This window comes from Falco punctatus (assembly GCF_963210335.1).
Source record: "Falco punctatus genome assembly, chromosome: 4".
Classification (NCBI taxonomy): Eukaryota; Metazoa; Chordata; class Aves; order Falconiformes; family Falconidae; genus Falco; species Falco punctatus.
The window spans coordinates 65219670-65280617 of NC_137583.1; the positions used below are offsets into that span (position 1 = coordinate 65219670).

The window sequence follows — 60948 nt, forward strand, 5'->3', positions numbered from 1 at the left end:
CAACTGAAATCTACACTAAAAATCCATTTGCTTTAATCCGGCATATATAACATATATGTCATCCAGCACACCAACATATATATTCCTCACCATTCACAAGAATTTGTAGGAGTCTGGACCATTTCCTTCATAAATCTTTGGGGTGTAATAAAGAGAAGCCTTTCACAGTATGTCACTGTGATTCTAATTCCATTAACAACTTTATTTCAACAGAAACTGTGCCCCTCCAGATACGTGCTCCTGAGACTGCAGGATTTTCTTTTCCCTTTTGCATTAGTTTTAAGTACAGGCTCATACAACTGCACAGAAACATAACACTCAAGGGGGGGGGGGGGGGGGCGCGGAAAGGAGAAAGAAAACCAAAAACACACACACATACAAAAAAAACCCAACCCTGTTATAGAAGGAGTTCTAATCAGCAAAAGTCCAGAAAAAGGGGAGAAATTGGATTATTTTAATAGCTTTTTCATATTGGTACTTGCTGTATCTTTAGAATAAACATTTATGGAAATTAAATCAAGACTTTCTCAGACTTCCTGCTTCCTTTGCAACGTTCTCTCCTTTTTTGGTCTACATACTGCAGAAGAGATGTAGCTCCCTGTTCACTTGCCACCTTTAGATCAAGCTATCCAAAGGGCATTTGAAGGACAATTGCACCCAATTTGGTCAGCCCAGCAGTACCAAACTGCATGGGATAAGAAGCCCTTCCCACAGCAAATAAACCATAACATACTATTCCTTATATTTTTAATTATAGCTGGTACTTCTTAGGCACTAATCAAAGGACAGCTTGGTCATCTATGTGAGAATTTATACTGCTGTAACATTGGTTTAAATATCTGAAAGGTCAATACTAAGAAAAATATGTGCTCACAGTGAATCTTCCTTATCTGACATCAGCTGCCCAACACATCTTGCTTCTGTCTAAACAGTATCCAGTCTAAAGCCAGAGACTGCAAATAGCTATTGGCTCTACAAGGACAATGCTATTCACCCCTTTTCTCCACTTTTTGCTCACTGCAATGTGAATAGCTACGGTTAAAGCAGCACTTGACCATGCTCTCTTTAAACCAAATCTGAATTGACTTGCCCCCTTCCAGGGCAGTCTTCCCTGACTGTGGGCGTGAGGAAAGCGATTTGACAGACAGTGTCAAATTCAGGCATTTTTTCTTGTATAGTCACCAAGAGACAATAACCTAGGGCCAAGCCTACTTTCCCGACAGCAGAGATTCAGGAAAGAGGGTGTATTATTTAAACAAAAGAATGAATTATTTATTCCATTGCCAGCAAAACTCTAACTTCCACTTTTACAGGCTTACGTAAAGGTCTATGATCTGGAAAGAGAAGTTGCATCACAAACAGACTGCATAACCTCAGAAAAACTGGCTCCCACCACCTCAGCTTAAAATATTGGTTACGTGTGCAACGCAGCAATCCCTAAAGACCCCCAAAGAAACTTGGGACTCCTTGTGTTATATGCTTCAATCATAAATGCTAGGGGATATTGCTACAAAGAAAAAAATATTAAAAAAGACAAGGAGAATGAGAAAATACGTTTATTTTCAGATTATTACTGTAAAACTGAGGTACACGCATATCAGCCTATGCTGGAAGGGTATAGTAAGTTAAGTATATAACACTGATCAAGGTATCTCATGTTGCTGAAACACAAGGAAACAATTTCTTTGTTATTCCAAATCCTTCTAGAACATACGAACATATATAATTTACTTCTTCTGAGTAGGACTGTATATCCAGTGGATTTTCATATTTTTGGACAGCACAACATTCCTTGAAATGACTTCAAACCTGAATAAGTGTTTTAAAATTAACTCCGGTCACAATTTCATTCATCCTCCGTCGTGATCCAGCCCTGGAAGGGGCTGGAGATCAAAACCACCCATGATCACATGTATTCTTACATAAGAGCGGCCATGCCGGGTCAGACTCAAGGTCTATCTAGTTGGATATCCTGGCTCTGACAGCAGCCAGTAGCAGATGCCTAAGGAAAAGTATCAGAGCAAGGCAAAGCACGCAGTGATCCTTCCCCTGGTTACACTTCCAGCATCCTGTGGTCTCAGGGCTTCCTGAGCCAGAGGTTCTGACAGCAGTTTTATATGCTGAATTACAGGATTCAAATCCCCAGCCCTTTACTTTGCGTAACAATGGCAGAAAGAAATGTTTTGCAGTTAATTAATTCATGTGATAAGCAAGATCTGGTGTTTTTTAGTCTCAACACAATTTTAAGTGCTCCTGCTGTAAAATTACATTTGTTTAGGCACATTTCCATGTCACACATCTAGACACGAATTCCATCGATCTTCTCATTTCTTTTGCTGTTTGAAGCTGCAAAGAATCCACAGTTTGTCCATAACAGATGCCAAAAGCCTAGAAACTTATTACACACTGCTCACAGTGTGGGTTCAGATACATTAGCAGCATAAAAAGAAAAAGGCAAATTAGGCCACAGTAGGAGAACACATTTTTAATATTACAGTCTGCAGCTTGCATCTCTAATTTAATGCTGCTGTTTCCCAAAGTTATGCTGCATCATTCTACATTGCTGAATTGAAGAGATGACAGTGAGCTCAATTTTTACAAGCAACTGGCCAATTCAGATAGTCAGTGCACTTGATGAATTCCAGAAAAATTTTCAGGGCCAAAGTGAATGAGACATCTTCAAAGAATTCTTCAGGCATTCATATTGACAGAAATTAGGTATGAATATGTTTGGTGTCTCAGCCTTGGGAAAAGGGGAGATTTTAGTGCATTCTTCCAGAAGAACAGAAAGGAAAAACACTCAGTACCCATAATCAAAATGCATATACCCTCTATAAGCCGTAAATGCTCAGTCCTGTTGGTTAAATACACACAGCACACACAAACTTCACGTAAATTATCATCTCAAGAAATCATTGCTTACTGAGAGAATTATCTGTGCCGTTATGGCTTCTCTCTGGAGTTGACAGAGAGTTATCTTCTACATCATATCTACTGTTTACTTCAGCTACAGCAGAAATCTTGAAAGTAGGTATCAAAGAGTAGCAAAGAAATCAAGTCATCAAGGAAAAATAAGTTGCAGAATTTGTAGTTTCATGATGCATCTTCCCAAGATTCTGATCATCTGGGGCAACTATGTTTTGTTTAATTTAAAGTCTCCTTAATGGGGAATCTCCTGGCTAAGGATTAGATAACTGATATTGAAGAATACATCAGAGACAATGAAACTTTAAGTTATGTTATTTTTATGAAATTATAGATTTTTCTGTTTAGGAAATAAAAAAACAGGCAGCTCATATATATATGGAAAGTTTTGACCTGATCAGATGGAAGCAGAAAGGCAAAAGCCTAGCACCTGTTGACTTTAGGCTAAATAGAAGTCTTGAGTATTAGACAGGTTCAACTTCAACAGTTTCAGTACCCTGAGATTTTGCAATACTGTTCAGAAGAGATGAGCTCATCAGAGTTTACCTGATAAACTTACTGCCAAACAATGATGAGTTCCCACCTTAAATGTGTATTTTGTTAATATTCAGAGGATGCACATGCATGTACCACAAAACCAGTCACCAATGAACACCACGTGCTCTGGCTGCTAGCTACCAAATGGCAGGCACAGTAGAAAATTATTCAGAGTTGTAATTAATCTCAGGATTATTCAGCCAGCATTTCATTTAAGATGCTTACAGCAGGTCATTTTACATTGTCCAAAATAAGCAGTCTGCTACCATTAGATATTTCCCACATGCAAACTAAAGAATTCACAGTACACGAGGATTTCAAAAGCACTACATACTAGTCAATTTTCATGTCAGCAAATTGTTATCAAAAAATGGCAAAAAAGTGGCTGTGCTTCATGATGTATATTCAACATGTTTGGGCCTCTTCTGCATTTCTTGGTTTGCTCCAGGGAACAAACTGTTTGAGACCTTTTGGTCTCTATTATAATCCAAAGTGCCGTGTTACTTGAGCAAACAAATTAAATACAGAAATTAAGTGGGAAGAAGGTGTCTGTGATTCTTGATATCCTGAAGTGGAATTACGTTAGCACTGGCACTCACGTTATCAAACATATTGTTACTGTTAGATGTTTATTCAGCAACCGCAGGGCCTCAGAGCCTTTAAATAAAATTTGCATGGCCAGTTTGTAAATAGAGACTCAATAGTGCGTACGTCTGCAGTGTCTGAGGTATGTATGGTTTGCTGGAATGAATCATCAGGCAATCTTTTAATTGACATTTTTATCATTATTTTTTCAGGAAAATATATAAGAAGATAGGAAATGTTTAAAGATATCAGGCCCACTTCTCTCTCTCAGGAAGAAATCAGGATCCATTCTTGGAAATACTGGATGTGTGAAAAAAACATCTAGTCGTTTCAGGCCTAAACTAACCTATGAAAAGGACTTCTTAAGATGTGTATTTTAGAGATATTAGACTGGAGTACAGAAAAATTAATGCACTCTGAGTGACAGAGAAATACTGGAACAGTGAATTGACAGGGTTCAGCAACCACTGCCAGACAAAAAGTTCTGTAAATTAATTAGTAAAAGTAACAAACCTTCTACACAGTCTCCACAGAATCCAGACTGAAACAATCACTGCAACTACCAGACTTTTTCCCCCATGTAAGTAATCTTACAAATGAAGAGAATAGTCTAGAGCACACTTGACTCATAAGAACATAAAACTGGCCAAACAAGGTCAGACTGAAAGTCAACCTTGTGCCAGAAGGTGGGCAGCACAGGATATTTGAGGAAAGGCTATAGAAACAAAATAAAAATTTCTTCTATGGTACCCTTCCAGTTTTGACAACTTGCATTTTAGGTATAGCCTGACTCAAAAGCTGTATCCCCCCACTTCTTTACGTTTAGGAGTTCATCATAAACTTTTACTAAATTAATACGTTGAATAGTTCAGGTTGTACTGTAGACTTTATGAAAACCTGTAATTTTTTCTACCTCCTGTTTTTAATTTTTAACTAGTTATTACTCTATAAGAAGGCAACACATTTTAACACTATTCATTCGTTTAATATGAGACTGATTAGAATGTAAATTTCACGCTGTAGCTAATAATTTAAGGATTCCATATTTCAGTTCTCCTAGAACACCTGCAATGGCACTGTGAATCCTGGGACATAATTCATCGCGTCCTGCTGATCTGCTGTTTGCACTTCTGAGTAGTATCTTGTTGCTGTACTGCTGGCCAAGCTGGTTTTAGGAATAGGTTCTTTTTTAATTTTTATCTTTGTTAGGTAGTACACTTTTACTCTGAGCCTCTAATGTAGGGTCTTTAATCATTTTACCCTGTCGGCTGCTCTTTTAAATTTCTTTTTAAGAAGCTTTCTCATTTTTAGGTGTTTTCCCTTTTTGAAGGTAAATATTACCACAGTGTGTTTTTTTCTTTCCACAGGACTCAAACTTTGAATTTGTCCTGATCTCTTCAGCCTGACAAGTAGCAAAATCTTGAGCTCACTATGTGCCATGCTGAGGATTCAGAGGACTCAGACATCACTTCTCCTTTTTTTGATTTTTGACTCATCACTAATAGAGGAAAACTTTCTAGAAAATACCAAAGCCAGTACTTCTTAGTGGCAAAACTACAAGCCTGAACTGCTTCTGATGCATTAGAGAAATTCCTATGCTGCTGAGTCAACTTCTGTGCCTATAAGATTGTCACAAACCACAGCTTGCTGATGAATAAGGCTCATAAACATCTTTCATACTATAGGACAGTATTTTTTCATGTAGAAAAAAGAAGAATTGTTTAAACTGCTTGCTCGTAATTGTGATTTTGCTGCATAATACTAAGATTTCCTCATTTTTTATATGAAACAGCCATAAAGTTATTCCAGTATGCTTATATTTTTAATACATATGTAAGGATAGTCAAGTTAAATGCAGCTTCATATTCAACTTCCAAGAAATTCCTCAATGGCTGGGGTTTTTTGCAAGGTAGCAAATAGAATCTCAAGAAAACTAAACAAAACCTAACACTTGCCCACAACGGAAACTTTCAATGCCATAGCTTTTTTAAAAGTAGAAAAGAATTTGATAGACCAATAAAAATCCTGGTGTAACTGAAGCAGTATCACCCCCAAAAAATATCCCTTTTTTATTAATTCAATAGTCAAATAAGCTCTGGCAAAATGGCTCATTTGCAGCTGTAATTATGGAATCTGCAGTCTTAATTACGGAAATTTGTAAGCATAACACAACCAATAAACCTTGCATAGACAAATACAGCCTTAGCCGCATCCATGAATTAGCAGTTAGCAGTACAGTGCTTCCTAAAAGCAAGTAGAGCAAAGGCTAATACTGGTTTAGCACCAGATCCGAGGCCCTATGCACATGAAAACGAACATGATATAATCTGTATTGCAATGACTACACTACTGCAAATTGATTTTGAGACATTCTAGAAAGACTAATTTTAAAATTCAAAGACAACTTCCTTTTCAGAAATGTGTTGTATTTTTATTGAACTAAATGTTAGACCTTACATTGTTTAGAATAGACCTACATTTGTGTGTCTAAAGCCACAAAATCAATAAACAACAGCAGCCCATGCGTTTTTTAGTTTGTATTAAATCCTCCACCTTAGGACATGTAAATGACGTGTAAGATTGGAATAAAAATACTGACCGCATGTTTCTGCTGAAGTGGTTACCAGTAAAAATTACCAGGGTTGATATTTAAAGGCTAGATTCTCAGGAAAACTCATCATTCAACATTTAGACATCCAATTCAGCGGACAGGTTTTCAAAAGAATTTTGTCCCCATTTTGGCACTGAAATGTATTAATTAGATATCCAAGGACTCGGTCCTACAAGGCATCAGGCATTCTGGCTCTGCAGCAGTGAAGCGCTTCAGCACACATTTAATTTAAGCATGTAAACGGTCCCACTGCAGCCATGCCGCTATTTGTGCATTTAAGAGCCCTCACACAATCTATTGTGCTGCTGGCTCAGGGCCAGCATTTTCAGAACCTCACAGGACCCCAAAAGTAATAATGAGGCCTCAGCACATTTGAAAATCTGCCACATGTACAGAGGCTTGATTAAATTAAGGAAAGTTTGTTTCCCGTTTGCCAGTAATTGGGGCCTTGCTCACTTGCTTCTATTTGGAGGAGGAAAGAATGTATACGAAGTCCTATTTTATTGAACAAAATTTAAAAACAATACCAAAGGTGAATATAATTATTTTGAAATCTAAATCTGCCCTTCCATTAAGTACTATACATCTAAGCTCTACAAACATCTCCACGTTCCCTGTTGCCATCTCTGCCTCTCTTTATTCATTTAGCTTTCTGGTCACTGATGCACCTCACCCACAGACAGCTAAGATCAGCTGAACTGGCAAGTGTTCCCTCTGAAATTTCTTATCCCATTGGTTTTAGTTTGTGTTTGGTTTTTCCAGTCTCGGACATTGGCTTCTTATTGTTCCTGCCACCACCACATAAAGGCAGAGGTCACTGTTCTTTCTCTTTAGCTTGAGTGAAAAGTGATTATCACTGGTGAAGAGCAGCTGGGCAGATGCCACCTTTAATAAACACAAGATAAAATGCTGCACAGAAATTGCCCTAAGGGCTGTCATAGCATCAATGTAAACTATCAGTCATAACTGGGTCTGTGATCACTCTACAGATTAGAGATGGCAGCCATTACTGCCAACAGCAGTTGTCCCCTCCTATGCTACATGGTCATACTTCTTCCCTCAAGTCTCCACAGCCACAGAAATTCTGCAACAATGGGACTACTCCTGCGCTGCTCACCCATACGCATGACCCATATGAGCCATACCATCTGGCTCTACAGCTTACCTAAGTAGCACTGTAACAGCATTTGCAACTGCTTCGGTGGGACATTTGCTTTTGTTTCTACGAAGCCTGGCAGCCGCCCAGCTGTAGCTCCTCTCTAATGCACTGGTCAGGGATGCCAAGACGATAATGTCAGTTCCAGCATTACATCCGATGGCATCTTTCTGCTACCATGTGCAAAACTTCACACAGCCTTTTATCACTAGTCTGCACTTTCACACACATATGTAGACAGCTGTTAAAATTGCCAGCATTCTTCACCGAAAAGATGTTAACTCCTATGAATTTATCACTTTTACAGAAAGCTTTTTGGATAAAGGGAATTAAAACTGTTCTTCAAAATGACGCATATTTCTATTATGTGTAGTAAACATCATGCTGAATGAGGGGAAAAAAGAAAAAAGAGCATTCCATGCAGCCAGCAGCTGTCAAGCATCAAAGATTTCATTTCAACATTATGTCAAAAATCATGATACTTTAAGGCTCATCAAAATATGAGTACATCTCCAAGGCAGATGTTTTGACTCTCGAGGCTGTTGAATGGCTGGATTATAAAAAACTTACAAAAAAAAAAAAAAAGAGAAAAGAAAAAAAAATAAACCCACACACACATCTAAAATTTGCAAGAAAGAAAAAGAAAAAGTATCCATATAAACACAACAGTAACAGTTATCATTATTTTTGGTTACCTTTCTAATTTGTCATCTGCATCTACTATATCTAGCACTTCTTTTCTCAGCCGCTAAGGCCCTTTTGAAGTGTCTTGGTATACTCTCTTGGTTCTGATTTCACTTGCTCTCCAGCTCTAAGCGATTGTTACTGCTCTTTAGTGACATTTTTCCTCATTTCTTTTTGTGTGGGTCATACAGATTTTTATACATATTCAAATATACACTAATAGACTCTGCAAGAACGTATCAGGCTAAGGATAAAAAATTCATATCAGTACACAAAAAAAAAAATAATAATTGCATTTAATTTAACTTTACACTTAGCTAACATGTTACCAAGGACACTGCTTCACAGAATGTTATATACCTGTGCTCTAAAACTAAATAGTGGAAAAAATAATGTTCTCCAGAACTCACTGAGATTCAAATAGGTTATTTCTTCAAATCCAGTGTCTTTAACTTGGCCTCAGCACCACTTGAAACAGTTAAAAAAGCCAGTAGCAGAAGTGTTAAAGGTATAAAAGATGTATTAATTGCATAAAGATGTATAAAACCAGATCATATTGGATTTATGAACCAAATTACATCAAAATATTTTATTAACTTCAAGTTTCTAGGGGAAATAGCCACTGACACAAACTATAGCAGCAACAGATATCCAGACTCTCAGAAAGCCTTTGACAATTTTTCACTTGATGGATTAGTGCATACGGTATTAAATATAAGCTGCCCTAAGGAAAATGTTGAGACTGGATAAGGAAAATTATAAGACTAAATAATTGGTTTATAGACAGAAAGCAGAAGATCAGAATTTAAAGTATCCATTCACCATAACATGGCAAGAATTGTTTCGCATGGAATTTATATCAGATAGTTATTCTTAATATTTTGATTAACAATTTACAGAAAAGAATTTTAAAAGATTAAATCCATTATTGCCATCGGCATCAGAGTTAAGGAACTAGTTAAAATGAGAAGAAATATTTACATTTTTATTAAAATATAAGCTCAAGGTGATATGGAAATTTTAAGTTTCACATGTAAAATGATGAACCCAGAAATGGTAATTCCTTAATTAAGTACAGGTCAAATAACAGGGAAACAGTGTAATGGAGAAAGTGATCTAATTAGGTATGGTCACAATTTTTACACTCACTGTCTAACACAAAGTAGAAATTTAAATGTATATTGTTTTCCTCAAAAAGGTTATTTTGTAAGAGAAAAATCCTCATGGAAATTCACAGGAGTTTCCCCACTAATTTCAATGGGTCAGGGTTTCACCAGAAGCATCTATCATTGTTGGCTCTAACTAAATAAAGAAGGAAAACGTCACGTGGCTAAATGGTAAGGTTAAACGCACCAGGAAAGCTTTTCCACATGACAGAAAATAGGAACGTATGCCGATGGGGTGGGAAAATTTATCCTGATGAATTTACTTGACTAACTTAAGGATTTATTTTCTGCAAATTAACCACAGTCAGATGCATCAGATGCAAACAGGTCTGCCTGAAATTACCTGACAAATAGTTCCTGTAAATATACATTACACTCTTAGAAAGTTCACTTCCCTAACATGCTCCTGGCTCTCACCTACCTCTTCCCTTTGTGTGCAGAAATGAATGGCTATCACCTTCTGGATTGTTTCCAGAAGGTCAATAGATAATTTAGATGAGTCTCACAGTTTTTGTAATGAAGATGCTCTCTCCTTGAGCCTCAAAGATAAAAGTAAGCAGAAGGTCATTAGATTCTAAGTATGAGTGGGTTTTTTAATTGCACTGGAGCTGCTGATGAAAGCTATATCCCTATTTATTGGAGAGGTGGGGAGCCTGGAGAGGGAGAAGAGAGGGTTGTCTTTGAAGAACATTGCCTTGATGTATATCCTCACAGACAAAACCAGGATTTCGTACAAAAGACAACAGGTTTCGTCAGAGGATACAGTTCACTGTTGCCTTGCACCATGGTATTCCAGCGCTACCATAGGAACTGCAGTGCCCAGATGACTATTACTCATTCTTCATGCCAAGCTAGAGCATTTTGTTTGAATTCAGTTTCCAGCTTGCAAATTCTGTCAGATGTAGGTATGGAATCAAGAGAAATCGCTGCCTCAACTTACATCCCACCTGCAGTATGAACAGAAGTTTCATGAGGTCACTCAGGCACCCCGACTCACTACCCAGCAGATCTGAGAAACTGCAATCCCATTCAAGACAATCTTTTGCTTCTTTACTCTCCTGAATCAACTCTCTGGGTTTCCTCTTGCGTGCCTGTGTCTTCGGTTCTTTCCTCTGCATTTATCTACAAACACTTTCTTTCACAAGTACTATCATTCTCCTTACACACACTCACTTGCTCCATTTGAGATACCACATACTAACTACAAGTTTAACTGGAACTGAAAAATCACAGCATTTTGGTGTCCGCACTACAATGAAATTGAAAGCAGGGCAGAAATCACTGCTTCAGTGATACTGAAACTACACAGTAATTTTTTTCTTAAAAATTACAAAGAGAACTGTAGAAAATAAAACCACACTAGGAGACCTGGAAAAAGCCATGGTGTCCTAGAGGCTACATAAATATATCAATCAGAGCATAAGTCTGATCATCATCTTCTGTGCAGATGGAGGTCTTACTGGTCCTGATTCAACGCACAGAACACTGGCATTTAACTGAGGACCTTACACAAGTAGCCTCCTGTCTCAGGAGCCTTCTGCTACCACAGAGGGACACAGACATACTTCAGACATGCTGACTGGCTTTCTGGGTAATCCTGATCCACAGGCAACTAATTGCAGAGAGAGGACAAAACAGCATATCCTTAGCAGTGATACCTCAGTCTAGTGCTAGAATTAGCTGTGATAAACCCAGGTTATAGCATTTTGCCTAAAACACCTACTAGCAAGCAGTTACTAACTGTAACTTCAGGAAAAGACTAATGTTAACATTACCGACTCCCTTAGAGCCTGTGTATGCTTCAACTGCAATTAAAAGAGCATGTGAATTTTAAGTGGCCGTTATGAACAACTAGGAACAACTGAGAATGTAGGGAGATGTAGTTGGAATAAATACAGCGGCACACACAATTATTCAGAAAGAATTCTGGAGTGGCTATTCTTGACTAGCTCAATATATACTCAAGCCCTCAGTCAAAATGGTTTGCCAGGTCAGGGGGACATACATTAGCACAGAAATCCTGCACTGCAGACTACCAGCCCTGGGCAGCTGACTTGCCCTCTGGAGGTGTCCATCTATCATTAGGAGTTACCTTCGCTGTCATATTGTATGCTTTTGCAAAATAATTATAGTTATATGAAATAAATTGTGGTCGTATCAGTCTCACAAGAGTCTGGAGCAACTGAGAAGAGAAAAACTTATGAATTACTATTTTTAATTATTCCAGACAATCTAAAAGTTAATTTATCCTTCATGGGATAGTCTTGCTTCAACAGAAACAGCAGTTGCTCCACATATAATTCAAACTCTGCTTGCCAGACCACCCCAAAACTAGTATGGATGGGCCACTGAACTGGCTCGTTCAAAAAGAAAGAACAAGTGGTCCCATGGAAGGAGATTCCTTGATACTTTTTAAATCTACATGGACCTCTGAGAAGAAGACAAAACTGGAAGTATTGTTACAGATTATCTATTCATAGATTATGAACAAAAAAATCATGCAAAAAATCAATTAAAATAAATTGGAAGAGTAAGGGTAAGGTAGCATTGTGACCAGAGGAATAATAAATTTTCAGGAAGAAGTGGCAAAATTAAGAGTTACCAGTATATTTAACACAAAAGTGGATAAGATGAGCGGCGTTCACTGGTTTGAGGGGTATCCATCAATTCAGCATCCACAAAAGCAGTTTCATTTTTCCAGGACTCACTGGGGATTTCAGATTGGTCATGTTTCCTCTGCAATACTGGCTATGAACCGCTCTGGTGTTCCTTCATCCTTTACTGCAAGGTCTAACTGTGATGTTTGCTCTGCTTTGAGCAGGGGTTTGGACCAGGTAAATGCCAAAGGTCCCTTCTAACCTAAATTATTCTGTGATTCTAGAATGTTTTAAGACTCACAATTTCACAAGTGGATCAAGTTGGGAAGTTTATCTTACCTCTTCAGAAATGAAAAGCTCCTTGGACCACATTCTATATTGGGTTAATATAATACACTGCTCCACTGAAGCCGATGTTTTCAGTAAAGGACAACAGCCCTCATATATCCATTGCCCAGAAGCTACCAGACCCATAGGAATGCTAACCATGGCTGTGAAAAGAAAAAGCCCTTGGTACACGCGGAGTCCCACACAGGATGGAAATTCTTACCTGAAGGCTCTGTTTCAGGGACAGATGTTTTTGTAAACATCTTGTTTCTCAGTGAATGCCAGATAATCCCATATGTGATACTGCATAATTTTGCCTTGGTGCAAAAAGGCCTCAAGTAATCAACTCCAGACCACCTATTCTTCTCATGGAAGAATGGTTATAAAGAGTTGCTGTTACCTGAAAACAGCCAATGATCATTATTAAAAGTTAATGATCATTAAACTCCGTACATGTAATTTTTCTGCTCTTTTTCATTTTTAATATCAGACACTTTATGTAAAATGTATTCGTGCCGGCAAACACAAACCTCTTTTGCAAGAAAGAATGAAAGATTAACAAAAATGTTTAAAATATTTTGAAAAATATAGAACTTATTTTTGATGCTGACCTCATTATGGAACAGCTCTTACAATGTGTTCCTAGAATCATCTGGGTTAGGAAAAATTTCAGTCTGTAGGATTTCAAAGGCTATCTAAATCCAAGCCTCCTGCAGCATAATTTCACTAATCCTACACCACCCCTGACAGATAACCATCTTGTTGAGTCTTGCATATTCCAGTGATACTGGTTACAAAACAGCCCTTGGCAGCCTTTGCTATTGCATAATTGCTCCTACGAGGGCTGAGCTGACTTTGTAGAGTTTGAAACTTGGCAAATACCTTATCCTCTTTTTTGAGGAGTCACAAAAATAAAATTTAAATTTGGGATCCGTTTTTCTTATAACTGAAATGGAGTCTTACCAGCCATGAAAAAGCTGGGGTACCTTCTGTTGGGACTTAATAACTTGAACACGTGGAAGATTTTTGCTGTGAAGTCATTGCATTCTTCCAGTATACCTTTATTTCTGAAAGCAGGCCATTCTTTGATCTTCTCTACTCCGGCCCTCCCTTCATAGCTCCTCTATATAAAGAGCAGATTCAGTGGTTAAACCCTCAATCTGACAATAATTTCAAAATTATAAGAGACAAATTTGTCTGTCTGTATATCTCACCACCAGAGCGCAAAGCTTTCTGATTATTCTTAAAATAAGGATTTTCTCCCTCCTGCTGAAGTTTAAGGCTATTCATTATTGCTGTTTTCTTATTAAGCTGTAGGAATAATTGATGACAGTAATTCACAGATATCCCTTTGAACGCTCAGAGACAATCAGGTCTATTTCATTACTATGGTGGGTTGACTCTGGGGGGATGCCAGGTGCCCACCAAAGTCACTCCATCCCTCCCCTCCTCAGCTGGACAGTAGAGAAAAAATATAACAAAAGGCTCGTGGGTCAAGATAAGGACAGGGAGAGATCACTCAGCAACTGCTGTCACGGGCAAAACAGACTCGACTTGGGAAAAATATTAATTTAATTTACTACCAATTAAATCAGAGTAGGATAATGAGAAATAAAACCAAAACTTAAAAAAGCCTTCCCCTCACCCCACCCTTCTGCCCAGGCTTAACTTTACTCCCAAATTCTCTCCCTCCTCCCTCGCAGCAGTGCAAAGGGATGGGGAATGGGGCTGGGGTCAGTTCATCACACATTGTTTCTGCTGCCCCTTCCCCCTCAGATAGAGAGTCCTCACACTCTGCCCTGCCCCAGTCTGGGGTCCCTCCCATGGGAGACAGTTCTCCAGGAACTTCTCCAACATGAGTCCTTCCCACAGTTCTTCATGAACTGCTCCAGCATGGGTCCACTTCAGGGCCACAGGTCCTGCCAGCAAACCTGCTCCAGTAGGGGCTTCACAAGGGGTCACAGCCTCCTCCAGGCATCCCTCTGCTCTGGCGTGGGGTCCTCCAGGGGCTGCAGGTGGGGATCTGCCCCACCGTGGGCTCCCTGGGCTGAGGGCACAGCTGCCTCACCGTGGGCTTCACCAGGGGCTGCCGGGGAACCTCTGCTCTGGGGCCTGGAGCCCCCCCGCCTCCTCCTGTGCTGAGCTGGGGGGCTGCGGGGTTGTTGCTCTCACATATTTTACTGCTCTCCTCTCTCCAGCTGCAATTGCCATGTTGCACAGTAACTTTTTCCCCATCTTAAATACGTTATCCCAGAGGTGCTACCACCATCACTGATGGGCTCGGTCTTGGGCAGCAGTGCATCCCGCTTGGAGCCGGCTGGCATTGGCTCCATTGGACATAGGGGAAGCTTCTGGCAGCTTCTCACAGAAGCCACCCCTGTAGCGCCCCGCTACCAAAATCTTGCCATGCAGACCCGATACATCTACAAAACTTTAGATTTTGCATGCAGTGACAGCATCTATAACATTTTATTAGCTTGGTGAATATGATTCCATGTTCTACTATCAAAGAAATAAACACTCCTCAGACTAGAAAGGGACAGTGCTATCCACAGCAGCTTTCATACTACAAGCACTCATTCAGATTAAATGACAGGGTACAACTGATGAGTGATTTGAATTAATAACACTCTCAGGGGGCAGAAGAAGCTACTGTCTCCTAGAACCTGTCTTCCTACTATGAAATATATTCCAGTTTTACCCATAACGTTAATAAGATTTGTTTACTTGACTGCTGGAAACATTTGATTAGTGTTAGGAACATTTAAATTCCAATGCTCATAGAAACTAGTTTTACCCATCTGGAATATTAAAAATGCCCAACGAAGGCTCAGCTGCTTCTTGTAATTTATAGACTGTGAGTGAATAAATGTTTCAAAGTGTTCCATTGGTTAACTTCAGTAAGCATCATTAAGAAGGAGAAGGGGTAAACATCCAAACAAACAAAAAAAAGGCTGTTCTGAGCAAGCATTTTTCTGCCCTTGAATACAGGGAGAAAAGCCAGCTACACATGGCGGGGGTGTGTGTGTGTGTGTGTGTGTGTGTGTGTGTAAGCTTTTACCTTCGTGGTACATAACAGCCTTTGCTGATTCTTAGATCTTTCTCCTATGCTTCCTAATAACATAAGCTGTCAATGTTTGCTCTAATGTTTAGATCTGTTCTGCAAACATATGGTGAATTAGCAAGAAGAATTCAAGGACATTTAGCACAATAAATATCATATATACCCCCAAACTCCTGAATCTGTTCCAATGTCATGATACCTGAAAATGTAATTATTCAATGAAAAGAAATTATACTCTGCTCTATTCTAAATAAGATCAAACTTAAACTGAAGTTCAATGTATTATTTTGGTGATTTGGGTTTTTGCCTCCCACATTCAATCAAATCCTTGGTAAAGAAGCTTACTAAGTTAAAAAGCAGCACAGAGCTTGCAAGCAGAAAACTATGTTAATATTTAACTTGGACTAGAAGAATTCCCTGTGTGTTGATGGAATCAATACACAGTGACTGGAGGAGATGGTCCTCACAATGTATCTACCTGGAACGAGACCTCAGAAAACTTTTTGTAGTGACCAGGTAGCATATTGCAATTAAAATCTCTGCTTTTCCAGTTGAAGCTAATACTTCTGGAAGCTGACAAAAATGAAGCCTTTCTCGTAAATGCTTTTTACATGCTTTTTATTACTCACAAACATTTCAGAAGTTAATTTTCATTTGACAAGGCTCACTTTCTCTCTGCTGCTTGTCTACTTAGCGCACAGTGGTGCTGTTGTTCTAACGGTGCAAAACCTGTATAATAAGATGTCCATATTAATGTAAATTATATGTGAGGGAAACTGAAACAGAAGTAAAACCAAAATGTTGGAATACTTTTTGAAGACCCTACAAGGTATTTACCAAACTCCACAGAGGTAGTGGGACCAGCATATTTTTGCAAAATGCATTCCTTAAAAATCTTCTCAGTCCTGGACTCAGGAACAAAATGAAAAGGTGGGAGAGAAGCATTACCTCAAACCTTAACCAGGATCCAGGATGACCCAGTTCTCTGTCCTATTGTCAGTCATTGTGACCAACTCCCAAGCCATGGCACAAAGCTGTTTCATCCTGCTTTTTCACAGAAGTCAAATATGTGCCTGCTTTCAATGTAATCAATAAACCTTTTATAATCATGGCAAAAAACAGAACTCTGTCCCACATCACTATGCTTCAACATACCTATCTATAAACATCTAGCAAGCTAAAGAATTCAATTAAGTTTTCATTTCTCTCAGTCAACTGCAGATCACAGAAGAAGCTCCAATGACAGCAAAGACAGATGATGAAAACCTGATCAATTGCTATCACTTCAATTTAGATAAAAAGTCGCTCACTTTTCAGCTCTGCTTGGTGCCCAGAAGAGATTAGATTAAAACTAAATCAAGAGGAAAAAAAAATCTAAACAACAGCCAAAGAAAACCTTTTCCAGCTCTTGTTAAGTATCCTCAGTTAATCCTACCATGTAAAGTCAGGCTACCAGCAATGGCTAAAAGCAATTTCCAGAAAGCTTTTGAAAGTTATCAGTACTATTGAGCCTTCAGAAAAAAACTAGCATGAAAAGTTAAAACTCCCTGTTTGCTAAAGTTGTCCCCCCTATACTGGATTTTGGACTATATTAGAGACCTTTCTAGAACATGATTGGGGCAAACATTACAAATTCTTGTGTCTGCATTACCCACTATTGTGGTAGCTGTGCTATGTGTGATTCCAAGTTCTGGCGTTATTCGGTTCTTATAGTCCCTGCAGAAATTTTCTGTCTATCACAACCTGATTTATTTCATTTTTGTGATATGTAGATAAAACCACTGAGATGCAAGATCAGGAACTGGTACTTTAATTTGCATTGGATAACAGTTTTGCAAGTGGTTTCATAAAGCAGAATGCAAAGAATGTGAATTTAGTTCATCCTTACAAACAGAGGATAAGGGAGAAGGCATCTATTTCACCACCACGATGCTGTCATCACATACAGGAGTCTCTAATGCAACAGAAATAAAAAACCTCAACTTTATTTAAAAAAAAATAAATCTATGCTTTATTTAAAAGCTGAGGAATTGCACTTGGTTCATACTACCAAATTCTGTGTACAGCACCAGCTAAAATATGAACCACTGTGTCATGGTTCAACCCAGCAGACAATTAAACACCACACAGCCAACTGCTCGGTCACTCCTGCCCCACAGTAGGATGGGGGAAAGAACTGGGAGGCGGGGGGGAAGTAAAATTCATGGTTGAGGTAAAGGCAGTTTATTAGGACAGAAAAGGAAAAGGAAATAATAACAATAATAATGATGATCATGATAAAAGAATTAGGTTATACAAAACAAGTGATGCACAGTGTAATTGCTCACCACCCGCCAACTGATGCCCAGCCAGTTCTGGATCAGCGGCCCCCAGCCAGCTTTCCCCCTAGTTTATGTACTGAGCAGGACATCATATGGTATGGAATATCCCTTTGGTCAGTTGGGGTCAGCTGTTCCAGCTGTGTCCCCTCCCAGCTTCTTGTGCCCCCCAGCCTCCTCGCTGGTGGGGTGGGGTGAGAAGCTGGAAAGTCCTTGACTTAGTGTAAACACTGCTTAGCAACAACTAAAACTCCAGTGTGTTATCAACATTATTCTCATCCTAAATCCAGAACACGGCACTATACCAGCTGTTAGGAAGAAAATTAACTCTATCCCAGCTGAAACAGCATACCTCAGGAGGCAGATTTAGCAACAAAGGAAACATTTTACCAAGAACAATATTAATCCTAGATTTTATCTTTCTTCTGACAACATTTGTCCCTAGCACAAATCATGCAGCCGCTTAACCTATTGTCTCATGATGCCCAGCCCTCTGGCTGCAACACACATCAAGGCTACCTACCACAGCCCTGGCCCCTCTTTGGAACCAAGTGTACTGCCAACATATGACAATGTACACTATGGTGAGACTGCCATAGAAAGAATAATATATATATCATCACATGACTGAATATATCCCTCTCACGCAGCTGGGCTTACCAACTCCATCTTAGGATTTAACGTACACTCTACACACTAACAGAGCTGCACTAAGGAGTGCAGAAGGGAGGGGGCTGCAGGCATTCACGACAGCTCATACACTGGCACCGGGTACAGCTGGGGGGCCCTCAGAGAGTAAAGGGAGTACAGGGTGGATCACAGACTGTGTCAACTATTCTGCCAGGCTGTACCAGGACTGCTATTGCCACCTCCAAGTGATATGAATAATTATTTGGCTTAAATTCTCTTTTCCAGCTGTCAACAATCATCATAATACAAGATGAACTGAATTTTGCAGAAACCAAAAATGACCAAAATTTTTAAAGTACCACAAAATACCTTTCTTCTTTGAAAAGTCTTATGTAGTATGACTTGGCCAAATTACCTCCTACCACCCCATGCTGGGTCAAAGCTGAGGGTACTAATGAAACTGTGAGACAGAAAGATTCAAATGTTTTTCTGTCTCTGCTGCTAAAATAAAACTGGTTTTCCTTCAAGTCTACTATTACTTAACTCAGCAGTGCCACCACCTTGGTCAGCTACATTTTTTTAGAGTAGCTAAAGAGAGACAAAGCAACAAGCATATCGATAGATACCACACAACAAGTCTAAGTACTGGCTGTGCACTTGTGTACTTAGAGGGAAGAAAAATGGGACAGAAAGTATTCCCTAGACCAAGCAGCAAAACAGTGATAGCCTACAAATCCAGCAGACAGGAAGAGGATACAAAGTTGAATGACAAAAGCATTCACATCTCATGGAAGCCACACACCTTCCAAACAATTCAGAGGTCCTAAAGCTGACCTGAGTATTGAGACAGCCCATTCAGAATCCCTCTTCCCTGCTTTATGCTGGCTGAGCCCACTTTCATTAGCCATTTGTCTCTTCAGTTCCATATAAACTGTTGATTGATACTAACATTGTTAACAAGTTTTCTCCTATTTGGACAACAAAATCCAAACCTTAGCTCAGGACTGAGAAACTTCATGCAAAAAGTAAAAGGCCTGATTGCACAGTATCCGGGGCTTACATCCCTCTCCACACCATCATTTATACATAGAGGTTATCTTGTCATGATGATGACTGGACGTTACGTGGTCATACAAGCAAACGGTAGAAGCAGCCCAACAAATTTTTGCAGGATATCCCTGAGAAGGCTGGATAGATGCACAAAAAGTGCTTTTAGCAGGGAACACCTTTACATTCACACAGTTTCACTTAATTCAGCCAACACATCAACACCTCCAAAGCTGTACACCACTTAACATGATTCACAACAAAAGTTAGCTGGCTGGCATGCACCACACTAGTGTAAAGGGATTGAAGTCAACCAGCTACAAGTATAGACAAGCCTTAAATTTCACAATTGTACAGACACTTGCAAAAGCGTCGTTTGGCTGGGTTGTTGGTGGTTTTCATATTCTTGTACACTTCATTAGTCAACTACAAGAAGATCATGTAAATGGTACAATGAGTAGCGTTTCTCCAATAAGGCAGGAAAAGGGGATGTGTAGGTCCAAGGGTTAAATTTTCACTTAAGTACTTCATGCCAGAAAACATCAGTTTAGGACACTGCAGCTTTTCCACCACCACCACCCCAGGAAATCATCTCTATTAAACAAAATTTCTCACTTAAAAATGCAGGACTGGTTCTTCTGCTGCAGTTTTATAAATTAATTCCAAAAACTGCTGGCATTATGTTCTGAGTTTTACTTTAATTTTCATGTTATTATTAGTCTAACATTGATTCATAAAAGCACTGTACAGTGTCATGGCTATTAAAGAAAACTGAGGAAATAATGGAAAAATAAAAAATCAAAACACACATCAATATAAAAACTCATTTGGAGATAAAATTACTAATTTTTATTTTGGAAAAATACAGTAACCCTATCCTCAAAGAAAAAGAGATACCCATCAACTACACTCCCATTGCTTCCATTCCAGAGGAAGACTGGAAAATTATTACTGTAACAAGAAACAGAAAAGCCAGTATTTCCCACAAACATTTATGATTTTACCCAAACCTATAGCTGCAGCATCCCATCTTCAAATTATATTTTCTCCCTTTTCTCTCCACAGACACATGGGAGGGATGAAACCTATCTGCAGACTTCATAACCAACAGCTTCCATATTTATGAAGACCCAGAAGCTAATGTAAGTTTACTGCTGAGATGACAGTTGTGTCTAAACAGAAGAAACACAGGGCAAAAAAAAGAGAGAAAATGGATGAAACAAAACACCTGAAAGACTAGCTCAAATAGTAGCTTTTTAGACCGTCTGAAAAGAGCAAATGAAGACAGAATATGGGCTGACTAAGCCTTGTCTAAACTAAGGCTGCTCAGAGGATATGTGGTAACAGACCTGCAAAGCTTTAGCTTTTTCTAGCAGTTAAGCAAAGGGCAACCACACCACAGTGTGATTTTGCATTATGAGGAACATCTACCACATAAAACCAGTTCCGCTTGGTTGTGTGATTATATGTGGAATTTCAGGATTTGTTCAGCTTGGCTATGAATTTACCACTATATTATTTTTCAGAGACATTTCTTTTCCTAGATGCCCAGAGTCAGCATTTGATTGATTAGTGTGGTTTTTCTGGCTTACCCACTAAGTTGATTCGAACAATTCATTTGTTAATATAGTGAAACACACGTTCAAGATTACAAATTGTTTAACAAGACTTGACAAACAAGTCCCTTGGTGGTCTTGAAGTTTCTCAGAAGCAGATGGATGAGGTACAATTTTATAGATTCTCTTTCCTATTTGTGTAAAACTGCTAAGGTCTGAAACAGGCTTTAGTGCAAACAAGGGGCATTGTCAGAAAATAAAGAGACAATTGCCTGTGTTAGCACAACAATTAATTTATTTGCAGAGAACCACTCAGTCTATTTGTTACCAGAAATGTGCTAATTATTCCTGCTAATTACATGCAAAACCTTCATTATCACCTATATGAGGAAGAGGACCCCTCAGGTTTCAGTGACAAATTAATTACTGTGTTTTCCTTCTGAATGTACTTCTAGACAGTCCCTGTTATCTAAAAAATAAATTGGCTAGCAGGAAGCTTGTCTCTCAGAGACATTCTGCAAACTAAAAGCAAACATACAAATATCATATCAAATTACTATTGCTATTTTTTCAGGCAGGTGTATCCTGAAGCTCTCAGAACTATGATATTAATTTACAAGCTCTTAATCCTAGTAAAATATACCATGCACTGCTAAATTCCACTATGTAACTGCTTTCAGAGCTCTTTACACATCTATAAAACAATGGATAAGATAGCAGCCATTAAAATTTTAAAATACAGTAAATAAGCCCAATGGTAAATTACACAGTCAGTACAACATAGATATCATTTCAGTGAATAAATATGATTTAAAAGTCATAATGACTGAAGTGAAAAGGACAACAAAGTGGCTGAATTATCAACTCTTTCTTTCATTATGACCATTCTAATTCAACACATAGGACACCTGCCACCAAGTCCTTGCAATGCATGTCAAGGGCAGGGGAAGTTTCATGCAAAAGGGTGAGGAGGAGGAGGCACACAGGGAAGTATTGGTTTGGAAGGCAGGGAACATGGTGAGTGAAGGAGCTACAGCACAACGAATCTGGCAGAGGATGAATTGAGAGGCTATAGTGAATTCTCAACACACAGGCAGATAAATTATTTTTAAATATTTTATTTAAATATATTTTTAAAATAATAATTTTAAAAAAAAGATAAAATGTTTTTAAATCTTTTAAATTGTGCTTGGAACCCGTTAAGTAAGTTTCAGCCACTCCTGTATGAGACCTTACCAACAGCCTGCCTCTACTTCCATTACAAGGTGCTCGGGAGTACAGTACCCACTGTCCGTCCTGCTCACTCAAGGCTTCCTCAGCGTCTGTGTTTGGCACAGCAGAACATCAATACCTTAACAATTCAGAGGATCAGCAGAACCCATTAATGGGCACATGAACATCATCGTCCAATTCCATAACGTGGACTCCAAGTACAACGTTAGCAGCACCAACAACATTACATTGTAGAAAGCAACAGCTAGTCCATGGCTGGACACAAATTGTGCAGTCTTGGCAATATGGCAGGGATGGGATAGAGTAGTTCAGATAGGGCTACTAAAGACTAGAAACACGGTTTCATAGTGAATCAGATGATGATTAGCACCCACACAAAGTCGTATTTCAACAGCCACTACACCTTATGAACATAAAGCAGGAGTGGGGGAGTGGATTCAGAATCTGGATGTCTGTGAGACACGGCCCCACCTCTCCAGACCATCAGAACAGAAAAGCAGGAGTGCTGAACCTAGCCTTAGAGACTAGTTCATCCATGACTCACTGGACCTATGCCCTTCCTTAATTTTAATCTGAGTATCACTTGTCATACAGCCCTCTACTACATAAAATGTAAAATACTTATCTTCATCTTTACTTGCATTTGTAGCCAATTTCTGAGACCTTCATATCTATTTTGTACATCAAGAGACTGACTTACGCCCCTAATTCACCCATGATATCTCCTGTGCCTACCTGTTTCCGAGTAAATGTATTCGTACTTTCTGCAATGTTCTCCTTCAGAGGCAGGAAACCCCCATAAATAACTATATGGCAACTTCATTATTCTTCAAGTCTACCTTCATCCTCTCTTCTCACTTGAGGCCTTCAAAAACCTCAGTAACAACAATGCTAATGATAGGCTCAGCTTCCATATGCTGCAGTACTGAATACACAGTTTCACTGCAGTTTCCATCTGTAAATCTTGGTTTGTATCTTGTGTCAGAGGGTAAGTCCTCCAAAGCAAGAGCCATCTCTTTGGTGTATTCTTGTAGTAGTTAGCATGCCTTAAACACTAATTGACTATAATTAATAATAATAGAAGAAGCAGTATTAGTAGTAAGAGGAGAAGGAAGCACAGTGCAAGTTTTCCAAACCAGATATGCAGGGAAAGAGTCAACATTTGGAGGCCAATACCACTTTTATCATTATTACAAAAAAAAAAAATGTAAAGGTTAATGGCAGACCAGCAGAGAAAACATGTCAACCAGCATGCAACCACAGCTGCGTGCATTTGTAATTTTTATTTTAATTTTAGTTTATAATCCTAACCAAGGTTCTGGCATGTATGCATAGTCTATGTTTGTGTCCTCTAGCTCAATATCCACCTCCATTCAAGTAAACCAAAATGGAAATAAGTGGATGAAAAGGAGGAGTACTGTACTGCATCTCAGTGCAGTAGTCTTTTGTTTATTTTTAAGTCAGAGACATTCATGTAAAAGTTAGAATGTGTATGGTTTTATTTCTCCAAAATAGTAAGTCATAAAATTATGCCTAAAGCTCAGACTGTGCTGCCAGTGTGGCAGCTGCTTTGTTGATAGAATATTAGTTCAGTCCATGAGGATAATAAAACAAACTTTTTACAGATGAAAAATTCTCACCTCCAAATCCTAGCTTATTACCAGGTTTTCTGTTCCAAAGCAAAGGGAAGTTTCCTTGGCATAAGCAAAAAAAAAAAAAAAAAAGTCTCTGGCATTCAGAACACACCTTTTTAACCAGTGTACCACCCAATATGACTGAAAACCTGAAAAGAGCACAGAATACTTAGCATTGGTGATAGGTCTCTAACAAGTGGCCTCCAACCTACCATACCCCAAAGCAGTTCAGATCCAGAAAATGTAAAATTAACCTATGATCAATCCATTAAAAACTAGCCTCAGCAAGCAAGAGTTTAGCAGCAGAATGCAAAAGCAGGGCATAACTTGGACTTTTTTTTTCATGTGTTATAGCCAGGTTGCTTACCAGATTCTTTCATCTGTTTGTCAATACCAAGAACAGCAACATTTGACTGGCTTTGAGAGATGGCTGGCAACAGGAAGGCCATGTGGCAATGAGAATAGGATATTAAATCCGAGAGGAAAGTGACTGAGGAGGGGGACTGATCTGAAAAATAGAGGTGCATAAAGAGAGCTGCATGGCATCGAAATTATTGAGAGCTGGAAGTGAAGGGGAAGATGGAAAAGCAGGTGATTTTGGCCTATTTTTGCTATGACAGAGAGGAGGAATAAGACGTTGTTTTCACAGTAAAATATTTAAACAATAAAATCATGAATTTGCCTAGAAGGGAAACTCTTTCAACATGGGCCTTAATATCTTCTAATTTGCCTGGACTGAATTATGAGGACATATTTTTGGCCTGGCCTATACCACAAAATATGAGTAGGATTAGGAGCATTCAAAGTAGCTGACAAGATGCTGAAGAGAACCTTCCCACAGAGACTAGAAAGTAGGGGTCACCACTGGATTAGCTGACACATAGACTGCATCTTGCGTTCCAGTGGCTTAATTGCTTCACTTAAATCTATCAGCGTGTAAAAATAGCAACAGAAAAAAATCACAAACTCTTTGTCATAGCTGGAGACAGCAACTATATGACAAAGAATGACTCAGTAAGATTTCTTGCTTCTTTCCTATGTACGAAGTTTTTAGAGATTACCTCCTCTCTTCTTATTCCTTCCCGTCTAATATTAAGGTAAGAATTTCTGTAGCCAGAATTGTTACAATTGTAGGAGTTTAGTAGTAAGGGCTATTTTTCCAAATGTAGGAGCCTAGAGACTTATACATCTGCAGCTGCAAAGGATATGGATCCACTCTTCCTTGTGATACCAACACGGCCCTATCGAGTTCTCAAAAAGAAGCAACACATACTGAAGTTGGAAAAAAATGAAGTAACTCAGAATTATAGTACTACTGGAATTTATTTTATAAAAATCCATGTGCACTAAAATACCAAGTAATTTTAAACCCCTTTACATTTGGCAGGGAAGGGGAAGTAGTTGTTGGGTATGGGATTTTTTTAGATCTACATTTTCTTTTAGGTTTTCACATGCCCCTGCATAAATATTTCCTGGCTCAATATAGTGTTTGCTCACACCACAGTTCTTCCACACAGGCATTTACTTCCTGCTGCAAAGAAGAGGGAGGGAGGCAGCATGCAGTGTAGCACCATTTATCCTTTTCAGACAAGGTTTGACTGAGAAAAGAACCAGTCACAACTTGCTGGGTACCAGGAGCAAAATAAATGATTTTACTGTTTGATTATCCACATCATTCCAAAACACTGGAAGTAGCAATTGGCTTCCTTCCTGTCATACTGGGACCTGGGTTGCACAACAAGTTGGTCTTGCACAGAAATGCTAGGTTTCTGGAGTTGAAAGGCTCCTGGAACTGTTTGTTTAAAATTATTTTGTCTTGGACTTGAGCACCTTAACTCCTCCCTGTTCTCTACCACAGCAGCTAAAATGGAGCCATCCTGCTGGAGCCTGTACTTCCAGCAGCATCCCTAGGGACCCCCACACCCTTCCCTCACACTACTGAGTGGCTAACTAACAGAGTAAATAGAAATAAATTAGCAACTAACTTATCTTGGTAGATGTCAAGAAAGAAGAGAATCCCAAAGAGGAATTTAAACAGCAAAAAGGATCTGTGAGCTTTACAGTTCAGTGTAAGAATAGCAGTTATGTAAGATACTGCAAGTAAGAAAGTAAGAAAATGGTTTTAAACAAAATAGAAAGTAAGTCTCCAAGGCTTGCACCATTAATGGAATTGAGAAAAGGCATGAAAAATGTTAGTATTATCTCTGGCTCAGGAAGTCCCAAAGCCATGATTCAGTAGAAGGTAGGAGAGTACACCACTAAAGGATCATTACATGCTTGACATTTTCTTATACGCTCCCCCAGGCTGCTGTCAGAAACAGGATACCCAGCCAGACAGATGTTTAGTCTGATCCTGCATGACTGTTCTTACTTTGTGATAGTAAGACATAAATGTGGATAGGAAGAACGCTATGTGCAACTCAAGGATTGCATGAAACTTGAAGTTGAGGCACAGAAGCCAACAGTGTGGGGATTCAAACTGAGGGGTGTCAACTCTGGGCAAATTCTGATTGCTATGGACTTCACCCCTGGGAGAAGTTGATACTGTCCAAAATCCTTCTCATGTATTTCATGACTTCTCTTTAGATTATGGGACACCTTTGTAGTCAAACCATTCCCCTACCCTCCTCTGGTCCTTCAGTTAAATATTTCATTCTTTAAAAAAGTTTCTTTCCTCTCTGTTTGTGAATTAATAGCTGTCATCATGCTATTGTCAATGTGGACATTTTTCTGCACTGCGTTTTCTAGGTCTTTGCAAGAAAACAAATCTTCCCAGTGCCACCAGTCCTTCTTATATGCAAATCAAAACATACTAAGTACAGTGTCCATTATCCCTCCGGCAGGCTTTTGGGAGCAAAAGCAGATATGCAGAAATACTTTGCAATATAATAACAATGCCACAATGTCAACCATAATTCGTAAGTTATACATAGATGCCCCAAATCATCACAGTTCAAACACAGCTGGAACAACGGGTCAGGAAGGGTTTTATATTCTATTAGGATAGACCACAGCAAAATGAGGAGCTACAGTCACAAGAAACTTGCTTTCAGCATGGCCATCAGAAAGACTACCTTTTCTTGCTCCTAGCCATTTTAATTCATGCTCTTGTTACAGTCAGGCAGGCTTGCTAAAGAAACTGTATGCAGAAAATGTTATACAACAGTTTCAGCAAGTAGGCTATACAGCAGCTTACTTGCTGTGACAAATTGCACAGAGCATGCCACACACCAATACTCCATATTCTCTTCTGGGTCATTGAATTAATTCTAGTTCAAATTCCAGACAAACTATTTTACATGCAAAGCCATGAAAGGACTAGAACGATCTTCTATTGCTAGCTCAGAGTAGCATCTACTCTAGGAGCTAGGGTAGTCCGCGAGGCAACATGCAACATGGGTGCAAGCCCACTCAGACATTGAGTTAACTGTCTAGCCACTATAATGTTACATAAAAGGGAGCTGCACCATCTTTCTCCCAGTGGTAGCAGCTGTCACCGCATTTTATGAGGAGACAAAGCTGGAAACATTTACCAGATGAGCTCTTCCAGGTAAATTTGATCCCAGAACATCTACTTCCTGGGTCCCAGCCCAGCCTAAGGAGCAGGGCAACAAGCTTTGCCAAAACAGGGCTGGTTTGGACCTCAAATGGTAAAGTTGCTCACAGAATTTGGGTGTCTGCAGGGCTAGACTGCAGTTAAGGAGGCACTCTTAACAGTCACAGTTTTGGACTTAAATAGCTTACTCTTCCAAATATCTTTTAGGTAAAAAAAGGGGGACTTCAGCGATCTATTTCTCTTAGCAGTATTGTACACTCTACAGATATATTCCTCAACTGATTGAGAAAATTACTTACTGGTTGTGTGCACCACAGCCTGATCCCTAAGATGACTGTTCAGGATAAAAATGCTGTATAAATAACACATGAAATAGTTATAAAGAAGTGATTTTCACTATGGAGGTATTCACCTCACTTCAGCCATCTTCTAAAACCCAGTATTTTCTTAATTATCTAGGATCTCTTTCATAATGGGAGGGTGATGTGGTGACAGTACCAGCTTAAGCAGCAACTTCAACAAGGTCAGACCTTCCACTTAGAGAATAAAAATATTCATGAACAATGTTTAAAACAGATGGGACAACTGGCCAGAGACCAACAGTTTCTCTCTGTTCTGACAACAGATGAAGAAGCATAGACAACTAGTTTAAATTGGAAAGCAAGGCCCATGTGTTTATGTTATGATAGTCAATGTCATCTGGTACCAGAAGAAACAAGACACATGCAGAAGGATTTACTTAAAGTGAATGCCCTATACATACAGTGACATTACATTTTTAGTTAGCAACTATAAAATTTTTCTGCTCTGGGATTCTTGCAGAGTTGAGACTTGTACACGAGGTAAGATTCACGCTATGCTATACTACAAAAAAAACCCCACAGTATTTCTCCAAACAGCAAGAGAGTTGTTTAATCTACCTTACCCTACACTGTCCATCAGAGAAACGCTAGTTCTTATTGCTAAGTAAAAATATAGGCAAGTCTATGTAAAGAGAGATACACAGATGTATATTCTGTTAATTTAAAAGAAGGTTAAAGACCTTTAATCAACCTTTACATATTAAGGAATGTGTATAATTTCTATCATAATATCCATTCCAGTCATAACATTGTGCTCTTACAGAAGACCACAGTTAATCTGCTACCTCACCAACTAATATTTTGGTGACTTTAGAATTATTTAAGACCCCTTCCAGATCAATAGTCTACATGACTGAACCTGTGTTTCAACAGGAAAAGCTTTACTGAGGGAAAAATGGTAATTTCTGTGAAACCTGTAATTCTTATCAATGATACTGAGCAGTAACTGTTTTGATGCTGTCTGACATCAGATGAGAAATCACTTTCTCATTAAATGGAAAAGCAGTGTATATATGAGGTAAGAGACAGCTTCTGAGTGTGGAAGTAGTTTACCATTTTCTAATTTTGCAGGGTAAGTCTGCCTTGCTTCCTCAAAAGAAGACACCATAAAGGAAAATATGACCTTGGAAAGATTTGTTATGTATGGCATGCAAAAACTGTTACTCCCAAGACTCCACAGCCCCTAAGTGTTTCAAAAACAGGCACAGAAGAATGAAAAACCAGACAGGTGACAATGATGGCATCAGCAAAATACCTTATGCCTCAAGTATTTTATATTCAAGGCACAAGTTACAACTCATAAATTTCATTAAATCTACTTAATTTATACCAGAATCCATTGCCTCTTTGTATTTCAAGGGAATAGAAATATATGAGATATTGTGGACAAAACTGATATTACTTGTGGGAATAAAATCCAAACAGAAAAAGAGAGAGAGAGAGACTTAGGCTTAATCTTCCTTATTATTTGATAAGAAGTATTTTCTGAGTAAAGGTACAAGTCATTTGTGGTTCTGATCACTCCAGTATGCTGTTCCATACCTAAGAGTAGAAAATGTTTCAAATATTTAACAAATCAGGGCTAATTATAGAGAATAATTGAATCCTTAATATAAAGCCTGAGAGACTTTATTCTTCTAACGTTAGTTGCTGCTGATGTGAATACCATGAGAAGAGATAAAGCTACAGACCCGTTAATACAAAGAAGACGGTAAAAAATTACTTTCAGTTTTGAGAAAAACACTAGGCTCTGGATATAAGTTAATTATTAAAGTCCAATTCCCTTTTTTCCCCAAAAAAGTTACATTAATTACTGCTTTTTTATGCCAAGTGTGTTTAACTTAAGAGAAGAAATTACATTTTATTTGAATCAATGCCTACTAGAAATAAGAGTTACTCAAGGACAGTGGTTTATTGATAAAGCCTTTTGCTTTATAATCATCATATGTCATAACATTTCACAGGATCCATGAGGTTCATTTTTTTTCAAATGCAGAAACAACTGGAAGTTCTGATCTGGAGCTAACAAAAAAAACCCCAAAGCACTGTCTAAAGTTGGAGTAAATTTTGCATTTTCAACCCTGGATATAGTAAAAGGCAGGGCTTCATAAAAGTAGGAAAGGTTGTTTGTTACCTAAGAGCTACCATTTTTAAACTGTTATGAGTATTTGCATACATTTACATGCACTGAAAGCACAGCCATTCAGAACAAACAAGGTTCATTATGAAGACAAACATGCAAAGTATGACTGAGTGACAATTACACAATGGCTGATTTAAACTTTATCGGTCTCCTCCATTCAACAACCATTTTCCTGATGAGGAGGAACAGCTAAGGATGCCTTACATCCCTTTGGCCACTTTTTATCTTTGATAAACCCTGGGGCTGCCTCTGTTAAGGTGAGAGAATACACTAAGCAGCCTGGTCAGTCTCTCGAAACCTCTTATACAGTCTCTGACTTCTAACAGGCAATCTTAAATGAGTCTCTCTCAAGTAGTGGAATAGGTAGGAAAATTGGTTTAGCAAAAAGACATACAAAGACATACACGGTTCCCTTAAACAGTTCAACTTTAAGGCATGCCTGCATGCATTCCTACTGCCTGTGACAATAGTAACACTTCCTTTCAGCCTAATAGGTCCTGAGCCCCATCCTTTGTCTGCTGATTAACTGCTCTATTCATTGACCAGACCACTAATTGCACGCTCCTTATAGTTACCCTACATTACTGTAAGAATTAATGAGACACAATTACAGCTCCCAGAAATCTCAGGCCTAGCCAACTGCAAAGCTCTCCAACTGAATAAGAACTCCCCAAGAATAAAGAGAAAAATTCAGCCCATTGTTCACAGGAAGCAGAATGTTTTTTGTTAAAAAATTGTATTTATTTGAAGCTGTTTCATAATTAGGCCCTGGAGAAAAAAAAAAAAAAAGAGAGAATAGAGAAAGAACTTGGGAACCAGCATTCACTGAGAAATCACAGTGGATGCAAAGAGACGCGCAGACAGTTCAGATATGAGGAGAAAAAACATAAGGGATGAAGCGCATGAAAAATTAGTGCTATGAATACTACAAACATCTATAATCAATCAGCTGTTTAATTAGAGCATGTCCCACTGTACGTGCATTACCACTAATGCAAATCTTACATTTGATTAATATAGCTTCAGTCTTGAACAATTTAAAATAAGCATATGGCATGCTGCTGCACTGATGTCTCTACAGTGAGGTGGAGGAAGAGGAATTTAATTTCCCACTCCCAGAATTTATATTAAATTACATTACATTAAATGACATTAGAAGTCAGTGTCATTAGCCATGAAAGTCAAAAGGACGGACAGAAAATGAGGTTTTTGAAAATCAGCCATATTGAAAACTGCATTCACATTTAATCTGTGTAATCAACAGCCACAGCTATTCAAAGTCTTAGTGACTACAGTCACTACCTATTAGCCTGTAAGTAGTTCAAAAGCTATTATTCTCACTTGAACAATTTTCCAATACACAAGAGACAGCATTAAGTTAATGAAGTTAAGATGCGAAGTCAATATTCTTTGTTACGAAGCCATCTTCTTCCACTGGTTCATCTTCAACATATTTTCACCATATAAATTTGATTTAAATTACATGTATAGTTTGACAAAGCCACTGGTACTTAAAATAGAACTTGAAATGCAGCACTATGCTTTATAGTCCCGGTAACCATTTTCCAGGGTACAATTTACAGCAGCCACTGAGACCCCAAACTAAGAATGTCATAGACTGGCACTGCTACATTCCAGAATCAACATCTTTGGACAGAGACAACATTTTTTTGTATGACTCTACAGGGATTCTCAATAATTGCACCTAACTGCGGTAATAGTTTAAATTCATGGAAAATGGATGTTCTTCTGATACTATCTCTCACTGATATCACAGCAGAACGCTTTCCTGCATGAAGCAGACAGTTACCACCATGTGGTGCTGAATCCCAAGCAGGAAAGAAGGCACGAATATGGATCACAGACCTTTGTGTTCAGTGTATAAGAAGTCCAATATCCCTGTCATAGAAGAGCAATCATTAACTCAGGGATCTTTTGTTAAATGGCCCCTGTGGCTGGACTGGTAACAGCAGGGATTGAATTTGCAATCCTCAAGACTAGATTCATCTGTCAGGGAGACTGCAAGCCTACAAATTCATGCATTTCCACAGTTAAGTCTCTAGGACTTGAAGGGAAAATACCGACTTCTATTAACCTTGGCTGATTAATCAACCTCAGTGCAGGACCACAGAGCTTACATATGCAGCTTTGGCTCTGGCAGCATTATTTGAAATGGGCTTTCTGCATCTCCGGAAAAAAACCTTTGAGGAAAGAGGAAACCTTTGTCTCAAATTAAGTATCACCTAGCTCGTTCAAACTACTCCTGTTTCAAGCTCAGAAGTAGAACAAGTCCAAATTCCTGCAGTGTCTGATGTGAAATTATTTCTGCTAGTGCAAATAATGTATTCTGGTATCTGCTACAGCCTTCGTTTCAGATGTTATAAAGTAACTTGAACAAATAGAATAAGTGCATATCCTTGAGGCTAGCTGCAATTTCTAGTTAGGGTCTCTGCATACAAGAAAAGGGAGTCCTTCCTGCACACAAACACTAAGACCCCACTCTTTAGGTCATTGATCCCAACTAAGGTAGAACATCTAACTGAAAGATAATTAGATGCATACAGAAACTGTATCTTGAGAGACACAGAGAGTATTCAAGTCATAGTCTTGAGTCCACTCACACCATTTCTACTCTCCTGTTCCATTACAAGTTTCTTTAGAATTATTTGTGATTTATGGTGCTGCATGTAGGATCAGCAAAGGACAATCCTGATCCATCAAGTGCTTCCACGTGCTTATTTTTCCTGGAACTGGCTCACCCAAGGAAGCTTCCTCTTTTGTGTGGTTTGTGTGTCGCACATCACAAGCTGCACTGCTAGGGAATGTCCTTCCTTCTTTTTCATTGTTACATCCGTATCCAGCTTCCTTTCTCCCTGCAAAGTAGTGCAGTTTAACAATGGTTACACCTATACGGTTTCCCAAGTGTGGCCCCAAAACTATCTTCAAGACTAGAATCACCAACATGACAGGTACTAAACATAAAAATTCATGCATTGCCAGGCATTATTCATGCAACTTGCAGCTGTAAGACAACCCTGTAGACTGAAGATGTACAGGAGACAGAAATCACATACTATTCTTAAGAGTTGCTCTAGAGGTCGTTCTTCAGAGCAATATAAGCATAGGCTATGATATATCACCTCTGTGTGCAGTGATAAACTTGCATATGAGTCCCTACAGGATGAGGTCTACAGTTGATTTACACTAGAAAGGTTAATATAGAAATTATACTAACAAGACTCCTTTTCCCAAGCAATTTATACCTATCCCTCAAGAGAACTAAAATGTACAGGTAAAAGAACTTCTTACTTAGCTTCTGCACTACAATTTTTGCTGGCATAGCTAAGTCAGAAAAAAAAAATTCATATCCCTTCCTGACAGGCCTCCTTGATAACACTTTTAAGTGCAAACCAGGTGTCAGTATTTCAGTTATGACAGAAAAAGAGTTCTACACTAGTCATGAGCTGAATATGTAGCCTTTCCTGACCTGGAAAAGCCCTTGCTTCCAAGGAGGTCAAATCCCATGAACATGTTTTCCACCAGCATAATCTCTCACAAGCACTGATTAACACAGTACTAATATGGCAGTGTATTAACACACAGAGTAGGTGAAAATATCATATCAGTCAACATGTCATTTAAATTCTGCATACCCATCTAAAAAATATTTATTTACACTACATTAAAGCCACGAAAAATCCAGTGCATGGGAGGTACCAACACTTCCATGTAAAAATGTGCTGTGATTTTTAGATTAGACTAAAAATAATTTTAAATCTATTAATAATTTGGTTGCATTTGGCATCCAGAAAGATTTAGATGATTCTAAGAGATTCTATAGACTGAGTTCCCAGATGCATCTGATCACAAAAAAAGATGACAAAGTACAAACATCTTTCATTTTAATCAGCATTGTTAGGTAGAAAGTTAACGACACAGGTTTGAGAGCAACTAGGTAACTTTTAAACACAAGGTTTGTAACTAAATACATAGACCTAGCATATGGCATTAGGCAACAACCACACAGCTGATGAGAAGACTGGAAGAAACCATGCTGCCACAGGCAGGGTTGCAGAGTATCCCTCAAGGACCACCACCGTTTTACCTGTTCCTTACCTAGCTTACCACATTCTCATCATCTCCAGTTCAGTCGCTCTCTGATCCTATGAGATTATTTTATGGAATATATTTAGGCCTTGCACTGATGTGGCAATAGATAAGGCCCTTTGAAAGCACCCCTCACTGAGGTAGAGTGCAAGGGCCTTGGTCCACCTGGGGTGTTCCTTAGTACAAGCAGTGATGCTCTGTGATAAAAAACAGCATGAATAAAACAAAGTGTTTCTTACTACTTACACATCCAGCACTCGTGGCCATCGATTAGCCAAGCAGCATGAATCTGAGCTACAAGAAACAGTCAATCACATTAATTTCTTTAATTAATTAATTCATGTTCCTTTATTGAACATACAGAAAACAAGTTTCACGAGCAAAAAGCAGTCTGTGATTCCTAAACGCTTAAATCACTACGGCAAAGTCTATCCTCCCCCTAAAACTTTTTTTTCTCTACCATTTTAGCATTTTTTATAATCCACTAAGATTACTCATAGCCAGAACTGTGGCAAAACAGGACTGTATGAAAACTGTTCACATACCGCTAGCTGAGAAAAACACTGGTATTAGTCCAGAAACCAATTTACTCCCACAAATCATCTTTATTCTTGCAAACAACACTGAAGAGAAACAATTTTGCAATGAGGCAACTGCAACACAGAGTATATGCCCCCTTCCATCCTCACCTCATTCACTTCCCTTCCAACACTCTTCCTTCCATTCATTTAGCTGCACAATCCAAAAATCGTATAACCCTGGACACCAATCCTTGACCGGGTGATTTCCTCTTTTCTACATGGCTGGCGGCCTATGCACCCTCAGCACGGTGTACTCTTAGGCTTTCTTGGTGTAAGTCCATAAGCCACATAGCCATGACAATGCTGCCAGCCCACTCAGGGGCTGGAAACTACTCCCTGCATTCTCCTTCCCCTGGTATAACTCTACTGACCTTTGAAAAACAAACAAACAAAACAAAAAAAAAAAGTGTGGTACAATTCCAACTGTGTTGAAAGAATCAGGATACCTCCTCACCCCTCCACTCATTCACCTCTTAATTACTGAACTTAATTACTCCTTGAACAGGAGTTACTTGAACAGGAGTTCAAGGAATTACTCCTTGAACAGGATGTTCATGGGATTTGACCTCCTTGGAAGCAAGGGCTTTTCCAGGTCACGAAAGGCTACATATTCAGCTCATGACTAGTGTAGAACTCTTTTTCTGTCATAACTGAAATACTGACACCTGGTTTGCACTTAAAAGTGTTATCAAGGAGTAATTAAGTTCAGTAATTAAGTTCAATTCAGGCCTTGAAGCTTTCTCTTTCCCTCACCATCCCCCCTAGAGCAGCTACTGATGCTTCTCTAGGTCATCATTTGGGCAGCAGCAGAAGCAAGTATCTATAGATTATTTGCTTTCTTCCAGTCACTTCCATCTACCAGGATGCAGGGCAAGGCATCCCTCTTGCCAATGACCACTGTGGTCCTGAGGAAAACTTGGTTCATGATCACATGAAAAAAGATGCACTGTGATTGCAGGACAGTAGATTCTACAGAGCATTATTTAACACTACAGTCCTTGTTTAAGTCTGCTTTCATTCCTTTCCACTTCTGCTACACTTTAAAGAAAATTGTACCCTGGAAGTTAAAAGTCTAGCATGGGAAGAAAGTGTTATGCTTTCATTGTGCACTTCAGTTAAAGATAACCTCTGTAATGAACTGAAGAATGGAGTAGTCAGATCATACACAGACAGGGGAAAGATTTATGCCCTGATTTACTATTACTAGTTTCAGAAGAGCAACCGGCAGTCATTCCAGTGACAAAAGCATTAGACTGACAAAAGGGTTTGCATTATTTAACTACCTGTGGCACATATCCCTAGCCCTACCCTTTTTGTCTGTCAAATGAAGTAGAATTCGGCTAATATGCAACTTGGGCATACACACTGGTCAAAACACAGACTGAGTAGACAATATAGTCAAATCCCTGTCGATTTTTAGCCTTAATGATCTCTTGTATAGCATCTTTACATGGTAGCTACCTCTATTAATACCAAAGGTCTTCTGTTTATTAAGACCAAAGGTCTTACATGTCAATGTGAGAGGGAAGCTAGTCACTAGAAATTAAGTGTGCTAGTGCCTTTGTTAGGCACTAGCACACTTAATTATTAGCACACTATTATTACACACAAAGTGTAAGAGTGGAAAGAACTGAAAAGGAACAGACAGTCCAAAGAAATACAGGATAAGACTAGGAAGAAACATATCCCAAAACAAAAGCATCATTAAGCATCCAAATTGCCAATTAAGAGTAAATAGCCAATGAGGAACATGTATCGAAGAATGCAGGGATGTGTGGAGAATTAAGGGGCTATATTGCAATCAAGCTTTATTCATAGAGAACTCCAAGGTATTTAGTTTTCTAAATCCTACTTATGAACTTAAATTCCCACTCAGTTCTACACAAAATTAGCCACCACATCTCTTAGGATTCAGGCTCAAGGATCGCTACCATAAGGCATCAGTGTACATGCCTCTCTGGTGCCTGTCTTGCTGTATTAGGCAACCAGAAGAACATTATGAAGAAACTCTTGATGCACCAGTGACTCTGAACAAAACTCCCACCCTGCTATAAATACATTTAATGTCCTACACACAGGACCATTTAATGAGACTCAGTAAAAGCATTAGAAAAGCACTTGTACTGTAGAAATGCAGAGTATGGGGGAAGGGAAGTTACAGACAATTGCTTATCGTGAACCTACCTACAGGTTCAAAAATTTCCTCTGTAAAGCTGCCAGCCTTTCTTCACACACAATTATCATGTACCATTTGTATTACTGTAGAACCTACAAGCTCAGGTCATCAATCATCCCTACGCAGATGCAAAGAAAAAAAGAATATGTCTACACTTACTATGGGAGTCATGCAGCCCAAATACTAGCCATAACACAATTTTGAATTTTTTTTTTGGTTTAGAATAAATCTAATAAACTATCATCCATTGTAGAATTATCATAAAAACATTCTTCATATTAGAGCTGAACAGGCTGAGAAAGGAGAAATATGCATTGAACCACAAGGAAGTATACAGATTGTTGCAGTATTACATACATTCTAGAAGAAACACCTTCTTTGTATGCAGTGTCTTTTTTTCATAGATAGCTAGATAAAAATGTATTCCATATAAATGACTTATAAAAACTGAAGAAATGGGAACCACTCCAGTAAAATCTTGGAGAGTTTTTTGTTATAAACATGAGAATAGGTTTGTGTATCACTTATAACACATATTCCCCAGCAACGCTTGGGTTTCCACTCAGAAACCTTGTGTAAAGATACTTCACTGTTACCACAAACAAAAATCAAAATTACTTACAAGAAAGCAACACTGGAAATTTGCATCTTTCAGGCAACCTGACACTAATATCTTCATAGGGTAAACTATATTTTAATGAAGATATTCTCAGCAATACATGTGTTTATACTTTTTTTCCCTTCACACTTGGATTTTATTTCATTTATTTCATGATCTACCTTGCAAGTTTAAGAAATGCATCATTTATTCATGACCTCTACCTTCTTTCACACAGATGACCAGTTTAAAGAAAAATCAAATGGTTTGTTCGATAACATTTATCGTCAAAACCAAACTATATACATTGTATTTCTGTTAGCTGAAGTCACAATAAAAAACAAACAAATAAACAAGAAAAACCCTAAAAATAGGGCTTGCTTTACCTTTTTCCAGAAAAAACTCTCATAATTAAACTTTCCACTTTTCCAAGTAGCTGACTGTGTATTCCTGCACAGCAGGAGGTTTTCTCCACAGACATATTGACTTGGACAATAAACAAAGCAGAAATCCCTGACTGGAATTTACAGCTAAATTTAACCATGCATATCATTAGTTAAATTTGCATATCTGTCTTTCAACATTAAGAAAAAATAAAAGTTGAAATTCAACGAATTTGGACACTGCACTGCTTTGCAAGGAAAAAAAATGAGATTTAAGTTGTAATTTCCATATTTATTGAGGCTGTATGTCAAAGGAAATCTGTGCAAAAATATCCTGGTGCTGCCTTGATGAGATTTGAAAAATGACAGCATACTAATAGTAAAGAAGCTTCTCCTTAACAAAGATGGCTTAAACAGTACCTATAAAATACCGATGAAGGGCCACTTGCTTCTAGAAAACATTTCCAGCATCCCTCTGTCCTTCACCCACAAAATACAAAGAAGCAGTTAACATGTTTTGAAGAAATATCACCCACCTTTTCCCCTCTGTGTCAACTTTCCCGATGAAACATTGACAGATCAGTCAGCATTGGCTTCTTACAATTAAAGATGGCAGAAACTTTCACTGATACTTTTTCAATTATTTTTTTGTCACAACACTGCACCACTACTAACCCTCCAAAGCAAATATTCACCTTCTCTTTCTTGATTTTTATGTCTCTTCTCACAGTATCCAGGACACCTGGATGTCTTAGGAATTTGATTTAAATTAATCAGGGTTTCTAATTGCTTTAAAACTAAGTTACTCCACCTGAGTGCCTATCCACAAAAATTAGACATTGGGATGCAGTTGTGCTAGCACAAAATGTTTTAGATCAGCAGAAATACTTCCACACTGAAGAAAGTCATTCTACTTTGAGGTACTTTTTAAGTATAAAAGGTAGATGTATTCCAGGGGTTACACTGTTGGGTCGGTGGGTGGGGTTTTTTCATTTATTATTATTATTATTACTATTGTTGTTTGGGTTTTTTTTAAGCTGAAGCACTGGAATTTTATCAGTAAATTTCTCATTAAGTTATGAAAATACTCACACTACCACAGTGTGTACTTTATGGCTTTCCATACCTGCACTTGCTCTGGGCAAGATTTCAAGGGCACCTGTAACCTATGCTTAGGTCTTCAGTGTTCGGCTACTCCTCACCTGGAGGATGGAGAAGGAATAAATGGCATTCTGGCAAAAGTGAGGAACCTGGTCATTGCTTTAAGACATTACCTACAGTTGACTGTGCAGATTAGTGGCCCAGTCTTTCTTTTCTTAGGTTTCAGACGAAAGAAACAGAACCATTAACACTGAAACCACAAGATTCCTAACACCCCAGTGAGATGCACAGATCAACTCACACCTCTCAGAGCACTTCTAGCGTACTTTGCAGACTTGGGCAGGAGATCTCTGAATCACGCTCCTGAATTTTTCCTGCAAACATAACTGCAACTTTTTTCTTTTCTAACAAACAAGCTGTGCTGTGAGAGAAGTGCACTATAGCCACCACCTCTAGCATTCAAGCTGTGGCTATAAACAGCTTCATATCATCACAAGGTCTAACTGAGGTTGGTGAGACTGTAAAACAGTTGGTTCCCTACAAAGTACCCCCTTGTGAGACGGTGTTGCACCGTTACATCAGATTTTTTGAAAAATGTTGCATTAAGATATTGTGTGACAGACATAATTGACGAAGTGGAGGAGTACTTTTATTCTGCAAAAGTACAATGACAACTAGGTAATTAACCTAAAGCGATATAGGGCATTTACCTGGAAGTCACCAATGAGCTATCTGCATTCTGGCACAATCACAGCAAATGAAAAAACTACAAGAAAATATGGCTTCCAGTGAGGTAACCATGAGATGCTGAGAGCACACTTGGGTCTGTCCATGACATTGAAATCAATGGGAGTCAAGGCCCACAGTTCTCCAAATACAAAGTGCTGAGCAGTAAACCAAGCCAGCAGTTAAACATTTCAGAATCAGGCACTGAAATTAATGAGTTAAAGATTAAGTCACTCCCAGATTGTGTGTACTTGGTCACCTCATGGGGCCATAGCCAGGAAAACAAGAGATCTTCTTAGAAGAACCAGATCTACCAGAGGCTAATTAACAGATATGCTGACTGTAAATAAAAGCAGGAGGTGGTAAACAGAAAAGAATAGGAAGTTTGATGGGACTCCCAACTGATGCTGTGTGTCAATAAACGTCAGCTGAAACTTAGATGCTGCTTTTGTACTCTCTTAAGGAAATCATTATTATCACATTATTCTGTAACACAGTCTAACCTGATCACCAGGCATCATACTAGGGAAGATATTTTTTATCAACTCTACATTAATTAATTACAAAACCAAGCATACTGTAGTGAATTTGTTTTACATACAAAATGAAGCAGCTTGTTTAAAAGTGCAAAGTATGATACTCAGCTTTACTAACCATAAAACTAACAACCATTTCTTATATCCCAATCCAAATTAGTGACCTTTGTAAAAATACTGCTTGTTTCAAAAACACCAGGGAGATAGCACAAACAGCTGTATAAAACAGATAAGAGACTGACACACACACCAACAATTAGGCTTTTTAAGCACAGAAACACTTTTTCAATTTTACCCTCATCATTTCCTAAACCTGTAAAAGATATATCCCTTAACTCACTGGGTTTTGGCATGAGATTCTTTATATGCATTTTACCGCAGCATTCTTCCTTCACTGACTTTCATGAATTTTCTGCCAATAAAGGGCTACCTGTAAAAAAAACAGTCTTGGTGATAGTACTGAACATTGAAAAGATGGTGATATTCATTGTCCATTCCTTGCCCCACACCCCCAAAAGTTAACTCCCACTGCAAACTGGATTTTGTTTGTTGTTTCCTAATCCCCTCTCCCATTTAAAGACCCAATTTGACAAACCTTTTCTCAAGCAAGCAGACACTTTAAAGTAACCAGGATCCCTGACATGAGGATAGACTATTTTGCATGAGAAAGTTTTGCAGGATGTAATCTTCTCTTTTCCTTGAAGTTTAAGTAGTTGCTACCTATTACTTAAATAAAAGAAATTTAATAGTCTCAGTCCAATTACTTGTGAACACGTTTACTTCACACCCAATTACTTCCCACAATTCTTCCAGTTTCAAAAGAGTGGACAGATTTGGCAACTCTGCTTGCTTCTCACTTCTTGACACTATCATTAAGATTCAGATTAATGCATACAAATGATGTGAGAGAGGTTGCACTATTCTCGCTATTCTTGACATACTTTGGAGACAGGATTAAAATCTCTCACTTCACAAAATTTCTAAGTTCATTTTAAAAGAATGTATACATATTTTCACTGCATTTTTAGGAAAACATGGACATAATTTTTTCACTACTTTTTTCATCTCGTGGATTCTAATGTACTAAAACTTCTTCCTCATACAATGATTATGTGAGGTACAGGTAATTGACTGTGTAGCACTATGCTTCCACACATAAACAGCTGGAAAGTAGTACCATAGGAGCTCACTCTTATACTTCAATATTGCACTTTCCTCTTGCTGTCTTCCTTCCTGCCACAATTTTGGTACTAGAATGATGAATGTCTTTCTCATCAGTACTCAAACTATTTCTTTCTTTCAGGCATTGCCTGGCTATTATCTGTTCTTGCAAATATTTATGTAAAATCATTCTAAAATAATAACAGGGAAAATGGAAATTACGGATCACCTACTGACAATGTACTATAATCAAATTCTGCTGACTGAAATTTGAAGGAATAATGTATACTCTGTCAGGAAAAGTAATAAAAGAGACCCCACCTATTTTGGTCAATATAAGTACCAAGTAAACTTAAGTACACAGGAGTATAACCAGATATATCTATTTTCAGGTAATTGTAAAACTTCTGATGAGTTTATTAAAAATACAGAAACAAATGAGCTGCTCTCTTACAAAACTAAGTATATGCTCATTTACAGATTTGAACATTAATGCCTGTAAAGGCTAAAAGACCATAATATTGCTTAGTAGTTATGAAGCAATATAAATAAAATTGCCATGAAAACAAAGTTAAAAATATCTGGAAAGATATTTCTGTAAAAGTGCTAAGATGCAAAACAAGCAATAAAAAATAACAATCAGCTTTTGCTTAAGAAACACCACATTACCAGTTGCTGATAGATTCTGGCTACAAACTGCATTCTAACACTGAACTAATCACAGAACGTAACACATACTAAAACCGATGTAGGTCACATTAAAAATTTTCCTCCCCAAATTTCAATATTTGCTTTGTTTTCTCCTCTTGTTTTAATACAAAGTCCAGTGAACGCTGCAGGAGGCTTACACTAATGTTTTGCCCACCAACTTTGGAAGTACACCCAAAAAAGCTCACAGCTATATTTAAGACACAGTTGTAGAAAATTCTTTATGGCTACAAGAAGAAATGAAAGAGAAATGGAAGTTGCAAAAGCAAAAAAAAAAAAAGCAACCAAAAATTCAAAAATCAACAGAAAGCTTGAGACTCCAGAGTCACAACCTATTCAGGTGAAATTATCCTCATCTTCATATCTTTTGTGAGGGGCTTACACTTTTCCTGGAGGAAGATATTTCATTTCTGATAAATTTTGCTGAATTCCAGATTGCCAAAGCCCACTTAACTCACTTATCAGTGCACCTCTCCTTACCCAACGATGGCTACGCCAATTCAGATCGAAGGTCCATTTGGCTCAGCATCCTGCTTCCAAAAGCAGCCACAAGTCAGAGCCAAGAAAGCATGAGCAAAGAAATAAAATACAATATTTTCACAGAATAACTCCCCAGCCTTCTACTATATTCCGTTCAGGAATCCCTGAAACTGATGTGATTTATCTGTTTAGTTTGCCTATGGGTCTTCCCTTTCAATGACTTAGCCCGTTACCCCTTAAACTCACATATACTGTTTGCATCCACAAACATCCCAAAGCAAAGCTACCTTGGGCAAAGAACTTAGAACTATATCACATTGATGCTATGTTCTGTGCATATCCAGGGCTCAGTGGATACAGCTACTCACATTTACTTATTAAAATCCAGCCAAAATGAAAAAGCAAGACTGATGCACCCCTTGAAAGAAAATTTGAATTTGCACATATCCCACAAGTTGAGTCCAGTGAGAACTAGCATTCTGAGCACAGTAAAATGCTACAATAGCAAGAATTATAAGAATTATATTAAGAATTATAAGGTTGAATATAGCTAGAAAGGCAGGCAGATGTGATCACTGAAAAAACAGACACCCTAACAAAAGCAGCAAAAAATCCTCTGTGCACCTTCTTCAGTCCAACAACTGATTTTTGATCCAAGGAAGTTAAATATAGGGCTGCTTGAAAATTTTCCACTGCATCTATTTTTGATGGGAAACGAGGCTTTCAGCTAAATACTTTTTGGTTGGGTTTTTCTTTTTTGGCATGTCTAAGTATGTGCTTCTGCAAATATACTTTTCTTACCAAAAAGCCAAACTTACAAACCAAAATATTTTGATTGAAAATAAAAATGTTATTAAGAAATGCTAGTATAGCATCTCATTAAATCTGTGGCTTACCTGCTTTATGTGGCAGATCTCCTCTATCAACTAGACTTCCCATTTAAATAACAACTCTGATAATAGATCACTTTGAGGTATTCCCTACTTCCAGCACTCCTTTCAAAGAGGAAAGATCATGGCACAGTGTCAAAGGTGGTAGGCAGCTTCAGGCTTGCAGAATTGGACCAGCAGGCATCCAGATTATAACGCTGGAGGACTACAGTAACACTTTTCAAATCAAGAAGCTTTAGTTTTCAGACAAAGCCTTCCAGTTCTCTGAATTCTGTCAAAGCATGTAGTTTTTCCTGGAAAATTAAAACAAAAATGGAAAAAAGCTTTGTATCTTTTATCAAAAATTCATACAGGAAATTTTATGGGTCAAACAAAGTCTTATTCATTAACCTGCAGATTTGAACCTAGTATCTGGATCCAGCCATACACAAATTAGAAAAACTTTAAACAGCAGTAAAATGTTTCAAATTTTCCATGGCAGTCCTGTTAGCAGGACTGTTCAAAAGCCAAGGAGCTAAAACCAAACAAAGCCAATAAGGGCTCATTAGATGGGATAACTTAGTGTATGAGCTCTAAGTTATAAAAGACCAACCAGCCTAACATACAAAAGCAAAGAACGAAGGTAAGATCTAAATAATTGATACACTTACTAGGTAGGAAATCTGTAATATAAAAAAATCTGTACAGCAAAACTGGCAAAGTGGCAAGAAAATGAGATATTCAATTTATTATTCCTTCACAGGGCTTCCTTAAGTCAGTGAATTAACCAGGAGGAATACATTTGATAAGGCTAATGCAATAAAAAGTGAGAGTAACAGCTGTCCTGTTACGGCTGTTATCGCTGCTTTTCTTGGAACTCCACAATCCACTGGAAGAACTGAAAGCCTCTCATCCAGAAACAGGCCCTGACCAGACCAAGAGGGAGAAGCACGCAACTAGTACTAACAGGGACAATGTTAGAACTAAATTTTTAGTATCCATTTATTCCCGTGTGGCTGTTTCCTGCCATACAATCATGTATATGCCCCCCCCCCAAGGCAAAATAAATTTATGAATTAAAGAAATTTTTATCAAGACTACATCTTTTGCAACACTATTGTGAGCCCACAAAAGACAGCTGCAAAAAATCTCATACCAAAGGGCACTATTTTCTCTTCCCCCACCACACACACAGCGGACTATCACTGACATCATTAGCACCAACTAAGAATCAAGAAAACCCAAAGGAACTGGCAAAGGAATACCCTTATTAAAAACTCAGTGGGTGAAACGAAAGGAAGGACATTTTGCTATTACAGTGAAATTCCTCTCAACACTTCGCTTTTCAATCACACCTCTTACTGAAATGAAAACAGAGAAAGGTTTTTAAGAGCAAGTTTCTGCTGAGACTAAGCACCTGAGAGTTCCCTAAAAGCCGTTCCAAACCCTGCCTAATGCTGATTCCCTGCACAGAGTTAACATCTTTGACTAATGTTATAAAGTGAAAAGTGCTAACACAACTTGTCATTCTCGAGGCCAATTTATTCATCTAAATTAGCACAAGCCCAAGCCTGCTGTCCTTATTCATATTTGGAATCACCAGCCACTTACGCGTTGTCCCAGCAAAATTAGTGCAGTGAAGGATTAGTCAGGATATAACCCTAGAGATAAAAAATTTGTTTAGAGTAAGTGAAATAAAAAGAATAAATATTCAAAGTGAGTGATGAAATATATGGGGGTTATTTCCATTTTAACTCCAGGGCAATGAGTAATTTCAGTAAGAATTTCTCAGTGTGATTTTTATCATTCAATATTTTAAAAATTACTACTGTGCATCCTGCATCAAATGTTGGGATTGGAAACAATGAAGCTTAAAAAAAAAGTCCACTTCAAACAAGTATGCAAAACATTATTCCCTTAAATTATGCCAGTACTGACTTACGAGCTGCAAGAAGTAGTGCCAGAATTTATGAACAACTTTGTATTGTTCAAGGATTTAATGACACCCGTTCCTCTTCAAATCAGGTATACAAAGCTTCACTTCCTCATATCTGGGTTTTATCCTGGACCATGCCTTTCAACACAAAGTGTCATTTTTTCTTTGGCTCACTTCTTACTTGTAAGTGCATCACCTCATTCTCATTTAATTTACAGCATGTGAGAGGGCATACATGTAAGCTAATGTCTCCATACAGCTTATGCAAAACTTAGTAAGTCAAAGTGGACTGCACTGCCTAATCTTGTCTCTGCATCAACTCAGCCCAGACTAGCCTACTGTGGATGGGGCATCCTCAGCTCAAAGCCTTTCATATCTACTTCTTTCATGTCTGCTTCCACCAGGCTGGATCGGCTAGTAGAGAGCTGCGCACAGGCTGGGCTCGATGTCTTGCCAGGAGTCCCACGGCTCCTTGCAGTGTGGCAACCGAGCCGCTCTGATTCTGATTTACAGTATATGACAGAGAACCCTGCACTCCGCAGCTTCTCTGTTGCGGTTCTTCCTTACACCCTGTCACCATCCATACTCAAGAGTTGGTAAGAGTTACTTGTGTTATTACCTGTCTGCTACCACTAAACCAGATATAGATGCCACAAAGTTACGTAGGTCAATATACAGAGCCCCCTCAACTACTCCAGTAGATCTGACATCAAAGACCAGATGCATGCATGCCATACCATCTTAAGGCCAGATTTTAATTTTTATTTGGAAGCTGCCTACCCCAGATGGCTATGGCTCAGTCAGGTGGCAATGCATTGCAACTGCATGGTATTTGTATTATGCACCAAATATGGTGACAATGAATCAATGGATTGTTTAACTCAGGACAATTTGTCTTCGAAAGTCATGATTTATCATGTGTGAACCATCGCACCATGAGCTATTGCAATCTGTAACACAGGTAGATTATCAATAAAGCTTGCTAAATAATGAGAAAAAATTAAAAAATCAGGAAAAAGGAAAATGAAAAAGCTTGTCCTCAAGAACACTTATTTTCTTTCATAATCCTTATAATCCATATTTTCTTGCACTCTTTCCTCCTGCATCGTTTCACTAATGAGAAATGAAGCAATATACAATTACACTGAGTGAGCCAATACATTGCAGCCCAATCATCAACTGCATAGTGTGGCAGAACAAAAGGAAGCCCTTCCATACACAGTGATCTTATGTTGCCCTCATGCTAAACTGCTGTTCCCACTGACTTCTTACGCTCAATTCTCCTGCCTGTGCTGCTTCCCTAGTGAAGCCTACACATCCAAAGCAGCCTCCAGAAGAAGTCTAACGATGGTCTGCTCCTACGTGCAGCAGAAAATTCTCCAGCTACATTCAGGGCCACAACCTGCAGCTTCACTGTTGGAGCAATCCTCAGAACACAGCACTGATCAATCACTTTGTCATTCTCCTTTATGGTAAAGGGATAGCAAAGTACTTTCCAGCAGTTCCTCCTTCTTCTCTACCACCTGCTTACTGCACTCCAGAAGTAGCTACTGCAGCAGGTTGTATTCACCCTATTTTCTTTTGGCTGAAAGGCTCTCTCACATCTCACCGACCAACAGTAGTGTCACGGTACTGTGCCTACCCACGACCAGCTCTGACACCCCTGAGAAGATGTAAGCAGAACATTGTTCTTCTTGTCTACAAAAGGTTCTCACAAATCACAGTAAAATACAGGCTGCCTCAGCAGATGGGTCAAGGCCGTTTAATTTTCTGTGACGCTGCACCCTCCCACCCCTATTTCTTTGCAGGTTTTGCAGTGCTAGACTTAGAATTTCTGCTTTGCAGACTTGCAGAAGTACAAATCAATGTGTTCCTTCCCATACTTGGACTGCCCATCATGTTGCTGCCTTCTGAACTACGTGGCATGCAAGAGAAAATGATGGATTAGAAAAAAGTTTCTCTTACTTTTAGGGAAAAGCTGAAACATAGTAAGGTGCCATAACTCCACCTTACGCTACCTACTAACTTGCCTGTAAAAACACTCTTGCTCCCTGCTCCCATTTACCCTGTCCTCAAAAAGTTCCACAATTTCGAGTTTCATGGTGTTGTTCAATGTATTGGCCATGCAAAATCCCCTGTGTCTTGCAGCTAACCAGTATTTGCGTAGACAGTCTCTGGATAAAGCTCTGTGATCTGCGATAGAAAGGAGATCAGCCTGGACAGCCCCTTCTGGGCTTAATCCATGAAATTACTGCCTTCAGTCAAGGCTTCATTCTAACAAGATTATTTGAACAATTTCCATGGACTGAGTTCTTCTTTTCAAACATTTTTATAAAAGCACCATTCATTGACCTATCCAATGCAGACAATGCCACACTAAAATGTACTGGAGAACATTGGGTAGGAATTAAAAAGCCATTTTTCAATCTAAAACACACCTGTATTTTTAAACAAACAAAATATCCTTTCAAAATAATAATAATAATTAAAAAAAAAATCAAGAGCCAATTTACTGATCTTGAAAAAAAATGCCTTCTTGTTACCACCATCTGGTTTGGTGTGATCCATGTAATCCTAAATGCAAAGCCTTAGATGCACACAAAAATTAAGTTTACATTAGAGCGGCCAGTGACAAACCTAAATGTTTGAATAAGAGAGGCATGAACATCTGTGGCAGCAAAGACTTGTAGAAGTGTTACCTACTTGTTGTCACATCTATAGGTTTGCGAAAGGTTGTACTATCTGCAACACTCTTGCCGGCTTTATATTTCTGCATGATTTGATGACTGGACATCTGTTTTCAAACCCCTGCAAAAAGTGCTTTAAAGTAATCTGTATTGCTACAGCAAAGCTCAGCTTTTCAGAAAAAGCAGCTGCTGTATTTTCTGGAATAAACACACAAACCGTTTTAAAGACTTGACCCTTGATTCCTTCATCTCAGTACTTCTACTGACTTCAGGGAAGTCTAGGCATATGAGCAACACACAATGGGCTGTGACTCCACAGCCTTGAGCTACCCAGGCTGCTTTTCAGTCAAATGAAGTAAAGCAGCCTCCCCACAGCTGTGCTGTTTTATATACCTGAAAGACAATTTCAAAAATTATCATGGTCTTACTAGGGAATTTGGACATGCAGTCATTACTAAATTGGCAAAAAGTTCCGTATTACCAACTTTGTCATTACTGAACAGCTTCAAGACACACAGCATCTTTGTGCTGCATCTTTTTACGCTGTAAGAAAATGAGCACATGAACGAAATAAAAACGAAGCCAAGCGTACTGTTGAGAAACTTGGTATTCTCTTATTTCTAGGAGAGCTATAGTGTAATCCTAAACTGTAGCATTCACCATGTCTCCTGAGTTTCCTTTCTGAAATATTGCAATGGAAATTTTACAGCATCTGTGTTGCTTTTGGAAGCCATCACCTCACATCTGCTGTCTCTGTAGTGCAGAGCTTAAGTTCAGCGTAAAAAGGTACTTTGTAATAGGCAACAGGAATCCTGACAGCGGTAATTTACAGGCTCACCCAGCTCTCCTGACTAGGCTTGCTCCTTTTTACATTCTGTGGAGATTTTTACATAAGGTTTTTAAATAAGGGACTCTTCAAGCAGTCACCAGCATAGCAGTCACTGCTTAAAACGGAGCATCACATCCAGGACTGAAAAGCGACTTTATAAACCTCTGTCAGTCAGGGAGATCTCAGCTAGATGACAATTTTTTTATTCCGTTCTCTTCACTGGGCATTGTTCCACCTCCTGACACTTTTCAGCAGGGTATTAACTAAACTAGCACTGCAATAACCGCCTCCTTTCGGAGTTCTGCCTGTGAGCAGAGCTAACAGCACCTATGCAGCAGCGGGGCCGCTTTCACGGCCGGGGCGCGAACCCCGGGGGAGCGCAGAGCCCCCAGCTGGGTGCCGGGGCCGGGGGACGCGTTTTGCAAATTACCGCCGCGATTACACAGCGAGCGCGTTTATCGCCCCCTGATTGCCCATTTCCTCCGAACTGGGTAATCCGTGCGCTCGTTTCAACTGAGAGACAGGCAGCAGCGGGGAGGATCCTGTTAGCACAGCCAACAAACTTGGGATTGCTTTTTGTTGTTTTGCCTCACGCGTTCCGCTGCCCGCCGGCGCCCGCTCCGCCGCTCCCGCACCGCCCCTGGGGCGGGCCCGCTGCCCCCGGCCCCCGCCCCGCGGCTGCCGCTTTTCAAAGGCGGCGAATCACCGAATTTCACGCCGCCGAAAAGATAAGCCCCGCCGCGCCGCCACCCCGCCGGCTCCCCGAGCGGCGTGTTCCCGAGATTGCAGTCATTACAGCCCCAGCATGAGCTCCACACAAGCGCGAAGCGCAACAGCGCGTCAATTAACAAACAAACGCCCCGTCCTGGGAGGACGACAACCCCCCGGGACGGCCCTGCCGCGCACCGACCCCGCGCCCGCCGCCGCTCCCCTTAAGGTGGTCCGGCCTCGCCGGAGCCGCCGGAACACCCTCCTCCCCCCTTCCCCGGGACGGGCGCGGGAGAGCGGCGAGTGCCCCCAGGGCCGCCCCACTCCCCCAGCGGTGCGGCGGGGCAGGGGGCAGCTCGCGGCCTTGCGCGGCGGCGCCTGCGCGGGGAGCGAGGCCCCGTCCAGCGCCCTCAGGGCTGCCCGCGGCGCGGTGCCACCGGCGGGTCCTCGCGGCTCCACCGCGCCGCAGCCCGGAGCTGCGCCGGGGCCCGGCGCTGTTCCCTCGGGAGCCGGCCCGGGCGGGTCCCCCGGGCCTCGGCGGCTGCACGCGGCTCCTCAGCGAGTCGCCGCCTCCGGCGCCGGGCCGACGCGAAAGCCGGGGCAGCCGCGGCCCAGCCGCACCGGCCTGCCGGGGCTCCGGCTGGGCCGCAGGTCGCTGCCAGGGGGCGGCGGCTCAAACCGAGTGGCCGCGCACCCACCCCTGCGGCGGGAGCTGCCCGGTCGGCGGCCGCGCGGGCGCGTTCACCTGCCGGGGCGCGGGGCTGCTCCCCGCCGGCCGCCCCTCGGTGCGCGCCCACCGCCGGCGCGGGTCCGTGCGCGTGCCGCTGCGCGAGGCGCCGCGTGTGCCCGGCGCGTTCCGCTCGCAGCTGCCCGCGCGCCAGGACTCCCGCGGTCGCTGATGTCGCGCTTCCCCTCCCGCTGTTCGGCTCGGGCCGTGACCCCCCGCAGGCCAGCGCTGCGTCTCGGGCTGAAGCGCTGCCCGCGGCTGTGCTGCCAGCCGTGCGGCGGGCGGCTCCGGCGGCGCGGGCAGCCCGGGCGGCAGAGGCCAGGTGTCGGCCGGGTCCCTCGCCTGCCCGCGCTGCCACCTCCCACGCGCGCACGTGCGGCAGCCGCTCCGCACGCGGCATCAGCGGCGCGGTGCACAACACCCGGCACACGCCGGGAGACGGCCCGCGCTTGCGATGCTCAGACCGGCATCGGCTGCAAACTCCCGCGGATCCCACAGGTTTGGAAGGAAACCGCGTCCGAGGGGACTCCGGGCAGTGGCAGAACTACTGCTGCTCCCGGAGCGAACCTGACTTGACCGGGAACCCTTGAAAGGGGGAAAGAAGTACTGTGCCGCTGCCCACGCACCGGGCAGGGAGCGTCTGACACTGCAGAACCGTGCCTTTTCCGTACGGCCAGCACCCCGTGCAACGCAGGGGAAATAGACAACAACCAAACTACCGCCACGTCCCCGGCAGCTCCGGGGCACCGAGGAGCGCCCGCCGCGCCGCAACCGGGGCGCCGGCTCCACCTTAAGGAGGGCTGGGGCCGGCCCCCCGTCCCCCGCCCGGGTCGGACTGATAGGCGGCCGAGGCGATGGGGGCGGGGCCTGGCGGCGCTCGCTATAAATATTTATGAGAGCGCGGCGCCCGGAGTGGCGCTGCCGGGGCCGGGGAGCGAGAAGTTGCGCGGAGCCGCTGCCGTGCTCGCCCCGCGGCTCAGGTGGCACGATCGCGGCCGGGGGCGCCCGGCTCGCCCCGCCGGCGGCGGAAGGGCAGGAGGAGGAGGAGGAGGCGGCGGCGGCGGCGGCGGCGAGCGAGGACTGGCCGGCTGGCGGTCTCCCGCAAAGCTGGGCGCTTGGGCGGGCGGCGGGAGGAGCCGTTCCGGCCGCCCCAGCACCGGCCCCGCCGCTGCCCGCTCGCTCGGGGCGGTGGGAGCCGGGCGCCGCGGAGTGCACCGCCTGGTCCCCGGGACCCCTCAGCCATCTTGACCGCGCCGCGCGGGGGCTGACGGCGAAACTTCTCTGCAGCCGCCACTCCGTGCCCCGCCGGCGCTGGAGCAGCAGCGAGGGAAGCGGCGACCCCCCCTGCGCAGCCAGCCCCGCCAGGAGCGATGCGACGGCGGCTGAGGGGCCTTCCCTGAGCGGACCTCCCTCCCTCGGCGCGGCGCGGGGGCTCGCCGGCTCCCCTCTCCGGGTGCCCGCGGGGCCGCCTTCCTCCTGGGCGACGGAGCCCCGCGGGGGCTGCGAGACCTCTCACCTGCGGCCGGCACGGAGGGGGCCGCCCTCCGCCCCCCCCGAGCGGTAGCCGGGGCGGGGGGCTGCTGTGGCGCCGCGCTCCCCGTGGCTGCTGAGCGGGACGGGAGAGGAGCCGGGGCCGCCGCCCGCCGCCGAGCATGGAGTGGAGTTACCTGTTGGAAATCACCTCGCTGCTCGCCGCCCTGTCCCTGCTGCAGCGCGCCGGCTGCGCCGCCGCCTCGGCCGCCGCCGCGTCGTCCTCCTCCGCCAAGGAGCTGTCGTGCCAGGAGATCACCGTGCCCCTCTGCAAAGGCATCGGCTACAACTACACCTACATGCCCAACCAGTTCAACCACGACACGCAGGACGAGGCCGGGCTGGAGGTGCACCAGTTCTGGCCGCTGGTGGAGATCCAGTGCTCCAGCGACCTGCGCTTCTTCCTCTGCAGCATGTACACCCCCATCTGCCTGGAGGACTACAAGAAGCCGCTGCCGCCCTGCCGCAGCGTCTGCGAGCGGGCCAAGGCCGGCTGCGCCCCGCTCATGCGCCAGTACGGCTTCGCCTGGCCCGACAGGATGCGCTGCGACCGCCTCCCCGAGCAGGGCAGCCCGGACACGCTCTGCATGGACTACAACCGCACGGACCTCACCACGGCCGCCCCGCCGCCCGCCAAGCCCCCGCTCCGCGGCGCCAAGCCCGGCGGCCCCGCCAAGGCGCCCCCCGCCGCCGCCGCTCCGCCGGCCGAGGCCCCGCGCAAGCCGCGGCCGCCGCCGCCCTGCGAGCCGGGCTGCCAGTGCCGGGCGCCCATGGTGTCCGTGTCCAGCGAGCGGCACCCGCTCTACAACCGCGTCAAGACGGGGCAGATCGCCAACTGCGCCCTGCCCTGCCACAACCCCTACTTCAGCCCCGACGAGCGCGCCTTCACCGCCTTCTGGATCGGGCTCTGGTCCGTGCTCTGCTTCCTCTCCACCTTCGCCACCGTCTCCACCTTCCTCATCGACATGGAGCGCTTCAAGTACCCCGAGCGCCCCATCATCTTCCTGGCCGCCTGCTACCTCTTCGTCTCCCTCGGCTACCTGGTGCGCCTGGTGGCCGGACACGAGAAGGTGGCGTGCAGCGGCGGCGCGGGGGCGGGCGGCGCGGGGGCCGGGGCGGCGGGGGCCGGCGGCGGCGCGGCGGCGGGGGCTGCGGCGGCGGGGGGGCGCGGCGCGGCGGGCGGCGCGGCCGAGCTGCAGCCCGAGCTGGCGGGGGCCGAGCACGTGCGCTATGAGAGCACCGGCCCGGCGCTGTGCACCGTGGTCTTCCTGCTCGTCTACTTCTTCGGCATGGCGAGCTCCATCTGGTGGGTCATCCTCTCCCTCACCTGGTTCCTCGCCGCCGGCATGAAGTGGGGCAACGAGGCCATCGCTGGCTACGCACAGTACTTCCACCTGGCCGCCTGGCTGCTGCCCAGCGTCAAGTCCATCGCTGTGCTGGCGCTCAGTTCCGTGGACGGGGACCCGGTGGCTGGCATCTGCTACGTGGGCAACCAGAGCCTGGAGAACTTGAGGGGCTTCGTGTTGGCGCCACTGCTCATCTACTTGGCCATCGGCTCAATGTTCCTGCTTGCTGGCTTTGTCTCACTCTTCCGTATCCGCAGTGTCATCAAGCAGCAGGGCGGCCCCACCAAGACCCACAAGCTGGAGAAGCTGATGATACGCCTGGGGCTCTTCACCGTGCTCTACACTGTGCCAGCTGCCAGCGTGGTTGCCTGCCTCTTCTATGAGCAGCACAACCGGCCCCGCTGGGAGGCCACACACAACTGCCCCTGCCTGCGTGACCAGCAGCCTGATCAGGCCCGCCGCCCGGACTATGCAGTCTTCATGCTCAAGTACTTCATGTGCCTGGTGGTGGGCATCACCTCTGGTGTCTGGGTCTGGTCTGGCAAGACCCTGGAGTCCTGGAGGGCCCTCTGCACCCGCTGCTGCTGGGCCAGCAAAGGTGCTGCCGTGGCTGGGGGCACAGGCGCAGGAGCAGGTGGCCAGGCAGCAATCGCTGCAGCAGGGGGACTTGGGGCTGGAGGTGGTGGCTCCCTCTACAGCGATGTCAGCACTGGCCTGACGTGGAGATCGGGCACTGCCAGCTCTGTCTCCTACCCCAAGCAGATGCCCCTGTCTCAAGTGTGAGGAGGGGGAAAGAGGCCAAAGGTTAAGGAATGAGGGACACTGGCCTGCCTAAAATGCCCCCTCACTGTTTGGTGCCATTAATGAACCCCTAATGGTCCTTATTAGCCACAGCTTGTATAGAACAATGCAGCTAGCAGAGGCCCCAGGCTCCAGCCCCCTCCTCCTTTCCCTCCATTCATATGCAGGGAGCATGTACTTCAAGGAGCCAGCTTATTATTTTGCTGGCAGAGGAGGGTAGAGGCTCACCCGTGTCTTGCAGAGGGCAAGGTGCAGCAGCTTCTGATTCACTCTGGACTAACAGCAGCTTTTTGCTTGTGAGAAGGGGAGTCTTCCTCTCCACCCCACCATCCTGAGGTGGGAGTCTGCTGGGACTGCAGGTTTTGGGATATTGACGACCAGGCAGATGCCTTACAGTACAGACTGAATCAAAACATGTCTTAATTATACACCCCAGCTAAATACGGGTTTCCTACATTAAATGATGTATTTATATAATTATTTGTTACCTTGTACAGATGTGTAAAATATGTATATATCCAAAGCTATACAGTCTGTAAATTTTTTTGTAAAAAAGTTTAGAGGCTACCCCTGTAAGAGCAAATATGAGTATTCTATTTTGACAATAAAATGACTTTTGATAAATGACTTTTTCAAGCTTTCCCACTACTCCTGCCCTGGTTATTCCAGCTGCTGTGTCTTTAGGTGGTTTTTGTAAACTATGAGCTACGTTCATGTTCCAGTCATCCCCGTGTAATAGATGGCTGCTGCTGTTCAAGAGGCAAGATCGGCAGACATAAGGAAAACAAGTCATTCAACAAGTTGTTCTAAGAATGTGTTTGCTAGAACTGGGAGGTGCCTTACCATAGTTCTCAGCTTTTTGAAAGCTGACAGTGCCTTTAAACTGAGCCTTTACAAAAGAGTCATCTTACATGGCATGTTAAGTATCCTTTTAAAATGGGTGTTATTTTAGGAATGTGCACACACACCTCTCATATCTGTGGCCTACACTTCCGTAAGCACCTGCCTTTCCAGGGATGCGTACTGAAGCGTAAAATGTTAATGTTTTAAATTCATAGATCATGTACTACAGTGGAACAGAGTTGAGATTTGTTAGATCAATCTCTTCTTAACAGATTAAACTAACATCTTAACTTTTGTATATCAAATATGGTCCTTTTTCAAGAGAAAAGGTATTGTTCTTCTGTCAGGACTAAGCTAATTTATTTGAGCAGAAGGCTGTTGAATTAACAGAAGAATGCTTTGGCAATTGTTGAACTTTTTACCTGTCTGCCCAGTGGCTCAGAACATCATTCCTTTAAGAGGAGCTAAATGAATAGGGTTAATCTGTAGGGAACTTGGTTTCTTTTGAGTTTGGGAAAACTTTGATCTTTTCTCTTCACCAAACGTGATGTATAGTCTGAAGTTTCTTTCCCTGCTGCCTGGTTCCTCTTGTTGCAGACCAATTGGCCACCATGGAGCCTTAAAGTTCTTCAATTAAAGGGACATGGGACTTTTTTTTTTTTTTTTTTTTTTTTTTTTTAAGAGGAAGACTTGTAACAGTTAGTGAACACCAGAGGGAAAAGGGAGAACAGCCTTTTAAACAGCTTTCCCCTGCATTGTTAGCCAGACTGCAGGCAGCAAGGCATAGCTTGGAGCATTATAGAAAAGAGCTATGAATGCCCTACAGGTGGTCTGCTCACATAATCTCCCCAATTTAAAACATTTTCCTTTACAGGACAATTGCATTACAAAACTCCCTTCTCTTTTGCTCCTAATTGAACCAAAGAACAACTACAAGATTTTCTTTCAAAACAGTGTCTAAAAAAAAATTTAAAATCTATCAACTACATCCTAATCTGCTTTCTAAAATCGCTCAGAATACCAGAAGTAAAAACTGCATTAGACATTATTCCAGATATTTTTATGCTGTCTGCTTATATTCTGTCAAATTAGCAATCATTTAAAAGCAATTGGTTGGGTTGTGTGCTAGCAGTGAAAAGATAGCCCCAGGTCCCTTATTAACCTGTCAATCATGATAAGAGATGGGCAGCTACCCTACTAATGACACAGATATCAGTCATGATTTGTGGGAAAAACCTTGTTCCATTGAGCACTGACTTGATTACTGGTATCCCTTTCAAAGATCCCATAACTTAATAGACTCCTCCACTTCTACAAAGTTACCAGGATCATGAAAAGGAGGAACTTAAAGTGCCAATGGAGGGAAAAATAATTTTAACTTCTCAAATGTAAAGGATGTTTCACTAGGATTTATGCATGGTGCCTGTTTATACACCCAATTGACCAGGATCAGAATATTAACATACCTGTAAATTGAAAGGCCCTAGTATTTTCCTGTGTTGCTGGGAAACTAAATTTTTAACAGTTGTTGAAACATTTAAACCAATCAGGCAATTTTCCCTGCTGTCAATGGGGCTAAGGTCTCTACCTTCTTCCTGCTGGGGAAGTCCCACCTATGGAAGCACAATCACACAATCGCTTCTTCAGATAAAAATCTGTGTTCCTTCCCCTCCAGCAGGTTCTAGCAAGGATGACTGAGGGGTGGTACAGTCACAACTATTCTGTGAGAATTCGTTTAGGTAAGTTTCTCGCAGGTTGCTGGTGCAGGTTGCTAGTGCAGAGATAAAAGCTTTTCTAGTAAAAGATAGGAAGTAGCCCTGTGGCTTCATCTACCCTAGAATGAGCTAAGAGGTGCTGCAGGTGGACTTGGTCAGGAAAGCAGTCTCAGAGCTAGTGAGGTTAACAAGATACCTGCTTTGGAAGTGACTGAGTAACAACACAAAGGTTAAACAAAAAGGAACATTGAAATGACTGGAAACACAAACCTGAGGAAATGGTGCTAGAGAAATTAACTTGCAAGTGCAGATTTTTGTGAATCAACACAAAATTTGTGTTAAGGGGAAAAAACAACCAGAAAACCCAACAGCAAGGCATTTAGGTATACAAGAAATAAGTATCTACAGCTACACAGAACTTCACATTATTATGATAACCTTTATTAGACTTCAAAGATAAATTTGCTATGAAGATCCAAAAGATACAGGTGAGGTGGTAGGAGTTAAATGTAAACTTTCAAGGTCTGATGATAAACTGCCTTCTCCCTAAATTTGCCAGGGAGCTACTAAAAATAGTCACAGCAGATCTGTGGCCCGTGCTCTTGCCTGCAGAGCAGGAGTGCCCTTGGTATCCCTGCTGGCATAGGGCAGCACCCCAGTAGCCACACTGGCGCTGCAGAGCTAAGGGAAAGCTCTGTTATCACTGATGTGGCTCTGTAGCACGACTTGTATGGCGACATTTGGAGAGCTGGATAGATGGGCAACTAAGAGCCTCCTGCAGCACACAGAAAGGTCTAACTGCTCTGCTGAGGAGAGGGACTAAGCTAGCAGAGAAACATGGTTTGGGATTTTTTTTTTCTTCTCTAGTAAACAACATACCTTTAGAATGTTCCTTTTCTTTCCAGGACCCTTCTCTGCTTTACATGTTCCTGCTTCATAAGGAAATCCTATGGATTATTCTCCTGCTGCTGTAATGGCTGAATAATCCTGCAGCCTCCAAAGGAGCTGGCCCAGCTGCCAGCAGACCTTTTAAAAAGAGGCAGAGCAGCACAGGTGTGCTGCAGAGTCTCAGGAGGGACATCACATCTCCCCTGGGCCCTGCTGCTGAGTCCCTGGGAGCTACCTGGAAGTGTCCTGCAACCTGCTCCAAAGTTTTCCTTGTTCAGGAGAAGCTTCCCTGGAGCTTTGATAATTAGTTATGGAAGGGACTTCAAACAGGGAGGAATAGGGAAATTCTTATATATTGAAATACTCTCAGTGTGGCTAGACTTTCTGGGAAGGCTATGAAGACTGCCACACAAGGAGTCTTTTTTCCTTCTTTCTTACACAATATTTTAAAATCAGAGCATTGAGGTGCTCACCCATTAAAGAGTAATTCAAATGGGCTGGACTAGTCTTGAGAGGTCTCCCAGGTAGGGTAGGAAAGCTGGAGGCCAGGATGTTACACACACACTACCCACAGTGTGCTTCACCTCAGCTTCAGAGCCCAGGTTCTTTCCAGATTCACTCAGGCAGACAGCTGAAGTTGGCTTGTAGGAAAATTTGACAACCATTTTTCACAAGAGGAAACCAGTGCTGGGAGCCAAAGCAGAATGCCCACATTTAAAATGGAATCAGTAGCTGAGAAATACCAGAGTCCTTGGGAGAATCTCAGGTCTGCTTTGAAACATAAAAACTTCAGTACAAGTAAGACCACTGTTTGATCCCGGTGACTGTGCTCAACACACTTCTTTCACAAACACTACATGCCACGCAAAAGCCAAACCTAGCCTGCACAGTAAGTTACCATTCTTAACCAATAAAGACATGGAATTTTATATGGGATAGACAGGCTGCCTAATACAGGGAAAAAGAGAACTGGTGATAATGAAGGTTGAAAAAATGACAAAAGATGCTTCTGGAGTGAAAGCTCACCTACACTCAAGGTCATGTTGGAGGAAAGCTCAATGCGGGCCCGTCAAACCAGCTTGCAGAATCACAACCAGTTTCCAAACTGCCTGTTAGAACCTGCCTGTAGCGTGCCCTGCTCCTGCACCCCATTTCCAGAGCCACATGGCCTTGTGTTTCTCTAGACACACACTTCTTCCATTCCTTCCCACCATGGCCAACCCAGCTTCTGGCCCATCAAGGAAGCAAGTGAGGAAAAATCTCTTTTTGTTGCCCGTCCTGGCCATGTTCCCTCCTTTCTAGTCCTGCATACAAAAACGAGATGGTATGGAAAAGATAGCACACCTTTTCCTAGAATTAAAGAGGCTGGGCAACAAAGGTCACACACCGAAAGCAACAAGATAAGCCTAAGAAGAAGAAAGTGATTTACAGATGATGGTCCAAGGAAGAAATACTGAACAGGACAGACTCCCTGCACGTGGTCATGATGAGTTGCAGGCAGCCTTTAAGAGGACCCAATTACAAATGTTCAGACTGCTCTATTTTTTTTAGCTTTTATAAATGCCCATTACTGTAATCAGGTATATGAATTTAACTAGTTCAGCAGAAAGGATCACATGTCATAAATGTTGTGATGGTATGGAAATAACTAGTGTCTGGTATTAAAATGTGGAGCCATAATCTGAGGTGACTAAGGATAGTCAAATCACTTCAGAAACTAGTACCCAAGGTCAAATGCTGAACCAAGCTTTTTGAAGGCTGAGATAATACTTTTGCCCTCCTATAAGTCTCTTTATCTCAGATCTCAAAACACTTTACATTCACTTGTGAATTAATAGTCATTTTTTTTCTTGGGAGGCAAAAACTGTAATAGTAATACTCGGGCTAATGACACTTAAATGCAAGTCCGGGGAAAACCCCTGGATTTCCTGACTCTGTCCTGTGTTTTCAGTAACACTCCATTTTACAAGTGCTTCCTCTTGATGAAGCTTCCTATGATGTGCCCCCCAGTTTCCCCCCAACAAACCCCCCAAAGGCCATGGTCCCCCATGCCCAGGCTGTACGCAGTTTTCCAGGCACAGCACCAGACCCGTGTCACCGGTTGCCAGCAAAGCCAGTACTGTCCAGCACCAGTGCCACTGCAACCCTTACAACCTGGCTCTGGCATGGGGCCCGGGCGAGAGACGGGAACCTCTTCAGCAGGAAGGCACCGAGAGATTGAGGGAGCTGGGGGAGCTTGAGGCCATCGCCTTGGGCTTCGCCACAGGGCTGTCTGTGCTGAAGGGCTAAAGCTTAATGGGCTTTTAAAAGCTTAGAGGAAAATGAGCCATTATTCCCATTCTCTAAGGCAAGCAGGCATGGAAGAGAGGGCTTACAGCAGGTTTGGAGTCGCAGCGGGAAGGGAACCCCGGCAAAGGGAGGAACTCCTGCAGGAATGCGGAGCGGGGCGGCGGCAGGACGGGGCGGGCTCCGCTCGCCAGCCAGCACTGCCCTCAACTGGGAGAGACTGGGAATATCACGCCGAGGCCCGTCCCGGTCCCCGCTCCGGCAGGGCTCTGCAGCCAACGTTTGCCGCCTTTTCTCACCCCCCCACGCCCGCTCTGGCGCGGGGCGGGGGCGATGCCGACCCCCACCCCCCAGCCCGGGCTCCTGCCCGCTGCCGGCTGGCGGCACCGCCGCCGTGCTGTCACCTCCGCGCGGGGGTGACAGCCACTGCACCCAGCGGGGGAACACAGGGAGCTGTGGTGGCCTTCCTTAAAACATAGCGTTCCAAGAAAATACTAGCCAGAGAGACGTGGGCAAGTTAACATGCGTACCCGCTACATTACAGAGGAGAAAGCTGGACTCTCTTGGATGCTCTTTCGGTGTTTTAATATGTTGCAGAAAGAAAATGGTTCTTTCCCAATCATATTTGCCATATGTACAACTTGTTAGTTGCTTTCATGTATGTTTTAAATGCATTAGCAATATGCTTTTTCGTCCAGATGCTTGTGGTTGCTAACTTATACCTAACATTCTTCACAAAGAAGCATTAGTCTCACTTGTTTTTTCTACTTGATTTTTTGCCAGAAAACAAGCCTACAGCTAGAATGTCCCATTTTCACACCTTCTGAAATTAGAAAGAATAATTTTCGTGCTATGAACTGACGATTCAAAATGTATGTCAGACATGATGCCTTCATCGTTTCTCAGTGGTTGAAATCCAAATGGTGTCCTTCAATGCAAATCAGAAAATGTAGCAATCTGGCTTACGAAACTAATTACTTGCTTTGGCTTTCTCTCCAAATGTAGGGTAGGAACAAAATGAAAACTGCCTTTTTGGAAGGGAGAGGGAAATGTTTCTCATCCAGCTGCAGAACCTGCAGCTGTGCATTGCTGCCA

The 60948-nt window shown here is 42.0% G+C and overlaps 1 protein-coding gene across 1 annotated transcript; it reads left to right on the forward strand.

The window, feature by feature from the left end:
* The first annotated feature begins 51950 nt into the window (after positions 1-51950).
* Positions 51951-54748, forward strand: FZD8 (frizzled class receptor 8). Its single transcript, XM_080384338.1, has one exon. It carries the CDS (start codon positions 52097-52099, stop codon positions 54101-54103), a length of 2007 nt encoding a protein of 668 aa, XP_080240464.1. The 5' UTR covers positions 51951-52096; the 3' UTR covers positions 54104-54748.
* The last annotated feature ends 6200 nt before the right edge of the window (positions 54749-60948 follow it).

Bases quoted from the DNA above. Each gene is read 5' to 3' on its own strand.
- FZD8 (XM_080384338.1), top strand. From the start codon at position 52,097: ATGGAGTGGAGTTACCTGTTGGAAATCACCTCGCTGCTCGCCGCCCTG.